Here is a 72,089-nt window from a genome sequence, read left to right as displayed (position 1 = left end):
CTCTACATCTAGCATCTGCTGGCAAGTTCTCAGATGGTGTGGTGCTGTTAGTGTCTGCAAATGTGGAGGATGTTGGTTGAATGCCTGCCACAGTAGTGCCAATTGAGGATTTCCCCATTTTATTTGCCTCACTAATTGCCATTAGATTAGCCTTGTCATTCCCACTATCACTAGATTGCAACTGTTTTAAAACAACAAAAATGGAAGGTGGAGTGGTTGTGGGAGGTGCCAGTGTTGGGGCAGTCACGCCCTCTTCATGAAGCACCATTGCACCCTGTTTCTCTGTATCGGCCATGGGAATTAAGTCATCTGGATAGCTTCTGACCCTCTCACATTAGGGTATATCAGGTCTACATCCTTAAAAAAAAGAAAGAAAAAAATGTGTATATAACATGGGATTTTTTGACAGCTAGCAACTGGAAAGCTTAGCACAACATTAACAGTTTGTGTTACTTAATAGATTACTACTAATCAGTCGAAGCCCTGATTGGCTTCAGTGCAGAAACTTGTAAAAGACCAATTTCTTCAAGAAATGCACTACCTTATAAATCTTCTAACACCTTTATGGAGAAATGTTTGAACAGTTAGACTAAAAAGTTGTGTATTGTGCTTTGTGTACTACATACAAATAATCATTCATCATAGCAAGGCATTAGCCTCAAGTTAATACTCGTAAGGGCATCTAATAAGTCCTATCAGTCCTACATGCTGGTCTAGGGTAATTGAGGTATGCTACTGCACCTTCCAAGACAAGTGCAGGGTTGAGATTCAACTATGCATTAAGCTGGCAATCCATGAACAGTGTTAAGTAAATGACTTACCAACTAGTAACATCTAGCTCAGTAAAAACAAATAACAAGAACATTTGAACATATTCATGTTGACATTAACTGTAAAAATGGGGAGGAGCCAACACCAAGAATATCATACTTATAAAATAAAAAAAATCTACCTTGAAGACAAGCTGTACACCAACCAATGGGTGGACTTTGGCTATTTCCACCTTTTATTATAATAATATAATTTTTCTGTAATAAATAAAGTGCTCAGCCAGAAACTAAGTCTTAAAATATGTGTGATCTAAATGTGAAGATTGCAAATATGAGAGTTTGAGATGGTTACCAAACAAAAACACTTGCGCATCTCAACTAAGCTTTTGTTAGCAGATTATTGAAAATGGATCCTAATTGCATGTGGAAACAAAGTCTTTGAATGACACCAAAACTGACTAGTAAAAACTGACTTCAAAACAATGGTTTCAAAAGGTGAAAAGGAAAAAAAGAAATGTTGGCCTCCACAAAACTGATTTTAATGAAAATAACTTACTTCTTTCTTTTCATGAAATTGATACATTTGTAAATATAACAAGTAAATGGGGGGTAAAGAGAAAATATGCACACGTAAGGAAACCTCTTTGGGAACAATCATTACCATTCTTGTAGTTGCAATTGGAGCCACTAGTTGCATCATGCTAAAAACAAGGTAATGGGACTTGAGTTAAGCCAGTTTAAACCAGCTTCAAACTAAACAAACAAATAAAAAAGGTTAAATACAACGTTTATTTAAAATATACTGTGTGTGACAGTATTTGTAAACAATACACAGTCATGAAAGGTTTTTAACTCAGGATATGTGACTTATCTGTTTGGTTAGAACATTATTTGAAAAAAAAATGTGATGGGAAACAGTTTTGACAGAGTAAATTCCAACTCAGACACTTTTTAAATATTGTTAAAATACACATTTAGTGAATGCATATAATTTACTCATGTACCTATGAGGTAGGGCTAGGCGATTAACTAAAACTAAATTGCAAATTCGATCAAGCAGAGCTGCGGCTGTCATGCACATCTTATCAGGGAAGCACACCTCTGTAATCAGGGGTAAATCTCCTCCAAAGCCAGAAGGGGCGCTCGTGTACTAACTTCAAATAAACCCAGAAAAAGCTTTACTAAAAAAAAAAAAGCTAAGATTTAACTACTCTCATTAGAGCTGCACAATTAATCGAAAAAAGATCGCGAACTCGATTCGACCCCCTAGACGATCTTAATTCAGCATTTCTACGATTCTGTCAATAATATTTTCAAGTTCAGGAGAGAAGAAAAGGCGGCTGCAAGAGTCTTTTCATTGTTTCACATACATTGCTCAGTGACATGGACACCTGCAAATCATGTTAAAGAGTCACATACTATTATAAGGTACAATTCACCTAAAAAATGTAATTTCTGTCTTCATGTAATGATGTACTCGCAACCGGGAAATCAAACGTGACGTGAGCTGCTGACCATGAGCTGTTACCACAGAAAAGGCGCGATAATCATACTACAATGATAATCATCACATTTTAAAGTTATGATTGCGACAAACATTTGATATGTTTTTTCTTTCATAAAGAACACACAGTTGTGCATGAAAATAAATGTTAACAGTGTCAGTATAACTATTCTAGCCTGTATAATGTTGATTTTACCAGTTTATAAAATGGTCTAATAATATTGCAATGACAGATTGCAAGCATAGGCCTTTATCTCAAACATAATTCAACATCAGAATTATTATAAGTAGAATAAAATTATTTTTGGAAACCAGTAGACCTACACATAATGTTATTATTGTCATTTTACCATATGTTTGAGAAAAAACAATAATAATTGCCGACTCATATTAATCTTTATTTTACATCTACAGAATCGTGATCTTTATTTTAAGCAAAAAAATCGTGATTCTTATTTTAGCCAGAATCTTGCAGCTCTAACTCTCATTATGTTTCTTATGTTTACTCTTGCTATGTTTCCATCCAAAGATGCAAATTAGATTCAATGTGCAAAACTGAAATACTGCATAAAACATTTGTGAATGAAGGGTGGTAGCTTTTGGAGGCGTGATTCTGCACTTTCAGAGAACAGCTACTCAAGACAGATCTGGGAGGTAATAATAGTGAATCATTTTAATGTCTTTGATTTATATTTTAACATCACATATTTTGTTAAAATCATTTTTATTTGCATGGTTGAACTTATTCTGTAAATGCGTTTCCGTTGTAGTTCATTTGCACTTTTTCTTATCGGATGAAAAAAAAGTTTACCCTACACAATTTATGTGCATCTTGGTGTTTCCAATAAGCATGTGTATGTGATATTCCTAAATGCACATAAAAAAGGTGAATGGTAACACAGCTATTGATTTAAGAAGCCTACTCCTCACAAAACCAGAATTCTCTCACAGATTTATTATGTCTATTGTAAACAATAATAATAAATAATCCTTAACTGTCAAAACTACTATATTTAGCAATGTTTTGTTACATCCAAGACATGTATTAAGCAAAAAATTGTCTGAAAACAACATTTTATTAAATATTAGTTTCTTAGATAACTTATTATCCAATGTATAAAACCAATAAGGTATTAAAGCCATGCTGCATTGTAAATAAAGATTGCTTCACTGCATGCCCCTTAGCACTGCCTATATTTACAATATAGCATGTCTGTTTATGTTGATGTTAGTACTAGTGATGGCTGCTTTCAAAATACTGTTCTATGAAGCTTCGGAAACTTCATGAATCTTTAGTTTTGAATCAGTGGTTTGGAAAATGTATCAAATTAACTGGACTGTGTAATTTCATAAACAAGACTTAATTTCATCATAGCGGTTTCGAAACATTTTTTAAATATTCAATGGTTCGCCACTAGGGGACGATCTATGTAATATAAATATAACGCGCGGTTTCCCTCATATCACCCCCAGTGGCAAATCACTGATTAACTTACATAGTTTCATACAGCTCAGGAAAAAACAGAAATACAAGCAAATCTAAACACATTTTGTCTTCAGCATTGTAATATTTTGTTTTATGATTGCAATGCATTAATTACATACTGGTTTTGCATCTATAAAAAGTATTAGTTATTAACAAACACTATTAACAGACGCACTAGAATATAAATTTGTTTTAAATATAGTTATGCTTTTCGTTAAAGTGATCAATGCGTAACATAATATAACACACCATAACACAAACTTTTTTCTGTGTGCGAAAACAAATGCAACACACTCAAGCGACAATTTGTGTATAAATCAGTGTTGTTGAGGTATAGTGTATTTTGTATGCACAAACAATAATACTACAAAAATGTGTATTTTAACGACATGACAACGCTTTAGCCACATGCTCTTGATAAAGCAAAACAAATCCCATCTTTAACACACATCGATTTTTACCAAAAAATGTAAATTACTCGAACGATTTGTAACGCGATGTGCTCGTGAATACCGAAAAGGCTAACAAACTAGTAGTTCTGCTAAACAACAATGCAATGCTACCTATTTTACCTAACTCACAGGTGAGTAAACGTGGCAGCCACGGGCGTGCATGAATATTATATGTCTTTTTAAAGTCAAGAAATGGAGTTTCAGTCACCTTTTGGATAAAGTGCGTCGAGTTATATTCGTCGATGTCGCGTGTCTCTACTAGGCCCGACAACTAAAAGTTGGCGCGGAAGCGCGTGCACGTCGAAACATCTCGAATGGCGGGCGAATCTGATGCGAGATGGTCTGCTCTGGCCACGCAGTAACAACAAAAAGCGCCCTTGTTCATCCGGTTTCTTTCGATTTCTATAACAGATACAGCTGCCTCCGGATTAGACTGTTACCTTGTGGCAATAAGAAATGCATATTATGCATACTGTCTCTCCTGTCTTCGTTAATCTTGTTTTTTTTCTCTCTCCCTTCCCACATTACTACACCGTGCGTCTCACCCTCTGAGGTTTGCGTGCGTGCGATGACGTCAGAACGTCGCCGCTCAAAACATTGCACGTCGCCCTCGTGTAAATGCCGTGCGCATGCGCTGCTTCTGACTGATGAGGATCGATGGCTGTATCGCGCATGCGTTTACTTAACGCCTTTGTTTACGTCATGGCTGCCTCGATCCGCACTGGTTCGGTTTTTATTCGAATGTCGGAGAGGAAAAAAAGGTCGACATGTTCAGCCCGTGCTTTGACGTCTGATGGCGTTACACATGCGAAGATTCGTGATCGTAGCTTCATTCTGGGCTCCGCAAATTCGGATTTAAAGACAGGGAGTTGTGTCACGATGCTGCCATGCCCCTTTCTTCAGTGCTCCGCAGTCAAATCCTTTGTTCATGGCACCATTGAACACGCTCTCCATGTTTGCTTGACGTTACCTGATTTCATTTTCGGAGGACGGACAATTTTACAGTGGCGAATAGATATTATACAAAGTAAATACAACATTAATTGGGCAAATTGCGTGTTCTTTTGACAGAAGCTGCTTTGTGTGGTACATTATTAGATCTTGCTATAGAGAAAACGTATTGGCTATTGTTGCCTTGTAGCACTGTAGGATGGTGTTTAATGCTTACTCTTAACGTTATATTAGATGACACATTTATTGCGTTTGGAATTCCACTGTTTGGAAACAATACAAATGTTAACATGTACAAGAGCAGTTCCTTTCTAAACTGATATTTAACAGTGTGCTTTTATTATAATACTAACTTTAAATGAGTCCAATTAGAAACTAACCAAGCCTGTATAATCTAAATCATATTAACTTCAAGGGATAGTTCACCAAAAAACGACTGTTCTATCATTGTTTACCCCCCCTTTACTTTTTCCAAACCTGAAGAAGAAATTTTGAAAAATGCTGAAAATCTGATAGCATTGATAGGCTATTTGTTTATCCTACTATGGGATACCAATTATGATTACCAGTTTTCAGCATTTTTCGAAATTTCTTCAGTGTTCAACAGAACAAAGAAACAAAGATTTGAAACCCCTTGAGAAAGAGAACTTACATTTTTTTTTGATGAACTATCCATTTGTTGATGCAAAGAATGTTAAAGATGCTTCATTATTACACCAACTACACTGCACCATTGAAAGCATGTACCCAATATTTACCCTGATAGTTTTTATTTACAGTCTCTAAAACTAGTAATAATCACTTAAACTATCATAGTTATCACACATTGGTCTTTCCATTGTAACATTCTCACTATTTGTAATGTAAATTTTCATTTGTTTTCATCCTTCCACAATTAAAGCTCTTTAAAAAAATCAATCAAAAAGTCTGAAAGTCGTAGCACTGAATGCTTATTTTTAAGAACAAATACATTCCCAATACTTTTTAAATTCATTTCAAGCATAAACGTGATGCACACTTAGCAATTTCATTGGAAACAAGACTTCTTTTACCAAATGCAACTTGGTTTATAAATATTTAGACATTTGCACTTTGACATTAGAAAACAAGACAAAATACAAAACATCACTTTTTTTTGCAGCGATTATAAGGTAGCCTACAGTCTAAATTATTTCCATATTCTAGTGTTTGGGAACAGAGTTATTAAAAATAAATGAAAACACCAATGGAGATTGGTACGAAGTTGCATTTTCAAACTGAGACGTTTGAAATTAATTTCCCTCTAAACATCCCTGTAAATTTGTGCAGCATGTTGTTTTTTCCATATTATAATTGCAATTTTGGAACTTGGTTTTTAGATTCCTTAAAGGAACACTCCAATTTTTTTCTTTGGAAATGGCTCATTTTGCAACTCTCCTAGAGTTAAAGTCGGAATGAAATAAAAATGTACTCTTATTGTTATATGTATATAGTATTGCTTGATTTTAACGATGCATCTGTGCACTTCATAATTTTGTAAAAAATTAATTTGCCCTCAAATCTATTCATCAAATATCATAACCTTCTCTCCCCAGTAAAGTCTAGATAAGATACTGCTGCGGATATGCACATCAACATAGCATCGTTTTTTATGACACTGTATAACAATAACATTTTTACGTTACTACTGTTGGGGTTAGTGTAGGGGTAGACATTAAAAAATACAATGTATTGGGTAATTTGATAAATAACAAATAATACTCGGTACAACTACTGTTTTTATGTTACTGTGATGGTTGGTTTAGGGTTGGAGTGGGGGTAGACGTTAATAAAATAAAATTATTGGGACAATTTAATAATTAATGTAAATCATTTTCGCTAATTTCCAGCTGCAACCGTATCTGATCCAGTAGCAACCTCCCTCCACCCATGAAAGTTTTCTTTACCTCTGGTCACATGGTCTGCCTCTAGGGCGGAGCTATCAGGGCGTGTCTCTTTTCTGCTCTGCCTTAATCCATTCGTTAATCTTCTTTCATTATGTCAGCAACGTCCATCTTCCAACAATCCAATCAGTTCCCAAAGAACAAAACCATGCACCGCCCTACCTTTTTTTCCTTATTTCAGTACCATTTCAAGTGGATGTACATCATGATAATGAAAAAGGGTAATCTGACATCTATTTCATGGCCATTTTGTAATCCCTTCAGCCAATCTCTGGGAATGGTGGGAACACTTTTAGCTTAGCATATATCATTAAATCAGATGTGTCCAAACTTGGTCCTGGAGGGCTGTTGTCCAGCAGATTTTAGCTCCAACTTGCCTCAACACACCTGCAAGGATGTTTCTAGAAAGCCTAGTAAGAGCTTGATTAGCTAGCCCAGGTGTGTCTGATTAGGGTTGGAACTAAACTTTGCAGGACACCGGCCCTCCAGGACCGAATGTGGACATGCCTGGATTAGACCATTGGCATCTTGAAAAAAAGCTTGAATAATTTTCCTAATTAAATCTTGACTCAATGTAGTTACATCATGCATTGACCTAAAAAAACAAGACTGATAAGATAAAGTAAGACTAATAAGCTAAAACAAAAAGTTGCTGTTTTCTAGGTCAATACACAGTGTAACTACAGAACAGTCAAGCTTTAAATTGGAAATTTAATTTTAGCGCTATGCTAATGCTCTAATCCAGCGGTTCTCAAAGGGGGGGTCGGGACCCCCTGGGGGGCTGCTAGACAATAAAGGGGAGTTCCTTGGTGATTTCCAAAAATCTCATATACTTTATTAAACTATTAGAATGATCATATTTGATAATTTATTATATTTTATTTGTGACCTCTGAGGTTATTATGCTAGATTAACAACACAGAAATAGCGTTAGTTGCAGCAGATTGATTTTGTGGTACAATATTAAACTTTGACACCTTTATGGCACTCACATACATTAAAAATTAAGGCCACGACTGAACAAGGAGGACGATCTCCAAGTCTCCATAATTAAACCAAGAATAGTCTTTTCATATAAATAGTGCTTCTCATTAAGTGAGGTTAATATTAAATTAAATGAATAATGACTATACAAATTATATGGTTGTAAGACTGTTGCACCTTTTTTGTGTTGCCAATATGCTTATGTTTATATAGTTCCTATTGGTGTGTGTGCACCATTGTGTGCAAAATTTGTATGCTTATAACCACCTATGAGCATAGTGGGGGTCGCGAGCCACTGGAGCTGTTATTTTAGGGGTCGCGGGCTGAAAAGTGTGAGTATCCCTGTTCTAATCCAAAGGTCTCAAACTCGATTCTTTTAGGGCTGCAGCTCTGCAGTTTTGCTCCAACTCGAATCAAACACAGCTGATGCAACTAATCAAGGTGGTCAAGACTAATACAGCCTGTTAACCAGGTGTGAGAGCTAAACTATGCAGAGCTGCGGCCCTCCAGGAGTTGAGTTTGAGACCATTGCTCTAATCCAATGGGGTATATACACAGCTAGTGTTTTTCAGCCAACAAACTTCCACTTAGGGCTTTATATGACCATTTTCAATTTCATAAGGTTCCTTTTGCAGCAGCGATGTTGTAATAATTCAAATATAATCAGTTAAATAGACTGAAGCATCCATTTGGTTGTTAAAGCTGGTCCAAAATGCTGCCGCTAAATTATTATGTAATTTCAGAAAGTATGACCACATTACCCCTCTTCTAAGAGGCCTTCATTAGCTGCCTGTGAAATTCAGAATTGATTTTAAAGCGCTTTTACTGGTTTATAAATCCCTCCATAATCTAGCCCCATTCTATCTCGCAGAGCTGCTTCATCCTTACACTCCTGTGAGATCTCTTAGGTCGAGTGAGCAGAATCTTCTGTCAGTTCCACAATATAGGCTAAAAGGTAGAGGGGACAGAGCTTTCTCTGTGGCAGGTCCTCGGTTGTGGACACCTTGCCCCTTGAGATCAGAATGGCTCCATCATTATCCACTTTTAAGTCACGTCTTAAAACATACCTTTTTAGCTTGGCTTTTTAAGATTATTTTAATAGTTCATTCTACCGCTAATTTTTTACATCTTTACAGACATTTCGCTTGCTTTATTTCTATGTGTTTATATTCTGTCTTTTTATTTTTTATCTTGTCTTATGTACAGCACTTTGGTGACTTCTTTTAAATGTGCTTTACAAATAAATGAACTTGAACTAAAGCGTAAAAAGAGACATACGACTGTTTAAACGCAGGCGCCGTCATTAGCAGCAGACTAGCACAGAAATTCCATTGAAAACACTGGGATGAAATTCATTTCCATATTTTAAAGACGTGGTGCGGACAAATATAATTGAATGCATTGCTTCTTGTTTGGTCAGATACTTTGTCGTATCACAGCCAAGCAGTGAAGATCGCTGTTTTGTTTTTTTTAAAGAAATCCGATCTTAAACGCGACGATAATTAACTGGAAGCCTTGGGGCTGAATTTAAAAGTCTGTGTGCAACTCTAAAGGAGTTCAAAGAAGTGGAGTTTATTTAAAATATTGCATTCAGGCCTGAGCACACTTGCATCATCGATGATGCGCTGTTCAGTAAGAAGCGCTCTCGCTCAGCACAGTGGAGATTTCTTTATATCGTTATTTTAGTCGTTTAGGATGTAGCGACATACAGACAAATATTTTGTTGAACCCATCAGCCACTTTTGGCTCTCATAAACAACCATAAAGTCCTCGTGCTGCAGGTATTAGGAGGTTTGCTGAAGGTGCAGCTGTCGTGCAGTGAGGGGTATGTGTCTTAAATAAACTACGACAGTTTGGTTCATTGAAAAGTAAGAATGATTAATAAATCTATATAAAACAGTCCCTTAAAAGTTACGTCTCGTCTTCATTTTCATACAAGATTTCCATTTTTAATTTACAGTAAAAAATCTTTGTAATGAGCTGCCAGTAGGAGAATTGTTTTTTTAGAGTGTAGGTGAAGTGGATTAACTAAATTTGCCATAGTGTACAAGTGTGTGTGTGTGTGTGTGTGTGTGTGTGTTTCCCAGTATTGTGTTGCAGCTGGAAGGGCATTCACTGTATAAAACATTTACTGGAATAGTTGATGGTTCATTTCATTGTGGAAACTCCTAATAAATAAGCAACTAAGCTGAAGGAAAAGGAATGAAAATGAACTGGAAAACACAACTTCACAACTGTAAGCAGCACACAAATCATCAGCATACAGACCTTGGTATTTCTGTGCAACGTTCTTACACATTTTATTACAAATTTACACTCTAAAAACCTACAGTTTGCTTGCATTAAAAGTATTTGTTTTCTTTCAGGACTTGAAATCTATAATAAAGCAAGTCTTTCTTTGCATCATTTGTTTTTAACTGGAATTAAGTTCTTAATGAAAAGTAGTAAGTAGAAGTCTTGCTTACCAGGATTAATAACGCTGAATTTTGTGTCAGATTTTCCCACATCACAACAGCTTGTTAGATGATCGAACTCTAAATCTGAGTTCAGCTCTACAGTAATGAAATAAAATACAAAACCTACTGATTTTAAAAACAACGGTAACACTTTATAATAATAACTGCACATTATGAATCATTTATTAAGCATTAGCAAATGGTTAGTTCCTTATCTGTTATGCATGAACTCTACATTAACAGACGTTAGCAGTTTATAAATACAGCTACAAATGCTCTTGACTTATAAGCACATTTATAAAGTGCTTAATGATTGTATTTTCACACTTTGTTAATGATTATTTTTTCATTACTAAATGAAGTATTGCATCATTTACAAACCAGTTATTTAAGAATAGTTGGTGCTATTTTCAGATCATTCAGAATGTGTAAGTAAATCATTAATAAAGTGTTCAAATAACATTTATATCTTATTATTCAGGCATGTAGAAGTTAATATGTATGTTAATAAATGTTTTATTAACTCAACTTCAACCCGTGTTGTGATCTAAAGTGAGGACTATTTATGCTTTCTAACTCCCTTATAAATGACAATTAAAGGCTCAGTTACATTATACTTTATTAATTTCTATTCATTTGACGACACACAAATGAAACTGTATCATATGGAAAGTAAGTTGTAATCTTATGTAAAATGAAATAACTGTGCAGTTTAAACATCGCTAAATAACATTGAAATATTGGATCATAATATATTCTGAAATTATTATTTAATTGTATTTATTTCTAATTGTAGTTTTAGAAATACAATATTCATCTGATACTAAACCTTTCATTTATAAGGAATTTATAAAGCATGAATAGTCCTCACTTTAGATTAGGTCACAAAACTGCATGTAGTTGAGTTAATAAAGCATTAATTAACATATAGCAGCCAGGCCTGGAGCCAGGATGTCATAACTGAGGAAGCATTTTAATCCCATAGGGGGGCACTAGACTGATTTTGATCCCTCTTTTTCTTTTCATTTAGGCTATTTATTCACTTATTTGCTATTACTTTGGCAGTATATCACTAATACTGATTTTATTAATGAAGGTTATGCAACATAAACACAGACGGATGGCTTCAGCGCCAAACGAGTGGTTTTAATGATACTTTATAATAACAATAATGTTTAAAGTTTTAGGTAAAGACATCAAACCATGCCAACAAATCCGAGCTAACCCACGGATAGACTATTTTGTATAACCGCTAAAAATATATATAGTGAAATCAGCATAACCTGAGTAATCGTGCTTCACGTATTGCCTATTATTACCCAACCAATCATCTATCAGTGTTGGGAAAAAGTTAAATTAGTGTATTCAGAACAATACCATTAAATTAGTGTAGTCAGAACAATACCAAAAAAAATGAAGGTAAAAATAAAGATTTATTTTAGGCTATGTTTATCATAATTTTTTTTTCGTGATATTGTCCGGTTGACATTTGTAAAAACACGCAAATCAACTTACTCACGCACTTTATTCCTATTTCATTAAAACACTGTAAACTTCGCAGGCCGATCATCTTTAAACTCAAAAGCTATTTTTTAAGAGTCCTAACTTGACTGCAGCTGCTGGGACGTTTCTTTTCACAACTGCTTTTTCTTTTCAACACAGCGTTAGCGATGTCAAAATGGAAGCAAACATTCAAAAAGGCTCTGCGTTTTATCAATTTTAGCTTAATTTAATACTATTAGTAAAAATAAATATAATAAATGATCATTTTATTTATAGTGTAGACTACTGCAGGTCCACGCAGTGTCCAGCTCAACATTTTTATTAGACTACTCTAATAATAATCTTAAACTAAAAACCTAATGTGAAGATTACTGGCAGTTGCGTCTCTGCTAAAATTAATTTAACAGCAAATTTGTTTTGCGTTTTTTTCCCTGTAGAGCTCAAGAGAGTTTTATTTAAAGAATCAGCTAACCAAAACATGAAATGAATTAGGCAGCTCACCTTCATGCCATTCTCCCGTGTGTGTTTAGAGTGCACCTCCCCCACCACATGCGTTTACATGGGCGCACACTGACCTAACGTGGGGACCAGATCTCTGGATTATAGGCCAAGCTTTAATTTCACAAATTTCATATTGTAATTGCTTATTCATAATGGGAGTGTTAGTAATTAATGACATTCAGTTTTGGATGAACTAATCCTTAGACCCCCCTGGTAGCACCGGGCCTGATAGCAACCATTATTACACGCCTGAATAATGAAATATTTACATGTTGATTTGAATAGTTTATTAATCATTTACCAACTCACTCTAAATGATTTTAACAGCAAACTACCCTTAAATACAAATGGTTTGAACATAATGCAATACTGAATTTAGGACAATTAATACGTAACAAAGTATGACAACACAATCATTACGCATGTTATAAATGTGCTTAAGTCAAGAATAGAGCATTAGTAACTGCATTTATAAACTGCTTACTAACGTCTATTAATGTAGAGTTAATTCTTAATAGATAATAAATAAACTATATGCTTAATGAATGATTCACAGTGTGTAGTTATTATAAAGTGTTACCACAACTCTTGAAAAACACAACTTTGCATTGCATTCTGAGCTGCAAAGCCTGCTGTCGTAAGTAATCATAACATACAGCATAAAAAAAAAATGAACCTTGAATCTAATACAAACCTAAAGTCCCTTGATATCCCAATCTCAGAATGCTCTAATGAGAGTTTGCTGTACAAATTAACGAAATGATCCGGTTTAAATGCAGCAAACACATCAAATTATTTTGACTCCGCCTAACAATAAATGGAGAGTAACATTTTTCTCACTGGGGATTTATAATACAATCAGGGCAGAGTCGTGTACAGTTGAAGTCAAAATGATTCGCCCTCCTGTGACTTTTTCTTTTTCAAATATTTCCAAAATAATGTTTAACAGAGCAAGGAATTTTTCACAGTATTTCCTATAATATTTTTTTTCTTCTGAAGAAAGTCTTATTTGTTTTATTTTGGCTAGAGTAAAAGCAGTTTTTATTTTTTTAAGACCATTTTAAGATTTTAAGATTATTGTCTACAGAACGAAACACTGTTAAACAATGATTTGCCTAATAACCCTAACTTAAGCTAATTAACCTAGTTAAGCCTTTAAATCTCACTTTAAACTAAAAAATATCTAGTAAAATATTATTTACTGTCATCATGGCAAAGATATAATACATCAGTTATTAGAAATGAGTTATTAAAACTATTATGATTAGAAATGTGCTGAAAAAAAATCTTCTCTCCGTTAAACAAAAATTGGGGAAAAAATAAACAGAGGGGCTAATAATTCTGACATCGACTGTGTGTATATATATATATATATATATATATATATATATATATATATATATATATATATATATATATATATATATATATTTCCTATGGCTCTGAAACTCATGACAGATCTTTTGCGGTTTCCCCTTTCCCCTGCTGCAAAAACACTGAAATAATTAATAATCATGCAGCTTAGCCCAGTTTACCCTGCATTTAGCCCAGAACATTCCTTTAAGTACAAGCACAAAAATTACAGTCTGAGCTTATGTAATAGCATGCATTATAAACCCGCAGGAATTTGTCTTCATGCAGCGTAACAAACATTCAGAAACTGTTTGAAAACGAAGGCACCACATATGCGAGTCCCATAACATGATTGACACTTTTACACATACAAAATACACATTATGCTAGAAAAGTACTAGCAAAAAAACATCTGTACAATACAATGATTTACTGTACAATAACATTTCATAAATCACACGTCAGACTCTAAACATTTCATTTGTTCAAACACTGGCTTTGCTACACTCGTAATTAGTCATTAAAAAGGTTTTTAAAAGGTATTAGCAGCTGATTGTATGTCCTGTTAGCATGGAGAACAGTTCTTTGTGTTAAGCATTATTCCTGGAATTTCACCAGTAAAATGACCGAGGAATGTTTTTACGGACCCACAGTTTCTTTTTAAAAGAGTCTTGTGCAATCATTACCTACTAGATTAGCTTTGGGGGAAAATAACAAAAATATACACAGTTGAAGTCAAAATGATTAGCCCTGCTGTGAATTTTTCTTTTCATTTCAAATATTTCCCAAATGATGTTTAACAGAGCAAGAAAATTTTTACAGTATGCCTGATGATATTTTATCTTCTGGAGAACTTCGTGTTTGTTTTATTTAAGCTAGAATAAAAGCAGTTTTTAATAAAAAAAAAACCAACATTTTTAGCTCAACACTATTAGCCCCCTTTAGCAATATTTTTTGATTATCTACAGAAAAAACTGTTGTTATACAATAGACTGCAGCTCTGCACAAGAAGTTTGTCCAGAGGAGAAATGGTCACAACTGAGCACAACTGAGCCTGGTTTCACTCTAGGTTTTTTTACTTTTACTTTCGTTAATTTCACCAATTGACGAAAATGAAAGTCGTTCCTCGCCACTAGCTTGCTTGGTTTTGGGACTTGTGGAGCTGCTCATTGATGGATTTGCTCTTCAGTAGTTATGTTTCCATCCAAAAATACAAATTAAATTCATGCCCAAAACTGGATAATTCAACACAGGCTCATTCTGAAAACATAGTCCTGCAGACATTTCTGAAAACCGAAAATTATGTAGCCGGAGGTACACTTGGCTGCATTTCATTTTTTTAGCGAATGCTACAGGGCGGTGTGACGGCATTCATTTTCGCATTTACCTGCTGCTTACTTCCTTGTGGAGGGCTTTCCTACCGCAACCAGTTTGTCCAGTTAGCCTAACGTGTACTTGAAACAGTGGACTCGGCGGACTTAAGACGCAGAGAGAAGTTGACCACAAAAACAACAACAACGACCATGTTCGAGTCCGGGGAAGAGCGGTTCCAGAAATCAGGTACAAAAAGACAAAAACAGAATCCAAAAAATAAAATGAACAAGTGAACAACAGTGTGAGAATGTGGTAAAATCTGAAAATGTGGTAAAAATCATATGAGGGGTTTTCTTTTTCTAGGCGGCTTTTGTAAACCGTCGGTTGGGTTTAGAGAAGTAAGCGGGTGGGTTAATCGGTAAAATTGGTTGGGTTTAGGGAAGGAGGAGGGTGGGTCAGTCGATTTGCGGGTCGCCCAGTCAATCATTCAGTAATTCACTCGGTCGACAGCGGCCTCTGGTGGGTTCACAGGAAAACAGCCAGGCGTGAACGGCACTCGCAAGAGGCATTTGAGGTGTGAAAAAAGCCTCTCGCGGATTCATGAAAACAAAAACTGCAAGATACATACTTCCAGGGATGTATTTCGCAGTCACCAGAACGTTTTCAGAATGAGCCTGGGTTGGGATTTTTGCATAAAAGACGTGTGAATAAAGCAGTGTTTCCATCCAACGAGTCAAAGAGAAGAAAATTGTCACTTCCTAATTAACTGGCGCCAAATATCAACATGGAATTAGCTGCAGTAGGAGAAGCTGTGTCAATCTTTTCCTTACTTAATAAATGACTTACGTCTCAGAAGATGATGCTGACACATAATGAATGCATGGTGTCGTTTGAAGGAGTGAGACGTGGAGTACAGACGCTCTTGACAGTTCTAGAGGTCATTAACAATATAATAACACTGATACTGAAACGGTTAAGGCGTTTTAGAATGACCAAAACAACATTTCAGATGTTTTACAGTGTGCTCAGCTTGCTGGTTTACCTATTTACACACATTTTTATCATCACATGATCTTTTATAACAAAATCACATGACCTTTCTTAATGCGTATATTGGATTTTGTGCAGTAAAAGTGTTTCCATCGTAGTTTATGCGCATCTTTTCTTATCGAATAAAAAGTTTATCCAACTCAGTTATGCGAATATGTTTTTATGTGCATTTTCAAAATGTATGGGCATCTTGGCGTTTCCATCAACTGTTTTTTATGCACACATCCAAAATGCGCATAAAATAGTTGGATAGAAACATAGCTATTGTTTTGACTTTCAGCTGTGAAAATTAAACTATCCTGAACTGAACTAAACTGTGAAAACCGGACTGACACAGTTTCAATTAACCATAACTTCTTTGTTAAGCAGCTTTGACCTTAACTTGTTAAACTAATAAACCAACATAGGCTCATTCTGAAAACGTAGCCTTATATACGTTTTTTGGGGATCACGAATCATGTAGCCAGAAGTACATATGGCTGCATTTTGTCTTTAGAACCAACGCTACGGGCGGAGTTATGCCTTTTCTCGCTTAGCTGCTGACTGCTTACCTCCATGTGGACGGCTTTTCTGTTGTTACCAGTTTGTTCGGTAGCTTGACATTGACTTGAGACGCAAAGAGGAAATGACCGCGACAGCGGGGTTCGAGTCCGGTGAAGAACGGTTCCAGAAAGCAGGAGAGATAAACCCCAAAGGATAAAATAAACAAGTAAATAGCAAGTGAGAATGTGGTAAAATCTGAAAAAATCGTAAAAATCAGGTAAGGGCTTTTCTTTTTTAGATTGCTTTTGAAAACACTGGGGTTGGGTTCAGGGAAGGGGGTAGACGTTGGTCAATTGGTGCTTTTTAAAACACTTTTGGTTGGGTTTAGAGAAGGGGGTGGAGGATCGGTCAGTTAATCAGTTATTCAGTCGACAGCGGCCTCTGGTGGATTTACCCGAGAACAGCAGGCGCAAATGGCACTCGCAAGAGAAATTTGAGATCTGAAAAAGCATACACAGCGGCCTCTGGTGGATTCGTGGAAAACAAAAACTGCACTTAAACAAACAAAAATTTGGCACTCTCCAGAAATGTATGTAGGGGTACATAATCAGAACTGGGTTGTAATTAACTTAGTTAAGTCTTAAAGGGTGCTTTCACATTTGTAGTTCGCTTCATTTGGTCTGGACCAAGGGTAATAAATGATACATTGCTGCATCTTCTGCCGTCTTTGGATCGTTTTCACACCACACTGCTGGCTTTGGACCGAACCAGTTGAAACGAACCAAAATGCAGTCATCTGACAAAATCCACATCTCTCATTGGCCAGATGTTGTTGAACATATTTCCTAAACTGCTTATTGATTGGTCAGAATTCACGTGCAGGAAAATGCCAGTGAACTCCCGCAGGTAAACAAAACCTTTTACTCTGGAGGGACGACTGCGCTGGCTGATTGTATCCCTGCTTTAGACAAACTATACATTACGAAAATGAAGCGCGGCCACGGCTGGAAAACAGTGTTTAATGCATCGCTCATCACTTCAGGAGGAGGCGTGAATTAATTTAGCTAAATTGCGACATGGTCATCTTGCGGAAATATTACCAACGATCCATCAGATAATGTTTTACCCTCTCTCTCTCTCTCTGTTGGTAAAGCGCTGTCAACAAATATTTTTCCTCCATATCCCATAATGCACAGCGCATCGGCCTACTGCAGCTGAATTAGTCCAAAACGCGCAGTAATTTTTGCGGTTGGACCTGTTTTAGTACGGATCATATTCTCACAACAAAGCAGCTGCTCCAGGGTTCGTTTGAAAGCGTTCCAAGACCACCTCTTCAAGCAGGTCTCGGTACGCTTATTTGGTCCGCTTTTGGTGCGCACTCGAGTACGGCATTCTCACCTGCCCAAACGAACCGTACCAAAAGGGGAAACAAACTCTAGTGCGATTCAATCGAACTAAATAAGGCAGGTGTGAAAGCCCCCTAAATGCACTTTAAGCTGAATACTAGTATCCTGAAAAATATCTAGTCAAATATGATGTACTGTCATCATGGCAAAGATAAAAGAAATCAGTTATTAAAACTATCATATTTAGAAATGTGTTGTAGAAATCTCCTCTCTGTTAAACAGAAATTAGGGGAAAAATAAACAGGTGGGCTAATAATTCAGACTTCAACAGTATAAATCACACATTAATAATAACATCCTCTTCTTCTTCCCTGATATCCTCCGATAGTCCGTCGTCAGAATGTCTGCTCTCTTCATCAATGGCGCTAACAGACGGGCCAATGATGTACCGGTAATCTCCACCAATAGCAAGAGCAGCTCCCGATGACACCATTAACCAATCTTTTTCGTCTTCCTCAATACCTGCACACTGCCACGGGACGCCCCATGAGGGCTCCTCACTGCTCCGGGTCCCGCTATTAGCCTGTTCTCCATCTTCCTCCTCAAGGTTGACATACAGCAATGGCTCTTTTACAGGAGCAGGATTCAACTTCGCCCACAGGAGCTCCAATTGGTCAATGAGGTGCTGGAAACTGGGGCGGCATTTAGGCACTGGAGACCAACAGCTGTGCATGATTTCGTAACTGAAAGGGAGAAAATGTGGGATAGTTGGTCAAGTGGATCAATGAGCATCAAAATATTTTGTGGTTTTAAGGACCACTGTAAAAATGTGGGGTTCCACACAATCGATTTGTGTTGGTGTAACATGAAGGAACCAAGTTAACTTATTAGCTTTTACTAAATTAAGTGAATTGAACATAAAACAATTAAGTTAAACCCAAAAAAAAAACTCTTAAAAAAAAATTTGGGATATTTTACAAACCCCAACAATTAAAACGTACATGTCAGCAGGGCAGTCCGGCGGCTGCTTTAGTCTTTCTCCCTTGATAAGATACTCGTAGATCTCAGAGTTCTCCACTCCTGGGTAAGGTGTTTGACCTCTAGTCATGATCTCCCACATAGTCACACCAAACGCCCACTTTAAACAAAAAAAAAAAAAAACACAAGACAGGTCAGTAACAAAGGCTAAACATATTACAAAACCTAGTATAATAGACTATTACATAGCTGTCTAATATACTAGATTCTGTTGTCAAAAATTGTAATGTAATGTAATGTAATGACTAGGACCAAACAGAATCTCAGACTTTTTTGGTATTTCTACACATAATTTTGTAAAACAAATAAATAAATATATAAATAAATAAAATCTGTAAATTTACAGAGAGATTTTGAAGAAGTTGAAATCCTAACACATAAAATAGAAAACTAGGTACATTTTTATTAAAGGTTTACAATCAAAATCCAATTCGAACCACTTGTTTGGTAAACAAAGCTACAGAAAGTCTCTTATACGCTGTAAAAATTGCAGGGTTTGAAAAAATTTATTCATGTTGTCCCAACACAAATTGATTAAGTTAACACTTTTAACAAATTTATGTCGACAGAACATAAAAAATAAGTTGTTAAAATGAAATCTCAAGAGTTGTGTTGTTTCAGCTCATTTTAATTAAGTAGTTTGAACAAGTAATATATATATATAATACATCCAATAAAAGACAGAATATATTACATATAGTAGAGAATATATTATGTATTAAAAAGAAAATATTACAATACTACAAGTAGTATTCTATTCAGTTATATTAACATTTAAACAGTTGCCTATTATTCAATAATATTACTGAAATAAATATTAAAACTATATATATATATATATATATATATATATATATATATATATATATATATATATATATATATATATATATATATATATATATATAAAATTTTATAACTCTATATATTTATATACAGTTAGGCCCAAAATTATTTATACTCCTGGCACGTTCTGACTGAAAGTTTTTGTTCAAATGTAAATAAATCTGAGAAATATTTATTTTCACAATGATGACTCGTGTGCATCATCTTATTATCTTTTGGGCGACGCCTGTGTCATTTCCAGTCCAAAAAAAACTTACAGGTTGAATAAAAGTAACTTTTAGGCAGGTGTGTTGAAAAATGTTGGAGCTAAACTATGCAGGACATATATATATATATATATGTGTGCATATACATTAGATTAGTCAGTACTGGAGCCAAATCTGGAGCTAATCTAATAAAGTAACTTATGATAATGGTCAAAAAATGTATAGCTTAAATTTATATGTTAGGAAAAAATGTAATATGCAATTTAAAGAAAGAACAAAAATCAACAGAAACAAAGAAAAAATTTGTTAAAATTTTGTAGTTTGTAATCTTTAATTTAAAATGTATAATCTTTCTATTTCTAAAGATGTGAATAAAATATTATTTTAATACATATATCTGTTCAATAAATCACTTTTGTTCAAATGCACCAATATATATGACCTATATTCACTGAGAAATGGATAAAAATATTCATTTTCAAAATGGGTGTACTTATATATGCTGAGCACTGTATAGTAAAATTCATCTCACCTAGAAATACAAAAAGTGCATATAGAAAGATATGTTGCGTATAGATTTGTTTATTACCACATCACTCTGTGTTGTGTAGACATTATCAGCCAGGCTTTCCAAAGCAATCCACTTTACAGGCAATTTGGAGACAGAGCCTTGCCTATAGTAGTCACCGCTGTAGATTTTCTTCGAGAGACCAAAATCTGCTACACATACGCTCATGTTTTCATTCAACCTAAAATTGAGGATCAGTTTGTGGTTAATCATCAGCACAAATGATTTATAATGCATCTATAATACATGTAAAAAGTGTTGTTGACATAAACATGAGCTCACATGCAGTTGCGCGCAGCCAAATCCCGATGGATGATGTTTTTGTTGCTTAGATACTCCATCCCTCGAGCGATATCCAGCATGAACTGGATGAGAATTTGCTGAGAAACAGTCTACAAACAAACAAAACAAGAATCACCCTCAGAATAGGGCTTTTCTTCAGCATCATCATTGCAATGATTCACATCAGAGTTATATTTGACAAGAAACAGCACTTCGGAACATGTGACTTGTGGAGTGATTGTAAAGTGGAACCATAATAGAGTAAAAGGTCATCATTTGCATGTGTTTTATGACCTGTGAGATTGTTTTCAAGAGATTTCAACAGTTTAAAGCATACGGGCACTAAAAATAACATTAGTAGATTTAACAAAGATGAAATGTATTTAATTGTTCAAACGATGAAAAATATAGGGCTCTATTTTGACGGTCCATGCGCAAAGCGCAAAATGCAGGGTGCAAACGCTTTCAGGGCGTGTCAGAATGCATTTTTTCTAATTTAAGGACGGGAAAATCCGCTTTGCGCCGTGGCGCATGGTCTAAAAGGGTTGAGTTATTTTCTTAATGAGTTAATGTGTTTTGAGAATAAACCAATCAGATTCTCATCTCCCATTCCCTTTAAGAGCCAGCTGCGTCGCGCCATAAGCGCATTTGCTATTTACATGACTTAAAGTAAGTTTAAGTGGAAAAACTGAGCATTTTACAAGCAAACAGTTAACAGTTAACAGTTTAGTTTAACAGAAAACAGTTAAACAGAGCATCTACCGTGGGAGAATGAGAGATAAATGATCTACTTTCACTTTCGCTCTCGTGGATAGGGAAACCTTTAAGCACAGACATCAATTAGTCTATAAATAATTAATTTCGTTTGTTAAGCACAAAGATTTGTTTCAAAACTATTTCTAAATTCAGTTCTAATTTCCAGCAAACGAATAAATGAACAATAAGAACGAAGTGTGCTCAAAAACCTGAGTTATATCCTAAAACACATGCTGTGCTCCATATGGTCTAAAACCTGCAGGTGGCCTAATCTAAGCTTGTTTTTTAATAAAACAAATATAAATATGGATATAATAAATAATACTGCTAATAATAATAACATTATACAAAAGCAAATTATTATGAATGAACTGAAAAAGCCTCCCGAGAAGAAGGCATGAAAGCAGTGTTTTTTTTTATATTTATGTAGGCTAGAAAATAATATGTTTTGTAATATTTTAATCCTTTATATTTATATTCTATATCTATTCTTATTACATCCTATATATATATCCTTAATATTTAAGTTTTTTCATATGTAAAGATATTTGCGTATTGCTCTACAATACTCTTCCTCTGTGTGTATTAAGCAGTGTGTAAGCAAGGCGCAACTCTGCGCGGGACTTTAGACCGGGTTTGTTTTGGTCTATTGAAAAATCTATTATAGTTTCTCAACATAGCAACACACCAGCAGTGCGCTTCAGAACGCCTCCCTTTTTAGACCACAACGCCTATGGGCGCACATTTGAGCGCAAATGCATTTGCTATTTAAACAGCGTAGCGCAACGCCTCAAAACCACTCTTGCGCCAAGCTGAAACTACAGCAAAAGACTAATGCGCCGCGCACCGCATTGTGCCGGGTGTATGATAGGGCCCATAGTGTTTATTATATGTTTGAATATGGTGTATATCAGGGATCCTACACTAGTGGGCCTCAGCGATCCTTAAGATGGCCGTGAGAAATTAACTCTCTATGTTATACTTTAATGATTGGATATGCTATATTAAAATGATTGAAGAAATGCATTTTCTCCTGTTCTCTGATTAATTACTTCAAACCCTTTACAAAAACAGCCACATGATCGCATCTGCAACTAGCACACGTAAGTCTGGTCATTCACGAACTATGCTTGAAGTGAAAATGAAAGTCTCTCTTTGTGTATATTTGTGTGAACTATTTAATATATTTGTATAGTTGTCCAAATGAATGTCCTGTGAGTGTTTTATAATGGACGTGCGCTATACAGGAGGATCTAGCGAGCCTCAATGGCGTTTCTGCCATAGAAAGTAAAATAAACTTCCATTTGAGCTCCAGACGTGCTCTGGCGGAGTTGTTCACTGTTCCTGTCAGCATTCTCCCAATAACATTGGGAGAAAAAAATTGATTGGAGAAAAAAAATGGACCTCAAAGTTAAAAAGGTTGAGAATCCCTGGTGTATATTACCTTTGATTATTTAATTTTTGTACCTGAATACTGTTAGACTGCTAAGAAAATCATAAAGCACTGTTTATATATTTTGTATCTTTACTCTATTATATTTATCTAAGCTTGTTTACTATATTTTATGCATATGTACTCCCCTACATCATCATCCCAATCGTTCTAAAATGAATTAATTCCACATAGAACTATTCAAGTCATCTGCTCAAATTTATGCTTATTACAATATACAGTAGGGCGAATTAGTATTGAACACCTCATGTTTTTTTCTATGGAATAATATTTCAAAAGGAGCTGTTAACATGAAATTGAACCAGATTTTGGTAAAAGCCCAAACAATACCATCATAAAGATAAAACAAATGAAATCTGTAAATGAGTTATGTGTAATAACAACGGAATGACAGAAGGAGAAAGAACTGAACTACTGAAATGTATTTAATACTTTATATAAAAGGCTTTTTTGGTGACAGCAGCTTAAAGATGCTTCTCATATGGAGTCACAATTAAGTCACATTTCTTTCACAGACCTTAACAGAATGTAAAAATCTTGATGGTTCTGTGGGTCTCGTCTATCAAATCTGATCTTTAAGTTGTATTCTCTATTGGATTTATGTCAGGTGATTGGCTGGGCCATTCTACAGCTTGATTTTCTGAAAGCATTTGAGTTTCTTTGCTGTGTTTTGGATCGTTGTCTTGCTGAAATGTCCATCCTGTGGTAATGTAGATGTTGCACTGAAGAAGCAAATATTCATTTACAATGTTGAAGGGCAGAGGGTTGCTGAAGAACTACTGAGAGATTTCAGCTGCTTACTGGGCTTTCACTGCCTTTCTACACCTTTCTTTCTTTATGTGTTCAACAATTTTTTTTCTGCGCATTTCATTTTATTACACAGAACTTCATTTGTAAACTAATTAATATTGATTTCTTTGCATATATGAATTTCTTTGATTGTTACCAACATCCGGTGAAAATTTCAAGTCAACAACACCTTTAGAAATACGTTTTATGTTTTAAATAACATGTTTAATATTTTTCCCCCCACTGTATATGTTTTTTTTTTCAAATATCATGCACCCATATTTCAGACATATACAAACATTTATAATATTATTAGAACACACATGCAACAACCTAAAGATGCATATGATAGATGTGAAGAAATGACTGATAGACTGATGAACTGAAATGGTTGTGTGTGAGAGAAGGTGACAAAACGTACAAAAGGTTCATCTCCGAGACGAGACATGAGAAGAAACGTGTGGAGATCTCCATGTTTCATGAAGGGCAGGATGACCATAGGAACAGGCAGACGCTGCTGGGCTCTTCTGTGCAAACTCACACCTGGGAAATTGATTCATCATAGCACAACTTTAGTAAACCCTGCTTAATCATTTATATGTCAAAATGCAAAGGGACTCTCGGAGATTAGCTTTGGTGCTTTCCACACTATTAGGGGAACACCACCCCTGGTGTGCGATAAATTACTCTCTCCCACTGACTGCCAAATCACAGGCTGAGTGATTTCTCTTTTTTAAGCCAAAAAGCTGAATAATTGTTGTGCAATAAGATATAGCTATACCAACCGATGAGGAGACACTTCTGGGCTGTGCTTCTAATGAATTACCTCATAGTAAGAACAGTAAGAAAGAAGAAATGCATGTATTTGTGCTGATTGGTAGCATCTTTGACCAGAGGTGTAAAAAGTACCTGAAAACCATACTTGAGTAAAAGTAAAGATACCTTGCTTTAAAAATTACAAGTTACAAGTCACCAATTCCAATAAAACTTGAGTAAAAGTATTAAAGTTTCCGATTTTGAAAGAACTTAAGTATTTTACTCATACTGAATGTAGGCTCAAAGAACACCAAGAAAGGTTTTATTTCCTAATGTAGAAATTAAATTGAACACCTCAATGATTCAAAATTGTAGAATAAAATAGATAAAAAAAAGAACAAAAAGTCTCAGTCAAACTTAAATGTTCAAAAAAGGCACAAACAATTAAAAAAAAAAGTAAAATGTAGTAAAAAAGGATTCAGTGCTGACTTTCATGTGATTCACCTCTCAGTCTCAGAGGTGGGCAATACTTTTATTTTAAGTATTTTTTTAAGTTGATTAGGATGTTTTCACTGTATTAAAATTAAACAAAGATGAGCATTGTTATTTTTCAACTTAGTAAACTACATATAAATTTAATGAAAAATACATCACACAGCTAAATGCACCTGATGCAAAATGTATAATTTCAGTAATACATTTGTTCACGTCGCACAAAAAACAATTAGCTAAAACATACTCTTGTCATGTCGCAGTTGTTTTTGCCATAGCAGTAACTGTATTAAATTCACTAAATTCACATTAGATTAACATTAAATAGACTCTTACTTCAATGTGTTTTCTCAAATTTGACAATAAATTCTTAAAAGCACTTATTTTCATTGTTTGTGGCAAACAAAGTAAACACTGCATCCTGTAAGAGCCATTCTGCATATCGGCAAATGAAAACATTTCTTTCAGACAAGGACATGGATGGTCATCAGTGCTGGCATTGCTTGATGTGCCGACTTCGGCTTTATCATTGGCTGCAGTCATGTTGCTAATTAAACACCTTTTATTAGGCAAGCTGCTAATTCACGTTCATGTGATTTAGCTCATAAATAGCAAATAGTACTTTCAGCACCCTGCGGATTGCGATATCGCCTCGTCCGTCCCCAACAAATTAGCCATGGTAGATAAAGATGCTGACTTGTTGTGCACAATCACAATGTAACGGTAAGGGTCCGATCAAATGTAGAGGAGTAAAGAGTACATATATTCAATCAAAAATGTATTCAAGTAGAGAGTAAAAGTTGCTTTTATTTTTAATACTAAGTACAAGTACAAAGTAGCCAAAAATACTTAAGTAAAGTAACGAAGTCCATTTACTAGAGTAGTTTACACCACTGTCATTGACCCATAACAATCTATGGTACCTATAACTGTCATTGTGTTTGTATGTTGTTTTACACAGTTTAAAGTAGGTTTGTAGATGTAAACATAGCTGAATTAGAGCTCTGGGAGGTACATGATAGGTTTAAATGACTGAAAAATGGCTGCGGGTGCAGTATATGGATCACAAGGGCCCACAATTTACAGTTTGTGATCATATCTCTGTTTTGTTCTGTTGATATAAAGTCCAAATATTCTTAGCTTGAAACTGAATTGCCTTTTTATATGAATTCACTCATAGAAAGAACAGCCAGAAAGGAGAAATGTATGTATTTGTGTTGATTGGTAGCATCATTGACCCAAAACAATCTATGACACCTATAACTGTCATGTATTTGTATGCTTTTATATAGTTTTTTATCTAATTTGCAGGCTAACTGCAATTAAAGTATAAATTGAAACACAAAATCGAAGTATAAATGTCAGAATTAAATAAATAGATTTTCCCTACCAGCACATATTAATCTAAGCAAAAGAAACCATCGCCAAATATAAAAGCAGACACTCTTGTGCTTTAATGCCGTCATCAGTGACTAAATCGCTGAGTAATATCCACAAGATGAATGTAAACATCGCTGAATTGGAGTTCTGAGAGGGACATGATAATTTCAAATGACTGAAAAACAGTATATGATCAGAAGTGCCCACGATTTACAGTTTGTGTTTGTTCTGTTTATATGTGGTCCAAATATTCATAGCTTGAAACAGATGGAAATATGATCGGATTGTGCTGCATTTCTATAGAGATCCCCATGACTAAGAACGATCAATCTAAAGCAGGGGTGTCAAACTCATTTCAGGTCAGGGGCTGCATGGAGTAAAATCTGTTCTCAAGTGGGCCGGACCCCGAGAGAGAGAGAGAGAGGGGGGCTACCATGCCTTCTTTTTCAAATGGTACATTTTCATATGACTGAACTCGTACAAAATAGCCACTAAACTGACAAAACCTAAAATTACAAATCACAAACACAGTTACATTTCCTCATCAGTGGCGTAACGCAAAATGCGGAGGCCCCCCTGCAGGGATCGCTGACGGGGCCCCCTGATGAAGTTTGGGGGGGATGGATGCGTCATACGTCAATTTGCATATCACTGACGTCATCACGTTCTACCGTTTCTGTTTGTTTAACAGCCTTTGGTTAATAAAGGGGTATTTATAATTGCACTACACTTTATAAAAGCATGTTTATTTAACTAAATGTATTGCTGTTTGAATACAGCATGTCATTATAGATGTGTAGTGAATGTGCAGTAATCTCTCATATGTAATAAACTCAGACAAATTCAGAAACTGTCACTAAAATATTTGTGATTGTAAACAAAAATAATAATAAACGGTCCAATTAAATTGTTAAAATAAAGTAGAAGTAGATCGGTTTGACTGTACAAGGGAAATACCTTCACACTGCCTGTGCTAAATCATTTGTCACTGGTATGCAGAGGGGTGATCTGCTCTCGGGCTGCAGGTGGGAGAAGCTGCTGTAGAGGACTGACTGGGCCGCCTGTCAGTGCTGTGAGGCGGGGGAGGGGTCGGCGGCATCACACGCAGCTCGTTGAGAAGAGTAGGGACGGTACAGTATGGACAAATGACAGTCTAAAAAAAAAATCTCCAATAACACACAAAAAAGTCGCTAGATTTGTCACTAGGGGGGTCTGAAAAATCGCTAAATCTAATGACAAAGTCGCTAAGTTGGCAACATTGGCGGCAAGCAATCAGAATGAAGTAGTCCACCGCTTGAGAGGTGTTCAGAGAACACAGACCTGTGAACTTTGGTTCCGACCACAGTTGTTCCCAAGAGTTTGATTATTGCGGTTGCCGGATTATCAATTATTGAAAATCGCGCCGACGCGGGCCCCCCTAATCACGCGGGGCCCGTCCGCTACGCCACTGTTCCTCATGAGATCACCTCAGTGTGCAGGGATTCCTACAGGTTTAAAATATATTTGCAGTGGTAGCCAAGTGCCGTACGTTTGACACCCCTGATCTAAAGGAATGATCACCTAAAAACGAACATTTTCAATACTATTTACTCTCCCTTTCCCTTTACTCGGTTTTCTGCCGAACACAAAAAAAGATATTTTGAAGAATGTTGAAGACCGGTGACTATTAACATCCAAAGTAGGTGTTTTTTAAATCATTCTAAAATGATCTTGTTTTGTGCTTGAAGGTGAATGAAATGAAGGTGAAATGAAGCTCAAACATGTTTGACCAAGTGAAGGCTGAGGAAATAATAACAAAGTGGTCATTTTTGAGTGTACCGTCCCTTTAAAGCAAAAACAGTGTCCACTAACCTATAAGCTGAATGACATTGGGATGGTGGAAGTCCTTCATATAGGCAGCTTCTTTCAGGCATTGCTCAATGTCACTGGATGAATTAATGTCCGCTGTTAGAAGCACAGAGAAAGACGCATCACTGAACAGAAACGACAGCAACATCAATGGTTCACAGACATTCAAGGATTTTGTTGGCTTACTTTTTAGGACTTTCACAGCAACCTTCTGCCCAGAGTTGTTCTCGGATTTGAGGAAAGCTTCTCTCACAGAGCCAAACTCCCCTAGAAACAAAACACACATGCTCACTAATATTTTCTTAACATCACCAATTATTAAGACAGCATTAAACCTTAGTAAAGGGATAGTTCTGAAGGATTTCGATTTCTACCTTCCAATCCATGTCAGCATGGATCAACGTTTATCCTTTTCTCATCATCCTATTTCTCATTATTTTTAATAAAGATGATTATTGAATAATGAATAAAGTTAACACATTGCTTAATATAAAAATGTTCAGTGCATTTGCTTGTCTCTTTGTAATTATTTTCAGGAGCCACCAAACTAGGTCAGAGATCACGGAGACCTCGAGTGTAACTGAAGGGGGGAAGACTGTTTCGATTGTTATTTCTATGAGTTAATACTGTCTAAAATGTCTAAAGTGATTTTGCTAATTTTACGGTTAGTTCTTTTAAAGCGATACTACTTTTTATTTAGGATAGACTTTGTGTAGTAAGAATTTAACTGCCTGAATTATACCGTCTTTAACCAGTTTTGATAAAAACGTCTGAGAGTACACTCAGCCTTGGGTAAAAAACAGATTGCAATTTAAGTGTGTGTGTTCTATTCGATTGTGGATCCGTTTCACAGGTCTGGAGTCAGCTCTAAACAGTCTAGTGGATATCTCATGTTTATATGCTGAAGATATTGTTCAGAATTGTACGTACGCACCCCACGTGGACATTTTTCAAGTCTATCATGGCCACAGCCATGTCACCCTGCAGCCCAAGACTGGTTACTCACTGAAGCTAAGCAGGGCTGAGCCTGGTCAGTACCTGGATGGGAGACCACTAGGAAACACTAGGTTGCTGTTGGAAGTGGTGTTAGTGAGGACAGCAGGGGGCGCTCATCCTGTGGTCTGTGTGAGTCCTAATGCCCCAGTAAAAGTGAAGGGGACACTACACTGTCAGTGGGCGCCATCTTTCGGATGAGACGTTAAACCGAGGTCCTGACTCTCTGTGGTCATTAAAAATCCCATGGCACTTCTTGTGAAAGAGCAGGGGTGTAACCCTGGTGTCCTGGCCAAAGTCCCTCTATCGGCCCTTGCGATCATGGCCTCCCAATCATCCCCTTCCACCGAATTGGCTCCATCACTGTCTCTCCACTCCACCAATAGCTAGCTGGTCCTGTGGCTGCCGTCGCATCATCCAAGTGGATGCTGCACATTGGTGGTGGTGTGGAGAGACCCCCCTCATGATTATAAAGCGCTTTGGGTGTATGGCGTTACACAATAAATGCGCTATATAAATACACATTACATCTCTGTTTTAACCAATCAAGTTAGAACACCTTTATGTATGACGCAGTTACTGATGTTATGTGAGAGTATAATTGTTATTGATTTGTGATTGTAAGCAGAGCGGCCTAGGAACTCATTGTGAGTGTTGAAGCTAGCTTCTGCTGATGAAACTGCTAATTATCTTCAGTAAACTTTATTTATTTATTTATTTATTTATTTCAATCTCTGACTCCGGCTCTTCTTCATCTGACAGACTGCTCATTCTTTGGGTTAACCTGTATACAATCTCTCCAGTTCAGACAAAAAAAATGTGTTCATTTATTCACCCTTCACTTGTTCAAAACCTGTTTGAGTTTTTTTCTTCTGATGAACATCACTGACTTCGACGGTATTTGTTTTTCCAACTATGGATATCTTCCTTTGTGTTCAACAGAAACTCAAACAGCTTTGGAGCCAGTTAAGAGTGAGTAAACAGTGAGAAGATTTTCATTTTTAAGTGAACTATCTCTCTAACATGCATTTTTTAAGATTGTATAATTCCACTCTCTTCATCTGCAAATATATATTTATGCAAGTCCCTTATGCTCTTCAAGCAGGGTGCGAACTAGGGAGCTAGGGGGAGCTCGGCTCCCTTAAAGAAGGCATGGGCTCCTCTTAAAACATGATTTGTGAAATTTTGGGGGGTCTCAAAAAATACTGACAATGTGTTATTTTGACGTGAGCTTCAATATTGTGTAATGTGATCATGGATTATCATGTGTAAAAGTGCAAAAATATGAATTCATGCATGCATGATGGCGATTTACACCTCACTTAAAATAAAAAGATAACTACACATGCTATTCTAGTCATGAGCATCAAGGTGTGGGGGCACCGCTGAGCAAAGTCCAGTCATGTCAAAGACTGACAGCCAGATGCTTTCATATGGACGTTGAGACACTGCTTATTCATTTTCCCAAACAAATGACGTGATACTGTGTTTTGTTTTATTTGCTTCATACAGTAGGCCAGGGGTCACCAATCTCGTTCCTGGAGGTCCGGTGCCCTGCAGGGTTTAGCAACTTGCCTCAACACACCTGCCTGGGTGTTTTAAGTATACCCAGTAAGACCTTGATTAGCTTGTTCAGGTGTGTTTGATTAGGGTTGGAGCTGGAATATGCAGTACACCGGACCTCCAGGAACAAGTTTGGTGATCCCTGCAGTAGGCCAATACAATGTTCTTTTTAACACCGTGACATTGGTGTAAACATGTTGGACAATTAAGCTGAAAGCAGGTAAACAGAACAAAACAGAACCTCCTTCAGTTTCTTTAATTTTCCAATTCACAATTGTGTTTTACCGGAGTGAAAGTGAGATCCCATGACGTTCTCCAGGTCTATGTAAAATAAAAAAGCATAATGCTGTCCTTGTTGCCATCATCTTGAATTTATAGAGCGAATAAAAAAATGATAGGCTACATGAGGAGGTTATTTATTTTATTGTCAAGTGAAACATATTTGTGTTTGTTGGTTTTATATAAATGAGTGTATTCCTCTCACAAAAGCACTGCAGGTAAAATTAGACAAGGATGTTCTGTTGTTTAGGCTGCTGTTGTTTGTGCATGCAAAAATAAGATATTTTCAAGGGTTAAAGAAAGTTACTGATGGGAAAACAATTGCTTTTTAGCAAGAAAGTAAACCGAAACTATCGTGGTGTTTTGTTTATTAAGTCTACTTTGTAATATTAAGTACAATTATATAAATATTAGTTTTATATTTATAGATTTTTGTTTATACATTGCTGTTTAAGGACAGGGATCCTGTGTGTGATATAGCCTACATCATTGTGGCAAGGGACTCTCAAGATCATAGCGACCCCCCGTTAGAAAAAAACAGTGGGCTACCCCAAAGGCCACGGTATAGTTCGAACACTCCAAGATTGAGCTCATTTGATAAAAGTGCAGTAAAAATTGCAGTATTGTGCAATTATTTTTACAAGTGAACAAACGGTTTTCTTTTTGATTACATTTGGATGCCCTTCCAGCTGCAACCCAGAACTGGCAAACACCCATACACTCTCACACTACGGCCAATTTAGGTTATTCAATTCACCTATAGTGCATGTCTTTGGACTGTGGGGGCACCCAAAGGAAACCCACACAAACACGAGGAGAACATGCAAACTCCACACAGAAATGCTAACTAGCCCAGCCGGGGCTCGAACTAGCGACCTTCTTGCTGTGAGTTGACGGTGCTAACCACTGAGCCACCATACTGCTTCTAACATGCTTATTTTATACTATAAATAGTATAATTCTAATTATTTTTATCTATGGAGGGAACTTTTTTCTTCTCGCTTTAACAAATGCATCATAAAATGCATGTGTTGTGAGGTGTCAGCTTAAAATAAATTACTACATCACCGGAGCTTTGAAAACACTCTAAACAAAATGTCAACAAAAGAGACTTAAACGAACATCCAAATCATGATGTACCTTTTCCTAGCATGCGTCCCAGAGTTAAGAGCCTTTCGGAGATGAGAACATCCTGTAACTTGGCCTTCAAATCACTGTTGATTCCCAGACTGTCCACTAGAGGGAAACAGAGTCGAAATGTTATTTAATTTCCTGTCAAACATGTATGGTGGGATGTCAATGCAAGAGCAGTCATGCATGTAAGAGTAACATGTGCACCAACATGTGGATTCTGGGAGCTCGGGGAACTGCCTGTTGAAGGACCTTGCAGCTGTGAAGGAAACCGGTACTTCCGCTCCTTGAGCTGCGAATGCAGACCTACACATAAACAATGAAAACATGAAAAAAATACTCATATATTACTGTTTTAAACATCATTTTGGAAATAAATCCTAAATAAACTACCCAAACTACAACATGACAAGAATTTAGAACATATAATTAAAGTCACTATATTTGATGTCAATATTTTATAAATGTCGGCTAAGTCCCTTTATTAATCCGGGGTCGCCACAGCAGAATGAACCACCTATTTTATAAATTAAGCATGATTCATTCAGACCTGCAGACACATTTTTTAAAAATAAAATGCTTGTATTGAGGAACAATTCTGATTATATAAATAAATCAAATGAAATCAAAATGTTCTTATATGTATATGTGCATTATGAAACTTTCGGCACATAATATAACAATAAAGGCTGGTTTATACTTCTGCGTCAGTGATCGGCATCACCCACGGCGCCTAGCTTGCGAGTAGCTGTGCATTTATATTTCTGCGTGCTGTTTGTGTTGCTCTGCAATAATACTTATAAAATGCTAGCTGGCAGGTGTTTATGTTCCTCTGTGTCAAGTTTTGTCACAGGTGTTTTGTTTTTTTCTTAGAGCTAGAACCCGCTCATTCAGACGCAAGAATGGGCAGACATGCAACAACATTAAACATAAGGAAAACAAAAGTTTCCATCTGGAGCTACTTCATGAGGCTCCACACTTGTAAACACTCGCTCCATCAGGCTCATGGCTCTCAGCACCGCCCCCACACTTGTCAGCGATACCAAGCCGACCAATCACAGAGCTTGCGCTATGTGTCGCTGCGACGTGTAATTAAATTTTTTGAGAGGTACGCAACAGCTTCGGCATCAGCCACGACGAGGGCTAAATTAGCCCCAATTCTGATCATTTAGTAGTGGGAAATACTACTCAATAATAATAAATTTTGCCTATGAATCACTACATTTTCATAGTATTCAACTGATGTAATTTTATTAACACATATTATATAGTAATGTTACGACTAAAATTTATCTATTTATCTTTATTGTGAATTTATGTGTATTTTTTTTTTGTCTTGCCTTCTTGCGTTGCCTTTTCTTATCCCATAGGCTTTCCTGTCAATATGGTCCAGTTTCTGATTGGCTGCTGCTCGCGAAGAGCTATAAAAAGAGAACGTCCAGCAGAGTTTGAGAAGTTTATTTTTGCTGCGACTGTTGCTGGGAGTGGAGAGCTCCTGGATTTTCCTATTCCTCCAGCCATCGACTACATTTTATTAATGCCCAAATGTCTATGTAAGGCCGTCACGGTGGCGCAGTGGGTAGCACAATCACCTCCAAGCAAGAAAGTTGCTGGTTCGAGCCTCAGCTGGGTCAGTTGGCATTTCTGTGTGGAGTTTGCATGTTCTCTCCATGTTTGTGTGGGTTTCCTTCGGGTGCTCCGGTTTCCCCCACAGTCCAAAGACATGCGCTATAGGTGAATTGGGTAAGCTAAATTGGTCATAGCATATGTGTTTGAATGAGTGTGTATGGATGTTTCCCAGAGATGGGTTGCAGCTGGAAGGACATCTGCTGCGTGAAACGTATGCTGGATAAGTTGGCGGTTCATTCCATTGTGGCAACCCCTGATGAATAAAGGGACTAAGCCGAAGGAAAATGAATGAATTTACTCACCCTTTACTTGTTGATAGCACCCATTGATTTCCATAGCATTTTTGTTCCTACTATGGAAGTCAATGGGTGCCATTAACCAACGTTTTTCAAAATATCTTCTTTTGTGTTAAACGGATAAAAGAAAGGTTTAAAACCTCACGAGGGAGAGTCAATAATGAGGTAATTTTCATTTTTGGGTGAACTACCACTTTAACACCATGTGGAAAGAAGCCTTTAGGCAGTAAATGTTAATTGAAAAACATACCCAAACTGTGTCTCTTTGCCTCGGTTTCGTATCAATACAATCAACAAGAGTCCCACCATGGTGGCCACAAGAAGCCCGAAAAGCAGGCCCACCCACATGTGGCCCCTCTGTGTCTGAGCCTGCATGGCTGAAAGCAGACAACAAGAGCGTTAAACACCACTTCTGCTCAAAAGTGCCTGAAGAGATGCCATTCCTGCATAATCACCAACAGCCAATGATCACACACCGGCTCTCAGAGAGGTGCATTATGTAAAATTGTGGTCACAAAAAAAAGCTGCAGTGACAGCAGATTTCCCACCTCTAAACAGCAGGAGGAGAGACAATGATAGAGGACTGACCTGACACAGGCATAACAAGAACAGGCTGACTCCACGGGCCACATCCTGCCATTGTGCACGCTGCAACCTGGAAGGTGGCGTTAAAGAAGCGCCCTGCACCCGAAAGATGGGCAACATTCTCCTTAAACAGTAAGGGATCCTATAAAAATAGATGTCTAGAATTGAAGTGGGAGCTCTTAAAAGTGATAAAAAGACAATCAAATGAAATCAAAAAGACATATTATCAATATCAGGGGTTCAATCTCCCATTATTTGCCCTACCCCTTTATGTAAAAAAACCACCTCAACTGAGAGTAAAAATGTTTTCACAAATTTAGGGGTTTTTATTTTTAAAAATATCAGTTATTGCTTTATATTTCATTCCAACGCAGCTACCCAGCAGACATACATATAATTTCAAAAACGTTAATACTAGGTTAAATTTAGGTCGTGATGACCAAAATTATGTCTAGTCAGCATCTAAGGACAACATTAATTTTGTTAGTTAATTAATTATTAACTAACAAAATTAATTAGTTTTTTTAGTTAATTAATTTTAATCATAACTATAGCGGACATTTTTCGACTGAACTGAATTTATTTTTGATGTCTTGGTCACACTATTTGGAGGGCCGGAACAAATTGCCCCGTGGGCCGGCAATTGAATAGCCCTTTTGTCATAAATGATAAAAACTTGAACTAACTATTTCACTTAATTGTTTGTCAAGTCATTATTGTGTCGATGTTGCAAATTAATCACCTAAATTTAGCTATCATGCAGCTTTACAAGAAAATGTGCTATTATTTGGAGAAGTTCAGATTCATTGTTGATTCAGTTTACTTGAATAATAGTGACAATATTTCAAAGTTCATCAAAAAATGTCTAATTTAGATAAGAGGAGGTTCACAGAGGAAAACCGTGTCATCGTTCAGCTTAAATTAGATTAAATTAGATTAGATGTTGATGCTGTTTAGCTCAATAAAACTTGGAAATTTTGCAAGGTTCAATTTAGTGTTGATAGTGTTACTCGGTTCAGATTCAGCATTGATTCAATTCAGTTTAATAATGATGTCTATGTCAGGGTTCTGCCACTCTGGTCATGTAAATTCTTGTTTTGGTGGCAGAGTCCGGACACTAGTCATGTCTAGTCCTGTCCTGTTGTGCTCTGCTCGAGTTTTCTTGGGTCGAGCACTTGTTTCTGTACTCGTGTTTGTGTTGTTCTGTCAGCATCGTGCTGCTTCATTCTCAGCGTCTTCGTCTAGTTGCTTTCGGTTTTGGTTGACGCTGAGATGAAGCATGCACGTTGCATATGTGTGAGCGCCCGGTAAGGTGTTTATCTATCGTGCGCTCGTGTCTTGCGTCTGTTGTGAAAGCACATGGCTCTATGTTTACATTGTGGTCACGTGCTTTTGTCGTGTGCTTCAGTGTCGTGCTTGTGTTGTCATGAACATGCGGTTAATGAGTTCTCTCATTGGCTGCATGTTCTTGTCCTGTTTTATGTGAGCGCATGGCTTGTGATGTCTCTTTGTGTCATGCGCTCTCCCGTCTATTGTCTAGTCCCACCCTCCTTGTTACCCCATTATTAGTTAATTATGTTCATCTGTTTGTGTTAATGTACGTCTGCATAAAATCTCCTCATGTCTGCTGTCCTGTGCCAGTTCGTCATCAGATGTCATCATTTCCTGTCTTGTCCTGTTTTCCAGTTTGCCAGCCTGTCCAGTCTAGTTTGTTGGTTTGTTTGTTTGTTTATTTGTTTTATTAATATTTTCCCCCTCGGGGTAGTTTGTTTTGCTGTTTTTCTTTTTCTTTTTTATCAATAAATACCCATCATTTCCTTGCACTTGAGTCCTCACTCCTTTTCCCCACCTCAAACGGTGAAAGTCTATTAATGAAGTTGTTTCAGTTTAGCTCAGAGCTTCATTATCAATATTTAGCTCAGTTCGGACTCAGTGTTGATTCAGTTCAGTTCAACAACCATGTCCTAAATCCAATTTAGTGTTTAGTGTAAATAGTGTAACTCAGTTCAGATTCAGTGTTGATTCAATTAATTCAATTTAGCTTCAAAGCTTCATTGTCATTATGCAGCTTAGTTCAGACTCAATGTTAATTCAGTTCAGTTTAATAATGATGTCCATTAATGAAATGAATTCACTTTAGCTACAAAGCTTCATTGTCTTTATTCAGCTCAGTTTGGCTGTTGATTCAGTTCAGTTCAACAACAGTGTCATAAATTCAATTTAGTGTAAATAGTGTTACTCAGCTCAGTTCAGATTACGTGTGGATTAAATTTAATTTAATAACAATATCCATAAATTAAATTAATTAATTTTAGCAAAAAAGCTTCATTGTCATTATCCGGGTCAGTTCGGACTCGATGCTGATTCAATTCAGTTCAACAACAGTGTCAGTGTTGCAAAACTTCCTCTGTAATCGTGCCTTTCTTCTTAATGACGTACCTGACTCTCTCCTCCTTGGTTCCACTGCAGTTTATAAGCCAGTAATCTTCCTCGAAGCTCCTCCTGTTCCAGCGTCGCCCAGGACAGAGTGAGCTGCTGCTCGCTGAGGTCAAAGGTAAAGTTCTTTGGAGCTGCTGACGGTGCTGCACATGGAAGATATGAAAACAGTAAAAGCAAAATTAGCATGCAGAGGGTCAACTGCACCGTACAGACATAAATATGAGTCAAACGCCTCTGCATGACAATAAATGAAGTCATAGCCAGTTTTTCTGATAAGACCAAACCTCTGGAATGGACTTAAAATTTACAGGAAAGCACTACATTCTTACTGGATAAGAGGGATAAGGAAAGACAATAGCTACGTTTCCATCCACCTATTTTTATACGCACTTTGGAGATGCGCATAAAAAAGGATGGAAACGCTAAGATGCGCCTAAGTTTTGAAAATAAATGAGTAGGATAAACTTTTTTATTCGATAAGAAAAGATGTGCATAAACTACAATGGAAACACTTTTACCGAACAAATTCCAGTATGTGCATTAAAAAAGTCTTGTGATTTTGTTATAAGAGATCATGTGATGATAAAAGTGTGTGAATGGACAAACCAGCCATCTGAGCACATTGTAAAACATTGGAAAATTTTGTTTTAGTCATTCTAAAATGTCTTAACCATTTCAGCATTAGTGATTTTTAGATTATTAATTACCTCCAGAATCAAAAGCGTCTGTGCTCTGCATCTCACGCCTTCAAACGCTACTACCTGTTCATAAAGAAAAGATTCACGCAGCTTCTCCTACCACAGTGAATTTAGTTTTAACAGTTTACTGCACCAGATAATCAGGAAGTGACGATTTTTTTCTCTTTGACTCGTTGAATGGAAACGCTGCATTATTTGCATGTCTTTTATGCGATATTCCAGTTTTGCATGTTAATTTATTTATAGATGGAAACAGCTATTGTTGGCAAAAACCGTGTTTTTTTGAAGGCATTTTGATATTTTGGGCTTTTTTTTTCAGTCAGATGGAAAAAGAACATCTAAAATACACTTTAGCTCAATCCATGTCTGTAGATTTCACTCACAATACAGTTGAAGTCAGAATTATTAGGCCCCTGTGTATTTTTTCCCCCAGTTTCTGTTTAACGGAGAGATGTTTCTAGAGATGATAAGTTTCTGGAGATGTTTAGAGCACATCTCTATACATATTAGTTTTAATAACTCATTTCTAATAACTGATTTATTTTATCTTTGCCATGATGACAATAAATAATATTTGACAAAATATTTTTCAAGACACTTCTTTACAGCCCAAATAAATCAATTAAAGACTATCAATATATATATATATATATATATATATATATATATATATATATATATATATATATATATATATATATATATATATATATATATATATATATATATATATATATATATATATAACTTAAAAGGGCTAATCATTTTGACCTTAAAATGTTTTTTTTTTAAAAATGGTTTTATTTTAGCAGAAAAAAACAAATAAGACTTTCTCCAGAAGAAATAATATAATCAGACATACTGTGAAAACTTTCTTTTTCGGTTAAACATAATTTGGGAAATATTTAAAAAACAAAACAGTTCAAAGGAATTTATTAATTCTGATTTCAACTGTAAATACTTTCAAAGGGTGTATTTATTCTCCTGCACAAATCCATAAATCTCCCCTTCAGTGGTTTCACAGTTTTATTCATATCATAATATTGTTTTTGAAACAGCATTTTCTTCTACCAAAAAAAAAAAAAAATTCAATTTGTCTAAATTATGAAGTGAAAAAAGATTCACAAAATATACTTTGTAAAAACCTTTGACTAATAAGTGAACAAAATCAAACAAGAGTTTTAATAACAATATTAGTAATATTGGGCCTGTCACTATATCTATTTTTGTTGTATGATATATTGCACTAAAACATATTGTGATTGTTTTTTTTTGAAGACCATTTTATGCCACTAATATTATATAATGCCAGAATGACAATATAATATCATCACAATGCGAGTACACTCCTCCAAAGAACATATCATATTTTATTCTTAAGAATATTTCATTTAATTTTAGTCATTTAAACACTTGGAATCAGAATGTGAAACTGTATATCTAAACAAATAAATAATAACAAATGTTAACAGAAAAGTGCAAAAGTGCAATAACAGAGGCTGCGATATCTGCTACCAGATCTATTTTCAGTTACCAGACACCCACATGAAAATATACTATGGTAATTTATAGTAAATACTATAGTGTTTTTAACCATACTGACACTGACACCTCTGATAGAGATAGAGATGTTGCACAATCATCTAAAATGTTGCTAGAATTGGTTTTTTGTATGGGCGATAAATATTGCATCACCAATAATGATTGAGGTCATTTCCATGTGTTGTGCGATAAATCGATATATTGATTATTGTGACAGGCCTAAAAAATAATAATAATTTATTACATTTATGTAGTGCTTTTCTGGGCACTCAAAATTGTTTTAGGGGATTTTGAGGAGGGGGATCAGGGTGAGTTGTGGCCTAATGGTACTGAACATAAGATGGGAAGCATCAACTGCATTTTCTCCATCTTCGATACCCAGCTGAGATGCCCCTGAGTAAGGCGACTAACCCCTAATTGCTCTACGGCAGCTGGAAGCAATAGCTACCCACTGGGCATGTTCACCGTCTTCACTTAATATGTGTGTGTGCACTTGGATGGTTTAAAAGCAAAGGACCAATTTTGAGTATGGGTAAAATCATATTCGACAAGGCTTACTTCACGTTGTCCATTTTGGAAGCAGACTCTGCAGTGCCCATGTTGGCCAGTAGGTGGACATATATTCGACTCTGTCAGTATGCAACAGCAGTGCATTGAAATGGATTGGGGACACACACAATGGCGCATTGTACGACTCAGCCTGGAATCCACTGGACTGCAGCCAGTGCTACCAGTTTACAAACATGCAAACAGGGTCAACTTCAGAAACCCCTTCTGCTCCTCAAACCCATCCTCCTCTTTCAAAACCCCCTCACCCCAGGCATCTGGCCAGAAACGGCTCTCTGGGCTGTTTGTTTACTTCCAGCCCAAAAAAATGCTGGTCAGAACTGTTTTATTCCTGATGGAATCTTAAAAATGTTCATCCCTCTCAACACTGTCCCTTTCAGAACTTTGAACTCATCAAATGGAGTCACAGTTTAGAAATAAATGTGTCAGCTTTAATTAGTAACCTAATCATGTAGTGACGTATGCAGCAAACTATGTGCTGAAAACTATAAGCTTCCTTCAGGATGGATCTGACATCTGTAAATGCAATTTCCTTTCTTACTTCTTTTCTTCTTAACACACACACGCATGCATGCACGCACGCACGCACAAAGTAGGGGATGACCAGATAAAAAATTCGAATGAAATTAAAAATAAAAGAGATCAAGACAGATTAATTTACATCAAGATATTTGCTGTACTCGAGTGATCTGTTTTAAGTATAACCTTTTTTAAACAGTGTTGATTAGTTTTGTAGGAACTTTTAACATACAAAAGAAAAGAAAAAAACATGCAAAATTATAAAAAAAAAAATGTATCAATAAATAAATAAATAACAATAATAAAAAATTACAATTACAAGTACTTAAATAAATAAATAAATGTACATACACATAAAATATAAAGGTATTAAAACAATGGTACATTAATAGCAGGTGATACAAGATACAAGTTATATGCAGAAGACTCGTATCTGCTTCCTTCAGAAATCCTATAAAGGGATTTCATGTGTCGAAAAAAGAAATATGAAGAGTTCAGATGCAAAAGCCGCTAAACGCCACTTCCATCAACAATGAGCTAATGACATTGAGTGAATGCTTTAGGCATGTAGTACACCATCAACAAATAAATTTGCTTCAAATCGTCCAAATCCAAGCATCACCGCATTCGGAAATAACAGTTTGTTGGCAAAAGCCGCTAAACGCCCCTTGCCTTCAGCAGCAAAAGCCGCTATATCCCGAGAACCAACCAGAAGGCGCAAATCAAATCGTGTTTTCAATGTAACGGCGTGCTGATACGCCTGCTTTTTCCGCTTTCAATTCTTAAAGACGGAGTTTGATGAACTGAATGAGCCTGTCAGTGAATGGCAAATGAAAACGTCCCTTACCTCAAAACTCTGCATTATAAGAAAAACTGAACAGTTTGAAGTGTAACGCATTCATAACGTTTTTTTGCGCAGTGACGATACCTCCGATTTAACATACATTAAACAGCAACTGCGTTTCACGAAAGATGAAGTTAAGATCCCTTTCTTTTATCTCGCATGGATGCTATGAGGATAAAAAAAGAGACGAAAAAAAAAGACCAAAATCTTGAGTATAGTAAGAATGAATAAATGACAGCTTTTAAAAGTGTTTGAGAGACATTCCCTTTTTGCCCAGTAGGCCTACCTTGTGTTTTATTTGCTAATGTAAGCTGTTTTTAAAAAGATAAATATAATATATAAAACTATACATTATTCATATTACTTTATAATACCTATAGATCTGATAAACTTTTTAGATTAATGAACAATGCACAGATATCGATGTTTCACAATGTTTCACACTACATTGACGAGTTCACACTTGCAATCATTTAAGAATAAGGCGTATTTGGCGTGCTGTCCGGGGAGAGGGCTCTGAGCTCGGGGAGGACGCCCCAACTCGTGTTAATCCCCTTGTCAGGGAATAGAGAGGAGTTGAGATTCGAGCAAAGTATCTAGCCCGGCCCTAGAACGCTTCCCCCGGGGAATGTAATTCTTAAGAGGTGAGGTGTCAGGGTGGTGGAGGGATGCGAAAGTCATGAGATACTGCAGGTAAGACAACTTTGGCATATATAGGGGTTTGGTCAAGAACTGATTGGATAATAGAATAATTGTCAATGACGTATTTAATGCTGAAACTTCTGCGCGTGCTCCTCCCGAAATTTGTTCATCACTTATTTGAAACTACCAAGCTTAGTTTACAATGTTTGCAATGTTTACATTGCTCTACTTACATTAAATCTAAATCCCAAATATCAGAAATGACAACGGATTGTTTTGATTTAATTAATGTCAGTATTAATGTTATTGATTAATGCACTTACTTGACAGATTTCATTCATTGATTTTCCTCCTGCTTTTTCCCTGGTTTATCATAGTGGAATGAACCGCCACTTACTTTATATGTAATTGTTACGAGTAGTTGTAGTGTAGTGTGGGCTTGTGTGTGGTGTTTCTTTCCTTCTCTCTCTTTTTCTCTCTCTCTCGCTCTCTTTCTCTCGTTCTCACTTTCATTTCTAAGTATTCGCAGGTGCAGCGGATTACATTGGGTCAGATCATGATTGGCGATTGGATTGGCGGCGGCTGTATATAAACCTGCAGAAAGCATGGATTTGATGGCTTCCCGCTCTCTCTCGATTCCCAGCGTATGCTTAGTGGAGATTATTGTTTAAGTGATCAAATGAGTGTTTGTTGCTTATATCTCTTTTGTGGCGTTTTGTGAGATGCCGATGTGATGTTGTGAAACAACAACAAAACAAAATAATAACACTGAGTACTTTTAATAAACGCCTTAATATATTTAGCGATTAATTTAAAATTTACAGGTTTTCCATGCCAATGTCAACTTTTTATTTTGTCATTTTGTAACTCAAACAGTATAGCACTGAACTAGCTATGCCAAGGTCTTGGATTTGATTCCTGAGGAATGGAAGAACTGATAAAATGTTTACTTTTTGAATACAATTGCAAGCTGATTTCGTTTTAATCCTTCAAATGTCTGAATGATATAAGTGCCCTTCAGGCTACAATAAAAGGCCATTTATATTCATTTGACCACATTAACATGCATGCATAATGTCATTACCTTATCTAATGTTTGCCATACCTGCCTGTGGAGTGTGAAAGTCCACCCAGGGAGAGAAGGGGGAAGAGCCCACCTCATTATCACACCGGACTCTCACACTGTAATTCGAGTAGCTGCGAAGCCCTTCAAACACGTGCTGGAATGGAGGAACTTCCACAACCACATCAGGAAGCTTGACCTTCTTTCCAGGTCCCCTTGACAACTGCAAACAGATGGATTACAATCCTAATAATCTGAACAGGAACTACGTTTGCTAAGTGTTTATTTAATGAGGCATGGATACTCATTTCTGTAGCAGCATAAACATAAAAATGACCGTTCACAATTCTCACTTTTTCCCTCAGAACTTTTTCCCTCAGGTCTTTACACTGGCTCCCAGTTACATTCAGAATATATTTCAAAGTATAACTACTTGTCTATAAATCACTAAATGGCCTATGTATGACCTAAATACATTACAGATATGCTCACTGAATATAAGACAAATTTCTTAGGGGGGGGGGGGGGCGCGAGACATTGATACGTGCACTCGAGTAAATTATGATGACGATCTGATTAATGTTAGCTCCACATCTAACTATCAGGCACACATAGAGTTAATGCGTTTGAGTAAAATATATGCAAATAAAATGGACCGTGTGCTTTTTAAAATAAATGAAGGTGAATGACGGTAGCTAGCTCTCTGCAACTCTTACATGATCGCCCACTGAAGCTGCTGGCCTGGTCAGTACCTGCTTGGGAGACCACATGGGAAAGCTAGGTTGCTGCCGGAAGTTGTGTTAATGAGGCCAGCAGGAGGCGCCCAACCTGCGGTCTATGTGGGTCCTAATGCCCCAGTATAGTGACGGGGACTCTATACTGCTCAGTAAGTGCCGTCTTTCGGATGAGACGTTAAACCGAGGTACCGACTCTCTGTGGTTGTTAAAAATCCCAGGATGTCCTTCGAAAAGAGTAGGGGTTTAACCTGGCCAATTCTGCCCACTGGCACATCATGTCCCTCTAACCCTCCCCATATGATAATTGGCTTCATCACTCTGTCTCCTCTCCACCAATCAGCTGGTCTGGCACAAAATGGCTGCTGTCGCGTCATCCAAACTAACTTTGAAGACATACTGATTATATTTACATTGACATCAGTAATCTAGTTATTTGTCGTAATAGACAATAATATAATTAAGGTGTTTACGTGAAGTGCTTTCATGTAAGAGTTTAATACAATTTTGGGTGACTTTAACTGCAGTTCGGCAGTTTAACTTTAACACATGAACATTTCATTCATGCCCCCGTGACAAACTGGGATATTAGACGCAAATAATGAGTAAACTGATGAAAGTGTTTTGGAATTTAAAAACTAACGCCAAATGGAAAGAAGAAAAACTTTTGCATTTTGCGATGTGTGTGTGTGCGGTACTTTACTGACAGTCGCATGTATGGACAGTGTTGCCAGATTAGGCGGTTTTGAATACGATTGTGCATGTATAAAATGACATAGGTGAGTATAGAAAGTTTGGGTGTTTTTGCAACGGAACGCTTGTCCCCCCCCCCCTCCAATTTGTTCTCGCGATCATCACAACACCCACCCCTCCACCCACCTTTCGTGATTACAGACTGGGTGGGTATTTTTTCATTTCGACGGGTTTTGGATAGTTTTTGGGCTGGAATCAGTCAGCTACATCTGCCAACACTGTGCGTGGATCTTGTGGGAAAATATGGCGAAAAGTCCTACATGACGGTAATAGTTTGATTGCAGTGTTTACTTCATTAATGCCACTAATATATGCATACTCCACATGTCTTTATTCCATTTCTGTTTAGTTTAGTTATGACTGTATTCAGATTAAAGCAATCAAAAATCGCTGTTTACATGGTAGACTCTTAATCTACTTGTTTTAATCCTATTAAAATCTTATTAAAGTATTGTTGCCCATGAATCCATACTTAATGTTCGACTCAACCACACTTTCAGGGCTTTGTGATCTTGGCTTTGCGAAGCAGCAATTTCTATATGTACGTACATCAAAAGCAAGTATGCTCTGGCTCATGCTTATTGACAGTGAAAGATGATTTACGGTTAGTCGTGTCAGGAATCCAACCATGTTGTCCTCACAGAAACAGGCTCAGCCATCACACTGAATCAGATATATTTATGTTTCAATGTAAATAATGCTACGCACTTTAAACGCAGCAAGTAATATGTGAGTAATGTTTGCACATGTATTGTCAATTTCCTGGTTCATTTGACAAGTGTGAGTGCTCCGAATCGTGCCCAGGCGTGGTTCAGTTGGCCGGCCCAAGCCTGACTGGAAAAAGTGGTCTGGAGAATGGTTTGGTTGGGCTTTAGTGTAAGTGCAAAGTATACCTGAGCACGAAACTGAAGACAACATCACTTTTAAGGGACTATTTCATATGGATTTATTAATCATTCTTACTTTTCAGTGAATGCAAAGTGTCATAGTTTATTAAAGATGCAAACCCCTAGCTGCACGCCAGCTGCCACCTTCAGCAATCCTCCTAATACATGCAGCACGATGACTTTCAAGAAAATTTTTGTGTCGTCGCATCCCAAATTGCTGAAAAAAATACAAAACAATATAACTAAAGCAATCTCCATTGTATGGAGTGAGAGTGTTTCTATTCAAAACTGAACAGCTGCATCATCAATGATGTAAACGTGCTTGGGCACGGGAGGTAAAATTGCTTTGTGAGTGCAGACCGAGAAGGAGAGGCGAGCGGGGATATTCACACCTGAGCACGATTCAAGGCAACGGTGTCTATATTACGGTGTACCCCTTAAGACTATCGGGTCATATGATGGCATGTAATTCAATCAAATACTAAACAAATATTAAATACTCTACCTGTATAGTGCAGGTGGAAAGCTGCGAATGCCCAGTGAAACCTGGACTCCATGTTAAAGTTATGTTAAAATCCGACACATGATGAACCTGTACGTCCCGAGGGGAATCAGGCCGGGCTGTACATAAAAAAACAATACGCATTTAATGAAAAACATTATATTTGTATTTACCTACTCACCGTTTGATATAGTACGTAAAATGTATGATGGATTACTGGCAAAAACAAACCAATAACTAAATAATAATTTTCAATGCACTTATGCTGAGTCAGAACAATGTAAGTTATGCCATAAGAATGTAAAGTGCAGTGGTATGTCTTGCCTTTAATGTGCACAGTGCCTGTGCGGGACACGGAGATGCCTCGAGCGTTCTTGGCCTCGCAGTGAAACTTTATACTCTCATTCACACCTGATTAAGCACATGAGAAAGATATCATATCGGTTAGCGTGGAATTGTCCCAGGATAAGTTGAAAAAATACATATTAAATGGGGGAAGGTGCGCTATTGTATGTATTATCTGTATACTATTATTAAATTCACTCAATTTCCTTTTGCTTAGTCTCTATTTCAGAGGTCGCCACAGTGGAATGAACTGGCAAATATTCTGATATATGTTTTACACAGCGGATGCTCTTCAAGCTGCAACCCAGTGCTGGGAGACACCCACACACCCTCATTTACACACACTTATACACTATAGCCAATTTAGTTTCTTGAATTCACCTATAAGTGCATGTCTTTGGACTGTGGGGAAAACCGGAGTACCCGGAGGAAACCCAAAACCACTGTGCAACCCCCACAATTATTAAATAAACTATACCAAATAAATGCTGCTATTTTCTAATCATCAAACAATTATGAAACATATTAGGCATTATGGTTACCACAAATATACGAAGCTAACATTTGTTAACCATTGATAATAATAAAAGCTATTATTAATGACTGAACACCAATAATACCTGATCAGAAAACAGCAGCAAATCAGCCAATTTGAATGATTTCTGGAGGAACTGGCGTAATGATGCAGAAAACTTTGAAACACAGGAATAAATTTTAATATGTATTCATGTTCATGATGGGTTGCAGCTGGAAGGCCATCTGCTGCGTAAAACATGTGCTGAATAAGTTGGCGGTTCATTCCGCTGTGGCGACCCAGGGTTAATAAAGGGACTAAGCCGAAAAGAAAATGAGTGAATGAATATTGCACAATTTTATTGTATTTGTATTCAAATATTTACAGCCTTGGTGACTGAGTCTGATAAACACAACAAATAAACGATAAAAATTCAAAATAAAATATGCAAATAAAATAATTAGTTTTAAACATATAACAGGCAGTGTATGCTAAAATATATGTTAATATTTTAAAAAATACTTAATATGATATATGTTAATATCTTCATTTACACTACAATTTTAGTAACACCTCAAAATGTTAAAGGTCCTAATAGTTAATAACAAGTTTTAATTCAGTTGAACTTTAAATAGCAATATATTAGTTACAGCATTTATATATATATATATATATATATATATATATATATATATATATATATATATATATATATATATATATATATATATATATATATATATAGATCAGGTTCCTTTAACATTAAGAGATACAAGGTTTGATAATAACAATGTACAGTATTGAAATTACCAACTTTATTACAGGATTATTATATTATTAGAAGTGTCCTTAAAAGTTGCAACAGGTGATTCAGGTCATCAGAAACACCTTTTTTATTCTGGTTGAGTCTCTTTAAATCCAAATAGTAATCATTAAATTAAATAGGCCAAATTTATTTAAATCTACTCTGTAGAAGATGTAGGACCAAGAAAAGTTGGTCCAATCAAAATGTTTGCCCTGTACATTATGATAGGCTGTCCTATGTGCCTGTCAATATATGTAATTGCATTCCTCTGCACACCCTGTTTGCTCAGAAAAGATAACGTCATCTGTGTGTTCACAAAAACAGTTCACTGAGAAATGACAAGCAAACATCAACAATTGACTTTCTTTTCTTTGAGTTTAGTATGGTAATGAATAACTGTACTATAAAGTTGTTGTCAAATGTGCATTCATGCGTTCAGAAGGCATGGCTTTGGATAGCGATTGAAGGGTCCAATGTAACTTTCACCCGTGCTTTTGGGGAGGTTTTCATCCAATCTGGGTTGATTTTAAGTCTTAATTTGCTATAACTTTCTCTGTGTTTTGGCAAATGAAATTATTTTTGGTGACAAATCTTATTTTGATACATACAGCTGAAGTCAGAATTGTTAGCCCCCTTTGAATTTTTTCTTCTTTTTAAAATATTTCCCCAATGATGTTTAACAGAGCAAGGAAATTTTCACAGTATGTCTGATGATATTTTTTTATTCTGGAGAAAGTCTTATTTGCTTTATTTCGGCTAGAATAAAACCAGATTTACATTTTTATGAAACCATTTTAGGGACAAAATTATAAGCCCCTTTTAGCATATTGTTTACAGAACAAACCATCATTATACGAAAACTTGTCAAATTTCCCTAACCTGCCTAGTTAAACTAATTAACCAAGTTAAGCCTTTAAATGTCACTTTAAGCTGTAAAGAAGTGTCTTGAAAAGCCATCGAGGTCATCATGGCAAAGATAAATTAAATCAGTTATTAGAAATGAGTTATTAAAACTATTTTGTTTAGGAATTTGTTAAAATAATCTTCTCTACGTTAAACAGAAATTGGAAAAAAAATAAACAGGGTCAATAAATCTGACCTCAACTGTATTTTGAGAAATGCTATGCAATTTTTTAAAATCTCAACAGTACACTCTGGGCAAATTTACAACTCTTTCATTATGTTGGTGGCTGTTTTTGTCCCATGTTGATTATTATAGCAACATTTTTTGATTGCAAATCTGTGACACCATATCATCATGCATTCATAATTGTGGGTGGTATTCTTTGGAATTCAAATTATAAAGAAAACCACCAACAACCAAGAATGCATGATGAGATGGTGTCACGGTTTTGCGATCAAATAGTGTGGTTATAATGGAAGTCAATGGGGCAAAAATAGCAACTTAAGGCCGGCTCACACTGCGATTTTTTAAATTTTTTTTATTCTAAACGATTGCAGCATGTTAGACTGCATGAACATGGCTCCCATGTCACACTGTAAGACTCGGTCCAGGAGGGCCAGTGTCCTGGAGAGTTTAGCTCCAACCCTAATCAAACACACCTGCACCAGCTAATCAAGCTCTTACTAAATATACTAGAAACTTCCGGGCAGGTGTGTTAAAGTTAGAGCTAAACTCAGCAGGACACTGGCCCTCCAGGACCGAATTTGGGCACCCCTGCTGTAAGATCTCAGCTGTCATAATGTCAGACTGAACGACAATGAAGATGCGCCCAACATAAAAGAAAACTCCCCTGGAGTTTGAAGTCATCCATCTGTGACACTGTCACTATCCCGCATTCTGAAATAATTCCTCCCAGCAAACGTAAACAATCAGTAGCGGCAATATTGCACACAGCGGGTCTCAATAATAAAACCACACATTAACACCTAACATTAGCATTCACCAAGATCTCTTAATATGCCTTTAACTAATGTTAATTAACAAACGAAACTTTACTGTGGTGTTAGCCAGCTTTCTTTTGATTTTCATCTTTTCATGACATTCAAAAAGTTCTCAATAAAAGCTGGTTGAAGGCTGAACCTGACAGAAGTGATTTGTAAAAAGTGTGAATCAGCAACAGTGAATCAGCAACAGAGGGTTTCTGAACAACAAAGCACTTTCCAAGGCCATGACAGCTGTGATATTGTTTTAAATAATGCTGTTTGTCCTCGTGTGTAACAACAGTCTAGTTCCCAACACTGGGTGAGTCAAAAGCTATTTATGCAAAAGGTGCAAGTGGTTGATAATAGGAGTGCATGACACATAGCCTTACATACTTCTAATGACTCAAGGATTTCTCAGCATAGGCTTTTAAAATGGAAAGTTTACTTTACCGGGCTTTACCACACCAGCAGTATTGATTACTATAATGCATTCCCTCACAAAACAAGAGATCCAGTTACAGAATGTAAAAGCGGAGTGATGAACTGGCCTTGCCATTATCTACTAACAGAAGGCTTTGTACATGAACATGAAGAGGAATTTAAACAACATTATCAGAAAACTAATACAAAACAAAAAACATTTTGATTAAAAGGTGTGCATACTTCCTAAATTTTAAGAATTAAACTAAGCTTTTTAGTGATTCCGTGTTTCAACAAATGATCACAAAGTGATCACAAATGATCACAAACCTGTCGCTATAAATTTTCAGCTGTTGCTCTAAATAACTCATTTATTCATTCCTTTTTTCTATTTTTAGGTTTGGACTGAATAAATCACTTTGATGATCTGATTATTATTAAGTTTATATTTGATAATAGGTCTCACGGTAGCACAGTGGGTAGCACAATCGCCTCACAGCGAGAAGGTCACTGGTTCAAGCCCCTGCTGGGTCAGTTGGCATTTCTGTGTGGAGTTTGCATGCTTGCGTGGGTTTTCTCCGGGTGCTTCGGTTTCCCCACAAGTCCAAAGACATGCGGTACAGGTGAACTGGGCAAGCTTAATTGGCTGTAGTGAATGTGTGTGAATGCAAGAGTGTGTGGGTGTTTCCCAGTATTGGGTTGCGGCTAGAAAGGCATCAGCTGCGTAAATCATATGCTGGATAAGTTGGCGGTTAATTCCTCTGTGGCAACTCCTGATTAATAAACGGACTAAGCCAAAAAGAAAATGAATGAATATTTGATAATTATTGTATATTATTTATGTTTAAGTATTTGCTTTATTGTGACTTGTGTTTTATAAGACTATAGATTAAACAAAACGTGTCGCTCGTATAGTTTTGAATGGGGAAAAGTGTAACATCAATATGGCGAATGAAGCCCTGCCTACTAGCAGAAGAGCCAATCATCGATCGATATAGACTGACGATTCTCCAGGGGAGAAGCTCAGACTAGACGTCAGACTAGACGTGTGCTTTTACAGCAGTGTATGTGGTCAACTAACACACTGGAATCTCAGTGAATACTTGCTTCACAGACATACGAAATAAAATGAACCCACTACACTAGAAAACAAAAGGTTTCTGGATTGCAATCTGTATGAAACGAACGCGGGGTACAGCATGTCCGTATCAAACACACATCACATGACAGCAGCAACTACTCAAACGCCCACAAACTTGTATACAGAGAGTCGCTTTCATTTCTGGAGGAGATTCGCCATCAAGACCAAGTTGTGAAATATTTATTAGGGGGATTATAATTAATTCAGAAGACCAGCGCGATTATTAAGGGGATTATAATGTGTAGAAAGGCAATAAAAGAGGTTGGTGTCATGATCCCATTCCTTTCAGGGGCGCATGCGCATTAGCTCGGGCAACCTGAAAAAATGCCAAATTTGTTTAATTTGAATGTTTAGAAATAAAACTTATGACACAGTTGTTGTTTAATTTTATTGGTGATTTCAAATATGTAATGTAATCATAAGCTTGGCAAAGTGTTTTGGAGAATTTCATGTTGTTTCCCCATTCAGACAGAATGCCCGAGCATACTGCCTGAGAGGTGTTTCAAAGATGGCCGCTGAGTGAAATGACTTGCCTTAAAGAGACTTTGATATTATTCATGTTTGAGTATTTCCTTTATTGTTTTGATTTTGTGAATGAAGACTTTTATTCGATCAATGCAAGTCAGGATTTAAGGCAGCTAAGGTAGTAGGTGAGGCAAGGAAGGGAAGAGGAAACAATTTTCAGACCGTGGGTTTGTATGTGGTGACTGGTGCTACTGATTAGCAATGAAGCTATTTTACTGATATGATGGATCACGATGTGATGAAAATAAACGATGGAAAAGTTTCACAATGGGCTCATGTGTCATTGTTTGCCCTTACTGAGATAGCGGCTTAGAGCAAAATGCCGCAAAATATTTAAAGGGAAGAGTTCATACAAAATGTTACATTTCTTACACATTTAAGTGATTCTAAAATGTTTTTTTGCTTTTCTTGAACACAAAACAAGAATTTCAGTAGAATTTTTTGGGGGAAAGCCATTAACATTCATTGTAAGAACAAAAAAATCCTATGCCTGTTTTTTTATAACATTTTTCAGAATATCTTACTTGTTGTCCAACAGAAGAAAGAAATTCTAGCATGTTTGGAACATTTTTGTATCAACTATCCCCTTTCCTATATTTACATATGAACACATACTTGCCTCACTGGAAATATATTACACAATTCACCTTTCTAAAAAACTCAAAGTGACGCCACCCATTGAAAACAACTAGTGACCCAGTTCAACATTTTATCAGTCTAAAATATCTCACAGAAGATCTGAAAGAGGATATGAATCTTAAACACATCACATTTTCATAATGTGATTATAAATATATTCTTAAATCACTGTTTAATGTTTTGAGCAGCAAACTGTAATAATTTTGTAATAATTATAATAATTATTACTGTAATACTTATTACAAAGTAATAATTTTGCCTACTGTCATTTTATTCTGACTACATTAAACAAAAAATGCACTAGAACATCCTCCTCTTTCAATAACTCTAGGTACTAGTTATTAAGTAGTTTTCTTATATCTTTTGCATTTTGAATCATTACATATGTACCTTAGCAACATTTTCCTTTTTTTTTTGTTGGTAAAATCATTATTTTCTATTACTTTTCATCTAATTTCTTAGGCAAGAAATTTCATTTTTATAAATATAATATTAAATGTTTTTTTTGATACCACATATAAACAGGCCTTGCAAGCAGGCAAACGGCCAAATGCAAAAGCCACATGTCTTGGTATTGAGACAGGCCTTTTTTATTATCTCTCACCTTTAACAAAGAGAACTGATGGGGAGGGTGTAAAATCGCCATTCTGTTCACCCCCCAGCCACCACAGCACCTCCACAGGCTCTGGAGGGCCTGAAGCAGCACACGTCAGATTGAACGACTCCCCTGCAAATGCAGCCACATCCTCAGGTTCTACGCCAAAATGAGGCACACCTGGACATACAAGCAGTAAGAAGCAATGGGTGCAGTGTTTGTGCTGAAAAAAAACAAGATACCAGACCATGGAACACAAAACCATTCATACATCTTTTTTATAATCTGAAAGTATTACAAATACGATTTTCATAGATTTATGATTTGTTCAGATTGGACAATATTTGTCTGCACTAGGGCTGCACGATATTGGAAAAAACTGATTTTGCGATATTTTATTAAGGTTTTGCACATTACTAAAATTTTATTTGTTTGTTTATATTCAGCCCATATTAATTGTTCGCCTTAAAAAAATACTAAATCCAGTAAATCATTGTCTTCAGCATACCTGCCAACACTCCCATTTTTCCCGGGAGTCTCCCGTATTTCAGACCCATCTCCTGGCCATCTCCCGTATTGTTTTGTCTCCCGGAAAACTTGTTAGCAGGTATGGTCTTCAGTGTACTTAAGGTTTAACGCCCCACTCACACGGGGCGGCAGCGTCAACGCTTCCCATTCACTTTGAATGGGTGACGTCAGGCGTTGCCGAACTGCATTATGGATCCGTCAGCGCCGCTTCAGAGGCATTGCTCGCTGCAGAAGTTGGGACTAGCTCAACTTTTCAAGCGCAGACGGAAGCGTCAACCAATCAGATCGTAGTATGCAAGTACACCAGCTAGACAGTGGCCTATTGCTGACTGAAATTCATTGGCTGACGCTTCTATGACGATCACTTCAGCCCCAACTTCAGACACGCCTTCAGTCAAGCGTTGACGGTGAAGCCCCGTGTGAATATGGCGTAAGTCAGGGGTTTTTAAACTGTGGAGCGCGCCCCACCGAGGGTGCACCTATTAATGGGGTGCGAGACATTGAAGCGTGCGCTCGTAATTATGATGGCGATTTTTATGCGTTCACTAGAGGGAATATGATTAACGTCAGCTCTACAGCTAACTATCAGGCACCTGTAGAGTTAATGCATTCCAATAAAATATGCACAAATGAAATGGACCAGCTGCTGTTTTAAAATGACTGATGGTGAATGAATAAAAGTCAAACCGGTGAGCATCAGACAAAAAAGTGCCCTTCTGAATCAAATAAGCAGAATGCTCTTCTGGATCTTTCACTTTGAAGACATCACTGACTATGTTTTAATGGACATCAGTTATTTGCCTTAATAAGACACTAATGTAATTAAGATGTTATGTGAAGTGCTTTTTGAATGTTGTGTCACCAGGCTATTCACGTTCACACTTTTCACATCCAATTTTGGGTGTTTCATTCTTAATTTTTCGACTTTACTGCAGTTCGTTTCAAGTTTCACTTTCAGTCATGAACATGTCAGTCACGCTCCCGTGACAAACTGGGGAAATAGATGCAAATATAAAGTAAGGACTGGTGGAAGAGAGTTGTTCTAATGGAAAGCCGAATGGAAAGGAAAAAAAACCCTCCGCATTTAATCATGTGTTAGTGTGTGTGTGTATATGTGCGCACGCGGCCCTTTACTGATAGCCGTGTGTGTGTGTAGATCTTGTCAAAAAATGCGGTGAAAAGTCCTACATGACGGTAACAGTTTGATTGCGGTGTTTATCTAAATACTGTCACTTATATATGTATGCTCCACTGGTCTTAATTACATTTCTGTTTAGTTCAGTTATTATGACTTTAGTCGAATTAAGGTAATCAAAAATCGCTGTTTACATGGTAGACTCTAATCAGAGGATTGTCTTAATCGTATTAAAGTATTGTTGCCCATGTAAACATACTCAATGTTTGACTCAACCACACCGTCAGGGCTTTGCGTTCTGGGCTTTGCGAAGCAGCATTTTCTGTTCGTACGTACATCAAAAGCAAGTATGCTATGGCTCATGCTTATTGACAGTGGAAGATGATTTACGGTTAGTTGTGTCAGAAATCCAACGACAGATGCATGTTGTCCTCACAGCAACAGGCTCAGCCATCACACTGAATCAGGTAAGGTATTTATGTTTCAATATACTTAATTCTACGCACTTTAAACGCAGCAAGTAATATGTTAATGATGTTTGCACATGCATTATAATTTTGTCTCGAGGGAGGGGTGCCTGGGAGTGCGCGAGTGAAGTTGGACAAACTTGGGGGGGGGCGTGTGTCCTAAAAGTTTGCAAAACCCTGGTTTAAGTGACATACCTGCTACTGTAATCCAAGCAGGCTCAGAGGAAATGATTGCGCCGTGATATTCAACTTCACACCAGTACTTTCCAGCGTCTTGTTGCTGCACAGATTTAACACTAAAAGCACAAAAATAAAGTCAGAATCAGATCGGACACTCTTTAAAGGGTTCAATTAACCATAAAACCAAACAACGTGTCATTTAAGCCTAGTTCACACTACAGGATTTTAAACATCAGCAGATCGCTGTGCTGTTCACACTACATGACTTGACTTTGTGTCTTTTAATCTCTGAGGTGTTCACACTACGCAACACTCCGTGAACGATCCACAAGAGGGGGGTCACACACTACATGATCTGACAACAACTCATTCCCCATCAGCTCATTCAAGCTACCAAACCACAGCCAATTAAATTTTGAGGGAGGAGTCGTCAGAAAAAGCTGAACACTATTGGCTGCTTGTGTGCTGATGACATCACTGACAGCGTTTCAAGCTTTGGAGAAAGCATTTAAAAACATCGTCAAATCAGCTGATTCATCAGCGGATTAATCACTCATCTGCAAGGTTCCAGTGGATAGATACACAGAGAGTTTTTAATTTTTGTAATTTTATAACTCTTTGAAATAAAACTAACATATTTATAACACCCTGCCGTTTTCTAACTATCAGTGTATTTCTTTCTGACATTGTTATTTTTTTTATTACAAAACAGTAAAGAACTGAGCATTTCTGCCTTAAATTACCATATTGGTTAAAATGACTGCATGCATGTCTGATACTTTTCGCTGTGACTTTAAATGTGTGTGCATTTTCTTGCCTGGCTACTTCCTGCTAACATAAACAAAACTTTCTGATGGCAAAAACATCAATTTACTTCAGATATCTTTCAAAACAGCATATTCTGCGCTGTTAAATAGCTCCTGTTTGAAAGTGAAAATGAAAGCCAAGACCTTTAAGTGTTTTAGTATCTTAACTACATATTTATAGGCTGTATTACCAAAACATATTATATTTTTAGGGTAATAGTGTCATTAAATATGATGCCAAACATTCAAAGCTTAATTTTAATATCTCAATAACAGCTCTGAATGTAAATATGTTGTGACAGTATGGCGTTTTATATGAGAACGGTCAGAATGAGCAGTATGGTAATTCTAATAGTTACAGAATTCTAGCTCCACTGTTAATATAGCCTACTCTCATATCTGTGCTAACGCAGAATGAAGCGAGTGCGTTGATGCCCATTCTGACCAATCACAGATGTTTCTGCTGAGCTCCTGAACACACAGGCATTCAGCTCATGCTGATATGCTCTCTCATTGGCTGCAGCTCATTACTACATCCGACCACACGTGGGGTTGAGTCGGCCGACTGCTCTGGAATATTTAGCATGCTGAATGTTGGATTTCCGTCTGCGAGGTGTCGGCGACGCGTCAGCGAGCCTCGTTGATGCGTTGTTCAGTAGTTCACACATAAATAGCGGCGAGCGCCGTGCACCCGCAGATTTCTTCCCGATCACAGCCCGATCTGTCGGCGAGCTCGTTAACTTCCAAATCGGGCTCAAATCAGGCTTAAAATCCTCTAGTGTGAACTAGGCATTACAAACCCTCCAACCCAAATAAGACTTACCAACCAAAAGTGCCTCAAGCAAAAAATCACACACAGTACATTATTTATATAAAACATTTGCACCATTGCTATTTCTTGCACATTACCATGAAGCTAGTATTAAAGGGCACCATAGTTTAGCCCTTTTTTATGATTTAATATTAATATTATGGTTCTTCTGAGTGTGCCAGTTTAGGTTCAGTTCAACACACAGTTCAGATGTTTTTATTATAATGTGTTCAAAAGTGTCATGTTGGGGGCGCTTACACAGTTTGCTGTTTTAGGGGCGTGCTGCTTCACAGTTTCAGCTTCCCGCCCAATGTAACAAGGGGGCGGAGCCAAGAGCTCCCACGCTCTGTGTTTGCAACAGACCATAGATATATACACTAGATATCCCATAGGGACCCTGAGCATGCGTCAATAGCGCCGCCACATTGGTACAGTGCTCCTAGGACAAATGTCATTCAACCGCAATAGTCAAGACAGTGTTATTACGTGAAGATGCAGGACTTAGCGCTGTCTACGGGTGTAGTAACGAGCAAACAAAGAAAACAAAGCACAAAGGCAGAACATTTCATAGGTAATATTAAGTTTTTTTCTGTTTTTGTATGTTCTGAACTTTTGTGCTAATCAGGTAACGTTATTAATGATAACAGTCACTTACTGCATTCGGCAAAGCAGCTCCAACTCGCACTAAACACTCGGCTTATGCTAGTTTTGTTGAATAAAATCAGCAAACAATGCAAAAGAAATATGACAACGAGATGCTGCGCTGCCAGAAACTTTATTATTGTCTGCTATGAACGAGTCGTTCATAACGGGGATTCATTCACAAACGAATCACTCCCTCCGTCAGTATGAGAAGTGAAAGCAGGAGAGGAGGTGTGTTTCTGGACATGATTAGATCAAATTTAACAGGGAGGGTGAATAGTACATTTCTGTACACAAAAACACAAGCTTTGTCAGGAATGGCCGTGCGGTCACTGATCCATCAATGTAGAAAAGTGATGTAAAATTATAATTTTCGTAATTAGAAAAAAAAAATTACATACTAACATCCAGGAAAACTCCCGATCATAGATATATGTGTATATGTGTATATCTCTGGCTTTGGATGGCCACAGTCCTCCACTGTACCTTGGTCCCGCATTCATTTCAAAGGAGCGCTACCCTGTAGCAAGATGGTGGCGCTATTGACGCATTCCGTTTAATAGACAACAATAGGCCAGGCGACATCTAATGTATATATCTATGGCAACAGACAGGCTGACAGACAGAGAGAGAGAAGCTAAGCTAGGATGAGCATTCAGCCGTACATGTTCGACCTGGACACAGACCAAGCAGAGAGTCCAAAATTATTTGTGTCTTTTTATAGTCTCGGTATACAAGTGGCAAGCTTGAACACCGAGACCAATAACCACACACACTGAATCAACTTTGACTGAGGCACCAAATGCGCCGCGACACGGCACACCAGACACTCAGTGACGCAGAAACATGAAGTGACCCGGAATCGTCGCGCCACGCATTCCAGATCTCCAAACACAGGCCTTCACCAGGGCAAACACAACAGCGCCGAGTGCACCCCGACAGAAAACCACGCCCAGAACTTCGAAATAAACGGCGCCATGCAAAAGGTACAAGCAATAATTCCGATTACAGCGATAATGTGGAGAATATTTTGATCTTGTGTTGAGCCCAATGAGCTTTTCATTTAAAAAAAAGAGCAAGGGTGTTCCTTTAGTGATATCGCTTTGACTCACATGCTGAAAATGGCGGATGTGCAACAAGAAACTGAGGATATGATCGTGGCGCGAGGCTGTCAATCAATATTGGTGGGCGGGGGGACCGCTCTCCTGCGTAAAGTTGCGGTCGGTCTGAAAACCGCTCCAATTGGTCCCACTGGTTTTATATTGTTAAATTAAAAAAAAAGGACTATGTGTGTTTATATCACCCCAATATGACGGTCTATACACTATACTTACACACCTGTTTGTCCAAACAGCTTGAAAAGTAGATTTTTCACCATAGGTGCCCTTTAAAACGGCCTGTACTGTGTTTACTGCTTCATAAAAATAAATGTGATTTGACTTGACATAGATTAGAAAATGACACAACTTTGTCTACTAGTAACTATGGAAGAATGCCACATCCATCTGAACTATTTACAACCAAACAAGAGGCAGTGAGTCTATAAGTGCTGAGATTTATGTAGACAAAGGTCAGTTGCGCAAACTGCAGCATGAGTTGCATTTACATAAAGGAAACGAATGACGTGTACTTTTGTTTACAGCTGTGACAAAGGGAAACAAGGCATTTATATGGCAGATTATGCTGGCAGGATTGCATTCAGCAAGGAAACGTGACGTCTATAATTCCCTTTTTGCCATTTATTATCCTCTTTTAGCCTAATCTTAGAGCAGGCAACACTTTTCAAAAGCAAGTTTCCTTCCAAAGTGTGTTTAGTCTAGGAGCGGCCTAAACAAGCATCTAGGAAACTAGACACGTGTAAGAGATTTTCAGCCCTGACAGCGTTCAGTAAAGCAAGCTCATGTTACTAATGTACATCTGCATTATACTCTTGTCTTCCATCCACATTTCAGTCATGTACTGCAAATATCTGATTATTAAGATGCTCGACAGAAAGTTTAAAATGGCTGACATAGAATAAAACATATTTTCATTTATATGGCCTAATTTTATTTGTTTTATTTTGGGACAGATCTTAAAGAGATTGTTCTGTATACTGAGAAAATATTATATACTATATCTTATATGCTAATGAAGGACAAATGGGACATTCCAATTAAAGGAGGAATCCTCCCAGGCCCTGTTTACACTAATACGTTTTAGCTTTAAAATGGCGTTTTAGAATGAAAATGATCCGCTTCCACACTGGAGTTTCACACAGTGTTTCTGAACAACTCCCTGTCCAGACAACACCGCTGAAAACGCACTTCACGTGACCACACACACTCTGGCATGCGCTGCAGCGATGAGAGCATGATGAGAGCAGCGCACCTCGGAATGTTCACCAAGGATCTACCGCTGGATCTAATCTCACTATATTTGTTAAGCGTGATATTTAATTCATCTTGTTGTCTATATTTAACGACATATTCCTTAACTTTGGTCTTTTGAATATTACTTGTTCTGAGGTAACATGCTTTGGCTGAGCACAAAGATAAGTTAATAATTCATTTAACCGTGGCCACTGATTCTGCACATTTGAATGATTGATTGCATTTATTTCCTATAATGTATAAACGTAATGTATGTTATACTTTTATAATGGCCATTATTGATTATTAAAACTGATATTCAGCAAAAGAGATGGTATGTTTTGTATTTTTCACTGAAAATGAAAGAAGGCAGTGATGTTATAGGCTCCGTTTTGTTAAAAATATGCATACAGTGAAGATGACGATCATATAAATATGCAGCTACACAACACTTCAACATTTTTGGTGTCTGTTAAGCTGTTAATATCAAAATGGAAATAGGCAATTCCTTATATCATGTCTTCATTTTATTGTTAAAAAAAGTGAAACAACATAGCCAGGATGATGTGAATGAGGTTATAAAGTACACTGCTCCCTTTGAAGATTTACCCGACGTGTCCTCGGGAGTTTGTTTTCCATATCAAACTTGCGAAGTCTGAACTTACAAGGAGAGGGTGCAAGACTGAACTTAGTGTAGGCTACTTAATATTGAGGAAAAAGCCCCCAATCAGATATACGAATGTCTGCAGCCCCTCCTCCGTTTTCAGATGTCTCTGTTTTCCCCCATCCACACTTAAGGCTGATTTTTACTTCTGCATCAAACGCCGGCGTATGCTACGGCGTTGACGCATAGCCCTTCGCCGTGGCTGTCGGCGTTGCTGACGTGCACCTCTCAAAAATTGTAACTACATGTCGCAACAACGCGTAGCGCAAGCTCTGTGATTGATCGGCTTGGTAGCGCTGATGAGTCTGGGCGAGACCGAGAGCCGCGCGAGCTGGACGCGAGCCCAATGTAGCGATTGTTTACAAGTGTGGAGTCCCGTGAAGGAGCTCCTGATGGAAAGTTTTGCTTTGTGTTTACCTCATAGTTAAAGTTGCTGCACGTCCGCCGGTTCCTGCCTCAAAATGAGCGAGTTTGAGCCACTTGTACATTCCGGAAGTGTTCAGGAAAAGCAAAAAAGCAGAGAAGAAACTCGACACAGAGAAACATTTACACCTCACTGCCAACTAGCGTTTCAGAAGTGTTAATTCAGACCAACAGAGACAGCGTGCAGAAGTATAAATGCACAGCCACGCTCGTTGCATGCGCCGTGGGTTGCGCCGGTCACTTGATGCAGAAGTATAAACCAGGCTTTACACGGAGCAGCAGTGTTTTAGAATGAAAACAGCCTCTCCAGCATTTTCAAAACGCTACATTTTCGCCGCTCGAAACTCCATCGTAGTGTGGATGGATGCCATAAACGTAGCAAAGCTTATGCGCTTTAAAATCAAAACGTATTAGTGTAAACGGGGCCGCAGTGTGGCACAGCTCCTCACAGCTCCAATACACATCTCTGCCATTTGCTTACAGTAACCATGTGCTTTAAAAGGTGAGTAAATGATGACGGAATTTTCAGTTTTGGGTGAACTATCCCATTAAACCACAGTTTTAAAAGTGGACTGAACTACATTAGCACTTAAACATTTGGGGGATTAAAATCTAGTCTCGTTTGCTCAGCAATAATGCATTTATTTGTTTACAAAAATTTTATAAGAATATAGTGAAATTATATTTCAGTTGGCGTTTCTGTGTGGAGTTTGCATGTTCTCCACACACTTGCGTGGGTTTCCTCCTGGTGCTCCGGTTTCACCCACAGTCCAAAGACATGGGGTACAGGTGAATTGGGTAGGCTAAATTGTCTGTAGTGTATGAGTGTGAATGAGGGTGTATGGATGTTTTCCAGAGATGGGTTGTGGATAAAGGGGCATCCGCTGCGTAAAACATGCTGGATATGTTGTCGGCTCATTCCGCTGTGGTGACCCCGGATTAGTTAAGTGCTTAGCCGAAAAGAAAATGAATAAATTAATAATATAATGTAATGCAAAGCTGAACTTTTACTCCGGAATTCAGTATTATGTTATCACTCAGAAATAAGCCTGGAATGCTAATTTTGGTGACCAAGAAAAAGTTGTTATTGTTTTCATTGTTGAAAACAGACCCTGCTATTTGATATTTTTGTGAAACCATGATATTTTCTTCAGGATGCTTGAATAACCTAATTATATAGAACCTTTTATTATTTTGTAAAACTATAGATTGCTGTCGTTTTTGATCAATTTAATCTGTGCTAGCTTTATAAAAGTATCAAATTATAATTAACATACAAAACAGTACAATTATTACAGTATATAACAGTGTATAAGTGAAAAGAAAAAGAAATTACTGACAGCTTCCTAAATAATCTTTCTTTAGCAAAGAAAGACTTAAAAAAGGTCCTTGAACATGATCATATGATGTTGTAGTTGCTGTTGTATCTAACAAGAAAAGCACAAACAACTGTTCTGCTGTTCTATCTCTGCGTCTGCGCCCACACTGTAATAATAATAAAAATAGAGACACTGAGGCACAATCTCAAGGCCATAGTCTCATGACAACTGGACAGACCGTTTTGGGCAAAAATACAAAAGATAAAGTTTTTTTTTGCTTAGCTAGGTCAAAAAAGTCTCTATTGTATTCTGTCTTATTGGCTGCCCAGTGTAAATTGCCTGAAAAACCTACAGTAGTAACAGTTCTGCCTGCCTTGCAACTTTAATAAAGAAGTACTGTCAAATCTGAGAATTGAAATGTCCTATAACAACATAATCGGATCTGTTTTCACATCCTCTTCATACTGCCAGGTGTCCCCAAATACAGTTTCAACTCAGTTATGCCTGTTAATGTTAGTTTTAGCTGTGCGAAATGTTGTCATGGAACTTACTGCAATAAGTGATACTACTAAGATTACAAAAGCTGTTTATTCTTAAATAAGACCTATTATGCCCCTTATTAGAGTGTGAATGTAATGTTAAGCTCAAAATACCCCACAAATAATATATTTATAACTCTTTGAAACTGACAATTTTAAGGTTTGATCTAAATTGTGTAATTTTGGTGACTGTCGCTTTAAATTCAAATGAGATTGTGCTCTTTTCAAAAGGAGGCGGAGCTAAAAATGCCTATGCGTCAGTAAAACAGGACAAGCGTTACCTCTGTGAAAAACTGAAAATGTCAAAAGGTGGCTCGGAAAAAGGTAGTCTATGGAATGCAGTGTTCATTTGTGCATCCTAAAACTCGACACTTAAAATGCCTCTAGTCGCTGACATTATCTTTAGCAGATAGAGCAACATACCCCTATATATATTCCTTTAAAGCACCAAATATGTCCCAGGAGCTATGTTTTTTGGCAGTTTTTGTTTTCGTCAATCCACCAGAGGCCGCTGTGTATGCTTTTACAGATCTCAAATTTCTCTCACCAGTGCCATTTGCGGCTGCTGTTCTCACGTAAATCCACCAGAGGCCGCTGTGGACTGACTCACTGACTTAATGAATGACTGACTGACTGACAGATCGACTTACCCTCCTCCTTCCCTAAACCCAACCAATAGTGTTTTCAAAAGCACCAATTGACTTGCCCACCCACTTCTCAAAACCCAACTGACAGTGTTTTAAAAAGCAAAGCAATCCAAAAAAAAGAAAAGCCCTCGCTTTATTTTTATCACGTTTTCAGATTTTACCACATTTTCACCCTGTTGTTTATTTGTTATTTTATTTTTTAGCTTTTGATTTTGTCCTAACCGCTAAGACCATTTTTCACCGGACTCGAACCCTATTGTAGTGGTTAACTCATATCAGCATCTAAAGTCCACCAACGTACAGAGCTAGCTAACTGGACAAACCAGTAGCAGTGGGAAAGCCATCCATATGGAGGTAAATTCACGCTAAAGTTAAGTCAAGTCATCTTTAATTCTATATCACTTTTACAATGTAAATTGTGTCAAAGCAGCTATACATGAATGTAGAAAAAAGGATTAAAAAGTCATTACAATTATTTGGATAGTTTTACCCTGTCAGATAGGAAGCAGAGTGGTGGTAGAATGCTGTTGTAGTTCAATAAAAAAAACTGATTCACCAACATCCTGAACAACATTTAAAGCATCCTACCTGTGAAAGGTTTCCCAGTGATATGGATCCAGTGTGATGTACATCTGATCAGTGCTGAAGAGCTTCTCTCCATCCTTCATCCAGATAATCTCTGGTTCACTCAAACCCTCAAAGGCACAGCCCAGCCGGACCATGTTACCCTGAGTCACCGTTTGGTTGGAAGGGTTTTTGGTGAAGCGTACCCCTGGAAGATAAAAAAATTGACATCCTTCTAATGCAAGAGAACACAAATATTATAAAAGACAAATCAACTTTACATAATGAGATCAATTTACATGGGCAATGACATGGCAGCAACTAGATATGCATTCAAGTATGTAGACGTCAACAAGACAATCTGCTGAAGTTCAAAACAAGCATCAGGACGTGGAAAAATTTAAGACTTAAAGGCATAGTTCACCCAAAAATGAAAATGTGCTCACTATTTACCCTCCCTCAAGTGGTTCCAAAACTTTGACATCCATAGTAGGAAAAACAAATACTATGAAAGTCAATTGTTACAACTTTCAGCTTTCTTCAAAGTGTCTTCTTTTGTGTTCAACAGAAGAAGGAAAGAAAAAAAATGGATCAAGTGAAGGGAGAGTAAATGATCAAAACTTTTCATTTTGGTTGAACTGTCCATTTTAATGACTACGAAAGTGGCATGGATGTTGGTGCAAGGTGATCTTGTATGAGTACTTCTGAAACTGCTGATCTACTGGGGTTTTCACCCATAACCACCTCTAGCTTTACAAAGAAAAGTCTTGATGTCACAGATCAGAGACGAAAGGCCAGGGGCCTTGTGTACAAAGACTTGCGTTGAATTAATACTAAAACATTGCGTACGGACAAAGCTGTAAATGTGCATACGCAGTAAAAAAGTCAGATGTATGAACTTAAACACTGTGCGTGAAATCCGACGCATATTCTGTTTGTACATCCGAATTAACGTGAAACTGAGTGCAAGTGCATGAGCGCAAGACCCCTCCCTGCCTCCTCCCCCCTACAAATATGGTAATGACTCTACTTTGGCAAAACCAAACAAAAAAAGCAATGGCGAAAGCAAGCATGAAGAGAAACTTCACAGAATGTGAATTGAAGGTGCTCCTATCGGAGGTAGACCAGAGAAAAACGTTGTTATTTGCAAGTTTGTCCTCCGGAATTAATAACAGAGTGGGAGAGTTTAGCTGACGCGGTTAACGCAGTGGGGTCTGAACATCGTCCTGTGAACGAATTAAAAAAGAAATGGTCCAATGTAAAGGTGCAGGTTAAGAGGAGAACAGCAGCGCACCGTCAAAGTGTGGACCGAACTGGCAGGGGAACAGGGGATGCTGAACTAACACCCTTTGAGAAAAGAGTTGCCTCAATTGTGGGTGACACTTTACTGTCTGGAATAGTATCCGTGTCTGTGGGAGACACAGATGTATTAGAGGAACACTTTGTTAGGACGGTACAGCAGCACCCTACTGCTCTTATCCAGGCAGAGCCACCGGCATTTCAGCTGCCCAATCGCCCGCTCTACAACTGACTATAACTGACTATACAACTGTGTGAGTAGGGGCATTATTGTTTCTGCACTCTTGGTCAGTTTGTGGGTTGTTAAGTGGGGTTAACAGCCATGTCTTTAAAAAATAACTGCAGTCTCCTGATATGCAATTTAATAATTACGCTCAATAAAATAAAATATAATAAACTTAGCTGGAATAATATCTTTAAATACATCACTCACCAAGAAGCCACCCATCACGCACCCTGCCACCTTAGTGCCTCATCCCAACCATGCTGTTTGTAAGGATAAATGAATCATGGGTTGACCCAGGCCACCTTGCCACAATATTTGTTAAGCGCATCGGAGCATCACATATTATTTGCACATTTATTGAATGGAATTGTTTCCGATTCACGTATGCAAATTCGTCTTCAGATGGCACCTTTATGGCAATGTGCATGTAGTCGATCGCTCCGATTACATTGGGAAAACCGGCGATCGCTGCAAATTGCACTTTAATATTTGACTGGTCAACTGCATAGTATGGAAACCTCATATACCTGCTAGACATGATGATCCTGTTCCAAACAGCTGGCATTGCACGGCTCAAAGACGACTGGCTTAACTCTGAGTAGTCTGCCAGTTCCCTTTAAAAAGAACCAGTTGCCAGGATACTTTGTTGGTGCGGTACTTTGTAGTGTGCACTTTAACATAATTGCCTCTAGGAGTTGCCAATGAAAAAAAAAAACAAACAAACACAAGAAACACACGTACGCCAGACATGAAGTTGGCGCAGAATAACGCACACTCACGTTAATTTTATCGTTAGTAAATTCAAATGTGAGCGTAAAATCTGGCGTTCGCAAAGTTTTAATATATGAGGCCCCAGATGATTTGAAGAAACATCAGTAACTGTAACTCAGTTACAAACAGGTTCTGTAGAGAGCATTTCTGAACACAAAATGCATCAATACTTTAAGCTATCTATCTATCTATCTATCTATCTATCTATCTATCTATCTATCTATCTATCTATCTATCTATCTATCTATCTATCTATCTATCTATCTATCATCCATTAAGACCATGCATCAAATGTTTTATGAAATATTCACACACTACACAGGCTCACTCAGAAAATGTGCCCAGGACTACTTTTCTGTGAACAGAAAAATATGTGCCATGGGGTGCATAATGGTTGCATTCTGTGTGTAAAACACACACTATGAGGCTTTTCTGACATGATTGGTTTGCTCAGTAGCTCACTGTGTACGGTGCCAGATGAGGGAGGCAGAGCGGAGTGGCCCATGATTCTAGACTGATGATGGTTCCAGAAACCAGGTAAGACAAAACCCAAAAAAGAGCAGTGAGATACCATTGTAAAAGCATGCAGACATGGATTCATGTCAAGTGAGGTGCACCTGTGTGCCTGGGGACTCCAGTTTCAATGCTAATGGCTAAAATAGATTTATTTGAGAGAGTAACTGTGCTTTATGTGCTTTAGGAATGTTGAAAAACAGCGTAGATTCATTCAGCTCTCTGTCTGGTTCCATCAGATCCTTCCGAGTTGCACCCAGCTCTGTGAGTTTATCAACTCCTCCAGAAGCAGTGCATGGATGACAGACGCTTTCAGCAGTACTTTCAACTAAGCCGGTCCCAGTTTGGGGAGCTCTTGTTGTCCTATGTCGGCATGCAGGATTTCCCCTCAGGACACAAACGACCGGTGCTACGTCATAGTCATGCCACTACTAGTGCAAACTCCTGAGTGGTTAATGCAGTGCGAATGTCAGCCAAAGTTCAGATTTTTCAACTCGAGATATTCACACGAATCACACATTAAGCGTATCAAACGCCCGAAATGCTCAATTTGCACTGAGAAATGAGAATGAGAAAGCGTGCCCCAGTAACTTATTTGAGGTTGTCAAAAATGTACACGGCACCCTCTAGTGGATTTGTAAAAAAAACAGAAACGGCAAGAAAACGTAGTCCAGGGTACATATTTCTTAGTTCTCAAAAATGTATCCCTGGGCACATATTTACAATAAGCCTGGGTTGAAAATACCGCAATGTGCATATTGTGATATACATATTGCAATGGTTTGCAACAAATGGTCATTTAATACAAAGGTATAGTGTGACTGCTACTAGCACACCCTCTAAAAGACGTTTCAGCATAACAGGCAATGCAGTTACATGTACACAAATCTCTGAAATCGGACATGCTGGTTTTTCTTGTTCAAAAATGTGTAACGATTTTAGTATTAATGATGAATTACTGTATGACCAAGAAATTAAGCCATGTAACAAAGCAATGAGAAGTAACTTGACCCTGTTTCAATTGTTTTATGCTTTCCGGATTGTTCTTGATGATTTGTAGGTTGATATAACTATACCAGTGGAGTAAAGCGATGCTGATAATTATTTTTGTTTGTTTGTTTACATTGTAAAAATGCCATGTTCATTTTATGCAACAACAAACATGGCAGTTCACTTTTAGTAGAGATATTTAATTTTCCCTGAAATTATAGGAAAAATATGTTTGTTATAACATTATTTCAAAATATAATATCACAAATATATTATTGCAATAATTAGAATTCTAATTTTTCTCAAATCTAAATTTGCAGAAAATAATAATAATAATAATAATAATAACAAATAATAACATAGGTGTGTCCAAACTCTAAATGTTAAGTCAGTTCTAACAAATCTTAATAAAACAGTTAAATATGCGCAGAATTGAACTATGAGTCTATTTTTCCCCCTCAACAAGCTTTTGTGTTCCTTTCTAAGAAGTCTATTGTGCCGGGACCATTTCTGGCATCTCTGTTCGTGTGCACGTTCTGATTGTTGACAGTAGACGTCATGCATGCTGCAGATGCCTGAAAGATCTCTACTGTGACAACACAACACAGCTGGACAAAACATCTGCATCAAACATCACACTCGTTTAGCAGGAAACAGGCAAATGAGGAAACGACAGTGTCCTGTTTAGGATGTAACTACAATCAATAAATTTACAATCTGTCTGTCTGTCTGTCTGTCTATCTTTGTAAATAATATCTATCTATCTATCTATCTATCTATCTATCTATCTATCTATCTATCTATCTATATATATATATATATATATATATATATATATATATATATATATATATATATATATACATATATATATATATATATATATATATATATATATATATATATATATATATATATATATTTAAATATCTATCTATCTATGTAAATATCTATCTATCTAAGTTACAATCTGTTTGTCTGTCTGTCTGTCTATCTTTGTAAATAATATCTATCTATCTATCTATCTATCTATCTATCTATCTATCTATCTATCTATCTATATATATATATATATATATATACATATATATATATATATATATATATATATATATATATATTTAAATATATATCTATCTATGTAAATATCTATCTATCTATCTATCTATCTATCTATCTACCTATCTACCTATCTACCTATCTATCTATCTATCTATCTATCTATCTATCTATCTATCACAACTGCTCTTTTGGCAGAGTTAATAATACAAATCAAACACAAAGTTTGATCAAGTAATTATGCTTAGCAAAATAAAATTTAAGTAAACAAAAAAGTCTTCATTATTAATAAACTACTTGATAGTACTTAACAATAGTATTTATTGCTTTAAATACCTTCACAGTTTACAAACCAGTGTAATTCTAATATAACCTACAACAACTTTGACCACAATAACAAAAACACGTTTAACTGCTTTAAGCTCCAGTCGTTTGGGCAATTTAATGGGAAAAACAGGAACAATTATGGAAAATGTATATAAATAGGATAATATAATAATTTGTTAGTTAATAGATTATAATCCCATGTTAATAAAACGTGTATTTACACCATATTTTACACCAACACCGAAGTTTACCTCGAAACATCTAATCCACGTCAACACGTTAGCTCTGATCAGTAAACACGGATTATGATCAAACAAACTTACCATGAATTCCCTCATTGAAGTGCAGTAAAAAGAGCAGGATACAAAGAGAAACCTCCATTATAACATCTTCTGTTACAGAGTTTAGCTGTCTCCTTCACATCAGGAAAGTTTGAACGGCTGTGATTAATGAATTAAACCGGTTGTTCGTAAATCACATTGGATTCACACACTTCACTGAAGCTTCAACTTCGACATCATCCTCTTGCTTTTAACTCACTCTGTTCCCGCAGTTAAATGAGTAAAATTAGCGTTCGGTGCATTGTTTTGATATATCCTCTGAGACTTGGTGGGAACGGGTCGATCACCGTTCAAGTCAAGTAGCTCGGTTTAGAAAAACACAGTGGGACACCTATGAGTTGCGAATACTCGCCCCCTGGAGGTCACGTGATGCAACAGCATGGGGCTGCAAATCTTTTTATGGAACAACATCAATGACAAATGTATTGAAATAAAATGTCGAATAGCACAGTATTAACACATTTAATTTACGAGTGCTTGTATTTTAATGACTTGAATACGAAATCTGGATGTTGAATATGTATGTGAGTATTGGATTTAAGAATGAAAATGTGTTTTGAATTGAAATATTCACAGCTTAAATAAACAGCTATGTTAAATTTCAGGACTTAATTACAAACCCTGGCAATTCAAGTCATTAAAATGCAAGCACTTAATTCAATGTATTATTTTTTCCAGTTAGTTCTATTCAACCAGCCTTTTATTTAAATCCCTTTGGCATTGATTTTGTTCCACCTACTCAAACTGAATATATTCAATTGCATATAAGATAAAAAAAAATCTAATTTAGTTTTTATTTATCATTATTATTCAGTGTGTTTTTTATTGTTTAAATAAATAATTACAGTTAAAAACAAAACTTTTACATTTCTAATAAATAATCTAAATAAAACTTTAAATGTGGAGGCTTTGCACATGTGCTGTGTTACTTTGATGTATGAGGGAGTGAATGAATGCATGACGTGTGCTCATTTTGTTATTGTAAGCCTTTTATACTATACAGTATCCTAAAATAGAATTAAAATAAGATATCTATTAAAAATATCTATTAAATAGATACATCAATGAAACCAATAAATCATTTTAATAGTACTTTAAAATATAAATAATAATAATAAAAGTAATTGCATATAATTGTGGGTTGGATTTCAAAAGCAGAGGGCATATATTGTCAAGCATATTAACTAACAAATCAGTTTGTTTAGCCCGAAATGAAATAACTGTCAAGTATAGGTTTATATAAATGTTATATAAAATATTACAAATTGTAATAATAGCAGCAAAAGAACAACAACATGTTAGCTAACAAAGCAGTTTGTTTTGCCTGAAACTAAATAAGTGTCAAGTATTATTTTGTATAAATATTATGTAAAATATTACAAATTATAATAATATCAGAGACAAAAGCATATTACAGTTTTTCTCAGTGGCTTTGGTGCATTTCTCACAACACTATTTACATTTGCACAACAGTTAATGCATTTCTCAAAACAGTTAGTGCACATCATAGTAGCAGTTTCTCATTCCTTCCAACAAATTGCAGATGCTTTTGATCCTGCATCAATTGCTTTCATACAACTCTCTGCTGTTTTATAACATTATCAGTTGCTTATGTCAAGTCAGTCAAAATTAACTAAACTTGTAAATGCTGAATAGTCATTCCATATAAAACTAATAGTCCTCATTTCATTACTTGAGTCATTACATACAAAAATGTTGAACTAGTTGTCAAAATCCGTCAAGCTAATTGTAATAAAATGTTTAAATAATTTTTTTTTTTCCTGAAAATGTCTTTTCAATTGAACAATTTCATGAATGATTTACAGACCTGTGTGTGTTGTAGGTTCAGTTTCAATATGTACTGTAATATAGTTTACAGTTGTGCACAGTTCAACCCAAAGGGAGTTTATGTTTGTTGTAAATAAGGCTGAGTTTATTCTTTTGCACAATGCTGTGAATAAATTAGAATTGCAAAGAGCAAATGCAGTAAACATGTGAAACATACATATTCAGTGTCTTGTACTCAGATACTTCAATAAATGCAGTGATGTCTAACTTTACTGTAGTTTTCAAATGGCTGTGCAAACAGTATATAGTGCTGTATTGAGCATTTTCAGGAAGTGTCACCAAAATCTGACTTTTTTTGCATTGGAAAAAATTTACAAAGTAAACTGCGATGAAAACATGACAAAGCCTTTCAACTATCTTGTCCATAAACAATGATGTCAGGACTTTTCACTTTGATGACTCTGACACTTTTATTGACATCAATTCTTGCTTTTGAGGAATGAGCTTTCTATTTTGTCACCTTGAAATTATAAGGTTTTATTTGACATTTTTGTCAAAATTGAGATATTGACATATTTTTAATAAATGACAACTTATTTACATTATGGGATTTTTTTTAGAAGTTGTTTACATTTTAACACTTTTTATTTAAAAAAACAAATGTTACACACAT

At 36.8% G+C, this 72,089-nt stretch overlaps 2 protein-coding genes across 33 annotated transcripts in view; both read right to left on the bottom strand.

Annotated features, from left to right (window-relative positions):
* The window catches only part of mgaa (MAX dimerization protein MGA a), a 21,839-nt gene extending 17,077 nt beyond the window's left edge, over positions 1-4,762 (bottom strand). For 16 of the 32 annotated variants that reach the window (XM_005158619.6, XM_073927430.1, XM_073927433.1 and 13 more), the window contains exons 1-2: positions 4,421-4,762; positions 1-357 (exon numbers count right to left, since the gene is read on the bottom strand). The exon at positions 1-357 is cut by the window's left edge and continues 796 nt beyond it. In XM_005158619.6, coding sequence (XP_005158676.1) covers positions 1-295 — 295 coding nt within the window. In that variant the 5' untranslated portion in view covers positions 296-357; positions 4,421-4,762. 32 annotated transcript variants of the gene reach the window in all.
* Positions 4,763-17,722: 12,960 nt separating this feature from the next.
* tyro3 (TYRO3 protein tyrosine kinase) lies at positions 17,723-69,864 on the bottom strand. Its single transcript, NM_131432.2, has 19 exons — positions 69,611-69,864; positions 64,127-64,310; positions 55,352-55,452; positions 53,036-53,206; positions 46,480-46,566; positions 46,159-46,274; positions 43,322-43,502; positions 37,405-37,547; positions 34,969-35,107; positions 34,631-34,757; positions 32,667-32,761; positions 32,465-32,560; positions 28,676-28,756; positions 28,493-28,585; positions 24,435-24,556; positions 21,016-21,125; positions 20,755-20,914; positions 19,077-19,213; positions 17,723-18,818 (listed from the first exon to the last, which is right to left on the bottom strand). Exons 1-19 carry the CDS (start codon positions 69,666-69,668, stop codon positions 18,413-18,415), a joined length of 2,607 nt encoding a protein of 868 aa, NP_571507.2. The 5' UTR covers positions 69,669-69,864; the 3' UTR covers positions 17,723-18,412.
* Positions 69,865-72,089: the final 2,225 nt, after the last annotated feature.

This window comes from Danio rerio, chromosome 17, assembly GCF_049306965.1.
Source record: "Danio rerio strain Tuebingen ecotype United States chromosome 17, GRCz12tu, whole genome shotgun sequence".
Taxonomy (NCBI): Eukaryota; Metazoa; Chordata; class Actinopteri; order Cypriniformes; family Danionidae; genus Danio; species Danio rerio.
The sequence above is the reverse complement of the archived record's forward strand: the minus strand, read 5'-3'. Positions and strand labels throughout refer to the sequence as shown.

Bases quoted from the DNA above. Each gene is read 5' to 3' on its own strand.
- tyro3 (NM_131432.2), bottom strand. From the start codon at position 69,668: ATGGAGGTTTCTCTTTGTATCCTGCTCTTTTTACTGCACTTCAATGAG. The intron at 55,453-64,126 runs GTAGGATGCTTT...TTGTGCTTTTAG, and splicing joins CACTGGGAAACCTTTCACAG to TGTTAAATCTGTGCAGCAAC. The intron at 32,762-34,630 runs GTATGTTTTTCA...GTTTATGTGTAG, and splicing joins GGCAAAGAGACACAGTTTGG to GTCTGCATTCGCAGCTCAAG.